General features: G+C 46.6%; 2 protein-coding genes across 3 annotated transcripts; one reads left to right on the top strand and one right to left on the bottom strand.

Moving 5' to 3' along the window:
• Positions 1-3,707: 3,707 nt before the first annotated feature.
• ATXN1 (ataxin 1) lies at positions 3,708-13,516 on the top strand. Its single transcript, XM_009484401.2, has 2 exons — positions 3,708-5,570; positions 12,986-13,516. The coding sequence occupies exons 1-2, from the start codon at positions 3,708-3,710 to the stop codon at positions 13,514-13,516; spliced, it is 2,394 nt and encodes a 797-aa protein (XP_009482676.2).
• A 13,324-nt stretch (positions 13,517-26,840) lies between these two features.
• On the bottom strand, positions 26,841-70,935 carry GMPR (guanosine monophosphate reductase). 2 transcript variants are annotated; one of them, XM_075704876.1, is made up of 9 exons: positions 70,833-70,935; positions 66,199-66,318; positions 65,441-65,524; positions 63,644-63,817; positions 52,314-52,395; positions 49,855-49,961; positions 44,173-44,215; positions 37,764-37,923; positions 26,841-27,058 (listed from the first exon to the last, which is right to left on the bottom strand). In XM_075704876.1, the coding sequence occupies exons 1-9, from the start codon at positions 70,917-70,919 to the stop codon at positions 26,878-26,880; spliced, it is 1,038 nt and encodes a 345-aa protein (XP_075560991.1). In that variant the 5' UTR covers positions 70,920-70,935; the 3' UTR covers positions 26,841-26,877. The 2 variants fall into 2 exon arrangements, with proteins under 2 accessions (XP_075560991.1, XP_075560992.1); XM_075704877.1 differs by lacking the exon at positions 65,441-65,524.
• Between the last annotated feature and the right edge of the window lie 231 nt (positions 70,936-71,166).

Genomic DNA, 71,166 nt, shown 5'->3' with positions numbered 1-71,166 from the left:
GATACCAAAGTCCAGCTGCTGTCCCTGATCTCTTTGTCCTCTTTACCTTCCCAGCCATAATTACACAGGCGTGCATGCACGCACGCATTCGTGTGACACACACACGTACAAAGCAGGAGCAAGAAATCACCTGGTGTTTGCTGCTCGTTTGCATATCTCGCAAATCGTGATCAACAGCTCTGAAATTACAGAGAAGGGAAATCTCAAGAGTCAGAAAAATGACTTGGATCCAGGAAAAAAAAAGCGCACAAATAGCAAACCGCGCACCACACATCAGAAGGCGTTCACCTTTCTAGGGCAGCCAGCAAAGAACAGTTTAACCAGGTCTTGTAGCTCTTGCCTTTGAGACGCTCTGTTTGGGTTGTCTCCCTTTCATTGCTTCCCGAGCAAAATCGGTCCTGTCTTATCTTTGCTGTTGCTGGAACTTGAATTATGCTGAAAAGTTACCATTTTACTTTTAAGTCTTGAAGTAGAACTAGGCTGTTTTATGCTGCACTTTTGCATTTCTGCAAATCCAGTCCTGTGTCTGTTAGAGTTCAAAGTCTCACTGTGAAGTACTTGGGCTTGGAAAAGTGGGGCAGTCTTCACCGCTCTATGGCTGTCTCCTCCCTTGTCTCTGTTAAGCTTGTTCATTCCTCCTGTGCTCTCCAGGGGATTTTGGGCAGCCCTTCTGTCACCGGTGATGATGAAGTCAGCCATATGAAAGATTTACACACACACACACAAAAAAAACCCTGAAAGATTTAGTATTTGGTATTTTTGAAGGATGTTAGCTTTGACTTTGGAGGCTACCCAACACTCAGTGATTCAATGCTATTTAGCAGAACAAAACCTTTGCTTCAGCTCCTGCAGAGTGAAACTTCACCAGATTTCATAAAGCTTCATGTAGTACTTTTGATGCGGAGAAGCTGAACCCAGACGCCTCGGGCTTTTGGAACAAGGAGTTTGGGGGAGCCTGGTTTGTCCATCACAGCAAAAGAAACTGGCCCTGTTCAGTCCCATGTACGAGCTCCCTGCTCTGCTGCAGGCAGAGGGCCAGCCCTCTGCTCCCAGCTTTTTCCCATGGGAGAGTATTTAAATTCTGCGTTTGCAGCTCGTGTCCATCTCCACGAGAGATTGAAGGACGGTCCCAGCCCAGGGTGAGCTCCCCGAGGCAATGGGAGTGGGACGACCGCCCCGCATCGAGGGCGTCCCCCCACGGCGTCCCCGGGCAGCCGCCTCGGCCCGGAGCTGCTGACTTACCTGCCAAAGCCGACTGCCCAGGGCAGAAGGCTACAGTGAGCTAAAGTTAACCAAGGATGACTGCGCAAATGTGAGCTCGGCGATTTTATTTTTAGTCGAACTTAAAAATAAAAATCTGTAAGTCATGTGTAATATAATAATTTTAGCTGTTGCCAAGACACGCTGAGCAACTGTTAAGAGGAGGGGGAAGACCCGTGCTGATACAGCGGGGGCCCTGTCTGCTGGCTGCCCTCGTCCGGCCGCGGTCGCAGCGCCGAGGCGGCAGTGCCGGTGGGTCGGGGCAGGTCGGGGTAGTGGTGCCGAGCCACCGCTCGGCGGGTGCTGCTGCCCCTGAGCCGCCGTGCTCAAGGTGTCGCTGGCCCTTGCTCTTTTGAAGCTGCCCAGAGTCCTTTCGTCTTCCCTCTCGCCTCAAAGCTGGGGAATCTGCCCTGAAACAGTGCTTTACCCCACCCCAGCTCTGTGGCTATTGGTGTTTCATTACCGTTTATCAATATTTAAACAACAGAATAATTAAGACTGATTGTATCAAACCATTAGAATGTTTGGACTTTTCCTGCAGGCTTACAGCAGTTTGGAGGACCATAAATGTAAAGAGTGCTCTTAAAGATAGGTTTAATCGTAGTCTAGTATGTCTTCAAAGTACTGCATACGCATATAAACATCAGGCTTATTGTTCATTAGAAGCAAGGCAGCAGGGAAAGAAATCCCCCAAAGGAATATTACTTGCCATAAGTATCATTACAGCTGCTCAGCATTCACTTTAAAGTGGGCTATATCCTAGTTCCATGTTCTTTCACATCCACTCTTAATTCTTTCTCTCTCCATTTGTCTTTCATATAATGCATGCTTTTCTTGTTACGATGCCAGTTGTGTGAGGTGCATGGTTTCTCAGCGCCCATTCTTGCATATCTTTCAAAACAGCCAGAAATGCAGATGACAAGCGGTGACTGGATGGGGGCTGGGGAAGAGTTTCACTCTCCATAAACTTTGTTATGGGACAAGGCAGGGCAGGTTTCAGGAAGGTAGGGGGAGACTGTCAGCTCCTCCTGCTTTTTTTCAAAGCATGATGGGATTTAGTTATGGTATTTTCCTTAGCAGATACTGAAAGAGTTCGGAAGACTTTGTTGACTTTGTTGCCTTTGGGTGGCAGAGTCACTGGCTTAAGTGATGCAGAGCAGAGAAAGCAACTGTTTTGCTTTAGTAGCAAAATTAGCTCAATATAAAATTGTCAGCTTTTACAGTGGTGGGGGCTCCTGGTTTGGATCAGAAAACCCAAATGTGCTTTTTCAAGCAGTCCTAGTGAGGCATCCCCAGGGCTGAGTTTGCTCAGGGTTTGGGCGTGCGGTCGTGGCCGCAAGCGTAGTACCCGCAGCCTCCCTGGTCTGGCAGTCACTAAGAAACAGGGGAATTGGATCCCGATGGAGATGGTGCGGGCGCCTGGCTCTGGCGGACATGCGTGCGGTGGGGGGCATCTCCCACCTCAGAGCCCTGCCCGAGCACCTGAGTGTGAGGTGTCAGTAGCAGCGGGAGTTCAAAGCACTGGGGGGAAAAAAAAAACCCCACGCATTAAAAACCTGGCTCAGAGCCATCTCTGGCTCTGGGCTGCTGCTGTAAACAGATCGTGCGGCCGAGGTTCATTGCCAGACTGGTAGATGAAGGGCACGTGTGCCTGTAAGGAGCCGTGGCATCGGCGGGGAACGGGGGCAGCTGCTTCCTCCGCAGCCCCCTGCCCAGTGTGATGTGAAGTCCACCCTGTGGGTGACTCTGGGGCTCAAGAGTTCAGGAGTGACCCACCACCTTCTCTCCGCACCGCTAATAGCTACTTGTTGCTAATGTAAATATTTTGTGTGTGCATGTTCCTCAGGGCTCCCTGCCACGCTCCCAGGCTTTTTAGGACACAGCAGGGGGAAGGCAACATCATTGTTGCAGGGGAAGGAGAGACTGGAAGAGCGAACTGGGCACCTTAGAGACATGGAGGGTTTTCCCAGAGGAAGGAGAAAGTGAGCCTTGGGAAATAAGTGACCACTGCTAAATGTGGCAAGTTACGGCCAGAGAGTTTCTGATCTGCCTAAAGTTTTAGTCGTTTTCGTGATGCATTAGTAGACATGCCCAGGATTTTCGCTGCTGTTTACAGTGCAGCTGTCAACTGCTCCTTGACACGAGAGCAGCAATGCCTGACCGGTTTTGTTTTTTCCAGAGGTTTTTCTTTTACTCGCTTGCTGTTTTGGGGCATCTGCTCGTTCATTCTCATTTCCCAGTGCTGACCATGTGACTCCCCCCTCCCTTGCCCACCCTTTCGTTGCAGAATCCAGAGGAGCCGTCGGAGAATCGTGCTCACGGGGAGATGATTCCTCATGAAGTCACTGGATCCCTTGCAGAAATCAAATGTGACTTTCCGTTTATCAGACTGAAATCAGAGCCAGCCAGACAGTGAAGCAAGCACAGTGGAGGGGGGACGGCGAAAGATGAAATCCAACCAAGAGCGGAGCAATGAATGCCTGCCACCTAAGAAGCGAGAAATCCCTGCCACCAGCCTGCCTTCGGAGGTGAAGCCGGTCCTGCCAAACGAAAACCACCGTGCGGATAACCTAGCATGGCTCCCCAGCACACCCGGCGGCCAGGGCAGCCTGGGGGGCCGGCACCGGCCTGGGGGAACATCGTCGGTGGAGGCGGGCTTGCAGCAGGGTTTGCACAAGTCGCTGTCTGCAGGGCTGGACTATTCCCCACCGAGTGCACCCAGGTCCGTTCCAGCCTCCACCACTTTTCCCACGGTGTACTCGCCCGCCCTCTCCCAGTCAGGGACCCCTGCACACCTGCAGCACACCTTCCAGTTCGTCGGGCCCCAGTACAGCGGATCGTACACCGGATTCATCCCCTCACAGCTGATTTCCCCAACGGCCAATTCTGCGACCAGCGCCGTGGCAGCGGCCACGGCTGTTGCGACCACTCCATCCCAGCGCTCCCAGCTGGAGGCTTATTCCACTTTGCTGGCCAGCATGAGCGGCTTAAGCCAGCAGGGCCACAAAAGTGAGCCGCACCTGGTCAGGACGCCTGGACTGATCGCTGCCGGGTCTCCTCCACCCACCCAGCAAAACCAGTACGTCCACATTTCCAGCTCTTCCCAGAGCACTGTCAGAAATGTCTCTCCTCCAACCATCCCGGTCCCCCTGCACCCCCATCAGACAGTGATCCCGCACACCCTCACCCTCGGCCCTTCCTCCCAAGTGGTGGTGCAGTACACCGACTCGGGGGGCCACTTTGTCACCAGGGATCCCCCCAAGAAGCCTGAGAGCAGCCGGCTGCAGGCGATGCAAGCCAAGGAGGTACTGAATGGCGAGATAGAGAAGAGCCGGAGATACGGCATTTCACCCTCTGCCGACATGGGTCTAGTCAAAGCAGGCAATAAACCAGCCCCCCATCATTACGAGACCAGGCACGTGGTGGTCCACTCGAGCCCCGCCGAGTACGGCGCGCGGGATTCCTCAGGTGTCCGAGCCTCCATCATGGTGGTCCCCAACAGCAGCACGCCCACGGCGGACATGGAGGTGCAGCAGGCCACCAACCGTGAGACCTCTCCCTCAGCCCTCAATGACAAGGGAAGCTTGCATTTAGGAAAGCCAGCCCACCGGTCCTACGCCTTGTCTCCACAGCAGGCTCTGGGCCATGAGGGGGTGAAGGCAGTGGCCACGCTGTCCCCTCACACTGTCATTCAGACCACCCACAGCGCCTCCGAGCAACTCCCTGTCGGGCTGCCGGCAACAGCCTTCTACGCCGGGACCCAGCCGCCGGTGATTGGCTACCTGAGCGGTCAACAGCAAGCCATCGGGTACCCCGGCAGCCTGCCGCAGCACCTGGTGATCCCTGGCACCCAGTCCCTGCTGATACCGGTTGGCGGCGTGGACGTCGAGCCGTCGGGAGTCACGCCTGCGATCGTCACGTCGTCTCCCCAGTTTGCAGCAGTGCCTCACACGTTCGTCACCACCGCCGTCCCCAAAAGCGAGAACTTCAGCGCGGAGCCCCTCACCACTCAGCCTGCCTACCAGGCCACCATGGTGCAGGCGCAGATCCACCTGCCCGTGGTGCAGTCCATCGCTTCCCCCGCCGCCGCGCCTCCCACGCTGCCCCCCTACTTCATGAAGGGGTCGATCATTCAGCTGGCCAACGGGGAGCTGAAGAAAGTAGAGGACTTGAAAACAGAAGACTTCATACAGAGCGCGGAAATTAGCAACGACCTGAAAATAGACTCCAGCACTGTGGAGAGGATTGAAGAGAGCCATAGCCCAGGCATTGCCGTGATACAGTTTGCGGTTGGGGAGCATCGAGCACAGGTAATGGCAACGCATGGTGGGGGGCAGGGGGTGGACTGGGGTGCACGCCGTGGTCCCCCAGCTGCAGCTTTCCTCAGCATGTCTCAGTCGCTTTGGGTCCATGCGGGGTTGGTTCTTCATCGTTCACATCCATCTGTGAGACCAACTCTGGTCCAAAAATCACCCCCTTCGCTGTGCCAAGGGAGCCATCAGGGTCACACTGATGATAAGTGTAGTGTCTTGGATATAAAATGGGTCTTTCTTATAGCTAGAGAACCCACAGGAAGAATTACATGATCTTCATGTTTTTTGATTAAAATATAAAACAGTGTAAGCAGTACAAGAGGATATATTTTGCATTTTGATAGGTGATTTTTACCTTCCACACCAGAAAGCTCAGGTTAGATTCAGCTCAAATCCTACCCTTGAGAGCTAGGTAGGGCACAAGGCAGTGAATTTCCACGGCTTGAAAACTTGGAGCTGCCTGGGAATGGCTCCATTGCGCACGTAAGTTACTGAAATGCACTACAGAGTTTTACTGAGGCTTCAGTTGCGGGTGGTTTAAACACTGCACAGCTCGCATAAACTGTGTGCAAGGGAAATTTGAAAAGGAAAACCATCTGGGTGGCTGGGCAGGCTGTGCTGTTGACCTTTGTTTCTTGTTGGTTCACAACATAGGAAGAAACCCTGTAACTTTCCAAAGGTATTTCAGGTTGAGAATGAGTACATATTGATTATGAAGTGTTATCCTGATGCTGTCCATTTTCTGAGCAATCTAGATTCTGCTGTATTGAGGCTGGAGCAGTTCAGATATACCAGGTAGCATTTTGCTTCCTAGAGGTACTCATTTTAAATACTCTTGTTGCAAATCTTTTTGGTGCGGTTTGAGTGCTGTGAACTGCAGCATCTGCAACCCTCAGCGCTGGAGAACCAGAATGAGAGAGAGGGAGAGAGGAGCTGGACGTGGACACATGTAGTAAAGCACCTCAGGCTGACAGTTTGGAGAAGAAAAACAAACAGTGACGGTACCAAGGAGCAGATTACATGAAAAATTTCTTACAGTCGCAGCAGTCTGTGGCTTGTCCTCCTCCAGTTGCGCGTCCATGGTAAATCGCTACATATGACACCTCCCCTTTCTCATGTCAAATGGGCAGATTCCCTGTGTGGTTTTGTTCATGTATGTGCGTGCATCTGCACAGCTGATAGAAGTTGGTCCTCTGGTGCATTCAGTATAAAGACATGATTTTTTCCCCACCACTCAACTGTATTTTGGTGCATCTCAGGCTTCGTGATTAGAGAAACCATCCTTGGATCAGGACCAGTTACTATAATTTGCCCCGGTGCCTTAAATAACTAGAGTTCAAAAGTAGCAATCTCCCATCTGCAGTTTTTTTCTTGCTCTCATTTCTCTCCCTGCAGCCAGGCCACCGGTCTCTGCACCAGCAGAAGAGGTACAAATTAGCAGGTAGCGTTTGTGTCATGTCTCGTTCACAGACCTGTCAACGCGGGCGGTGTGTTGTAGTCCTGGGTGCCGGGAAGAGTGCCTTTGCAGGGGGTGGAGTGCCATCCTCTGGCAGAAAGCAAGGCGAGTCTGAGGCTGTAAAAATCCAGGGCCAGGCACACGGGTCTCACCCAGCAAAGTGTCACCTTACGGAGAAGCCTATCAGGAGCGGGCTGACATCATCGCAGCCGAAATACTCCCCAGCTGTGTTTCCCACCGGGGATGCTTCCAGAATGAAGGGCGAGTCACGTAGAGATATGATTAGAAACGGGGGTTTAATTTAGGTTTCCTGCAGATTCCAGGACTTGGGTCTCTTCCCAGATCAGCTGTGTCCCTGCATAGCGGGGACGGCTCTGCCGGTTTTCTCTTGCCTGGGTTGAGAGAGAGCACGCACGAGAGGTCGTTTCTACGTGCTTGAAGTCTCCGGTGACCTCACCCTCAGCCCGACCTGCCTATATGAAAGCATTTAGCCTTATTAGCAGGCATGCGGCAGTCATTACTCGTTAGAAAATTGCCTGTGTGAAGAGGGCTTAGTGTTCTCATTGAAAGAACAGTATTTAGTTGCGCCGCTTTGAGCAGTGGCACTGTGGTGCTGCTGCACTTAAATATATCTTTGACTCCGGAGTACAGTGGGGATATATCTGCATGTGTAGTGTAGCTTCGCAAAGTATTTTATTACAATCAAGTTCAGTTGCATACTTCTGGAAGGAGGGAGCTTTTCGAATGGTATTACCAAGGGAGTGTAAGTTGTAAAGAGTAAGTGCCATACAAAAATAGCATTGTTATCATTAGCTTTGGCTCACTTACGTACTCCTCCCAGGGATCTCTGGGAAGTCATTATAATATTGATGAATTTGTATTTTCAGACACTGTGCAAACATTGGCTAATTCTCTCTCCGACTGAGGGACAGAGGTAGGAGATTATTTTTAGCTGAGCATGTACAACTGTAATGTAAATAGGGAGGCACCATGCAGCTGCTATTGTATTGTATCACTGCAAGCCCACAGCTGCCCTTCCCCAGCACAGCACGGAGGCAGAAAGAGGTCATCCTCCCTCCTTTCCCTGTCTTCCAAGTCTTCCAATCACCTGGCAAATCCAACCTTCTTCCAGGTATGGAAACCTAGAGGAAAATTAACCCACCTAAAGCTACGTGCCTTTTCAGTGAAATAACTGGCCTTAGCCCTGGAGGGATGCTAGGTTTCCATTTCACAGCATCCCTGCTCTGCATTAGGAGGAAGTCAAGTAAGTATCAACTGGACCAGAACCCAAAGTCCAGCTGTTATTCCTCTGCATTCAAGTTGCCCAAAAGAAAAGACCTACGGGTCTGCATCTCTTTGCAATTCCACATACTGTTCTTGTAATAACACTTTCATCATTATTACCTGTCCTTTCTTTTGCTGCCAGGAACTAGCGGAAGCCAGTAATTCATCTCCATTGATGTTAGGGTCAAAACACACAGGAGATGCAAAATAAGTTCTCTGAACTGCTTGCTTTCATCCCAGTGTTTCAGTTCCTAATCATTCCTAAAGTATAGCTTAAAAAGAAAAGATGAACATACAGTTCTTAATTTTCCTTTCTTTAAAAAATAGAATCATAGACACTAGAGATGGAAAAGTCCTGTTAGAGCATCTAGTTAGTAGCCCTAACTAGTTTAGTGCATATTTTTTTAGACCGCCATCTAGTTTAGTTTTCTCCTTATAGCTCTGCACGCACACAGACCAGTTACTTTTTCTTTTACTCCGTGCTCTCCTTTTCATTTTCTTCGGCACCGTAACGGACACAGAGAGATGTTAGCTCAGTTCGCTGCTGCAGGTGGAGATCTCTCCCAGCCTTCCCCTCATGTGGTCTCTGTGTCCGTGCCCCCTGGTCACGGCGGCAGTAAGTCCTTGTTCCTCCGAGTGATGGGGCGGCTGTGGTCTGTCTTCGGATGCATGTTACTGAATTCTGGGAGTGCAGCAGATAGGAGCTCATGTGGTAAACTCGGCAGCCAGTGGTCTGGTGGACAGAGGTGGCTTCTCCTGACAAATGGTGGGATCACGTGGCTGTGGAGAGCAGTAGCCCCTAACCTTCAAGCCCTGGGTGTGTTTGTTATAATAACGTTGTACTGAAGATGGGCTAGATGCAGCCCTGGGGGGATGCCCACCCAGACCACGTGTCGTGCCAGGTAGTCCCCAGGGCACAAGGTGCTGCCTACAGCCCCGTAAATCTCTGAAAGAAAATCTGCTCCTGTGAAGGTAGGTGGTGTTCGGGGTGCTGTGAGCATTAGGAGTCCCCAAGTCTCTGAGTACAGGAGGTCGTGTGGGAGCGCAGCACTGCAGAGACTTCTCTTTGCGAGAGGGAGAGCTTCTATTCCACAAATCCACCCAGCTGTTTTTTGGACCCAAGGAGTCTTTCGGCACCCGCAGCAAGGCCTTCAGCGGAGAGCTCCACCACTTAATTGCACATTGTTTCCAGAACTGCTTCCTTTGCTTTGTTTCCAGCCTGCCACTCCCAGTTTCATCACATTTTAATAATATCAGGGAGAAAAACACTTAATTGGAAAATGTATGTTTACATTTATTAAAATACAGTTCACATGAACCACTTTTTAATAGGCACCTTTTGCTTTAGTGCTTGTTACATTGGTTGCAGCCTTGAGCCCCAAGGCTAAAGTTGCTGTGTTTCTGAACGATGGGAAGGGTGTTTTCTGTGCATCAGATCTTCCAGCACCTATCATCCGTGTTGCAGCTCCAGCCAGGGTTTCCTGAGCAGTCTGAATTGCCTGCCTTACCTACTGAGTTTGGCTGAGAAATAAATTATAAAGGGTTATAAAACATTGCAGATATTCAGCGGCTGCACTGAAGAGTTTTGGGTGTTTTCACTAGTCAGTCTTAAAAACTAGAAATATAAATGAGGCTTGCGGTAGAGCCTCGGTGTGCTTGAAGAGGGACCAACATTTTGGTTTCTTGCTCTATCGTCTTAGTAGTTGGAAAACAAATTCCAAGTTTCTTTCTGTCCTACAATAATCATGGCAAGCTACTGGGGGACGCAGCTTTTAAAATTAATTTTTTGTGTTTTAATGCAGCAGTCAGAAAAAAAATATGGGGGGGGTGTTTTTACTGAACTTTCACACTTAAAAGGTCTTTGACTACTATTGCTTGTAGAGAATGGTTACCTTAAATCCCAAGTTAGCTGAATCCCAAAGCAGCCAGCTGAAACAGGGCTTGAGAATCCATGAGGGAACCCATTTCAAATTGATCGTGGTACATGCACACTGTGACCAGATTGTGGAAATTCTGGCATTTCACCATCTTTATTATTTGGTGTTATTCATGATCACCACCACCAATTCTGGGATTTGTTTCAGTGATTGACAGTTCGGGCAAGTGTTTTGGATGCCACGTTAAAAAAAAAATAATATATAACGTGCAGTGGAAGCATGTTCACATCAAGAGGAACTTGTGTGTCAGTGAGGATGATGCACACGAGCATGTACGATTCCCACAGTTAGAAATAGCTTTTGACAAGGATGGGAAAGTAGAAAAAGAAAGGCAAAAAAAATACAGCAGGCAGGAAGGAAGGAAGAAAGAGGAGAGACATAGCAATATAAAGGAGAAAGTTGTGTCCACCAGATGATCCATGCCTGGAGAGAAGCCTACAGCTCTGTGTAGGCAGCAGTTTCCATTTAAGTCCATAGGAGATACTGGATATTCACCACTTCTCCCAGTCAGACCTGTTACTGAGATACGTATGCATGGAATGGGATCCCAAACTTTGGGCAAATATTTCTGCAAACCCTGGCGCTGGAGTGTTTCTATCCAACAACATGGAGGGATGGGACTTTCATGGTTACCTTGCCCCACTTTCTCCATAGTTCAGAGCATAAACCAGGCCTAGAGTCAGGTCCCTTTCCACTGTTGCCATGTGTGTAGTTGACTGTTGGCAGACAGTTCTGGTTGGAAAAGGTTTAATATGACAGAAGTTGATGTAGTGGGAGGTATCTTGTGCCTCTAAACTGCTCCTTTTGAAATTCCTTGTACAGTGGCTTACTGTGTTGGGCAGGTGGAGTGGCAGGATAATACATGCAGTGTTATTCATTGGCCTAGTTGCAGAAGTAGGTAGCATGTATTTATAGACTTTATAAGTTTTTTTTCCAACAGAGTCAACTGTCTCATAAACTGCAGTTGATGGCTAGTGCATGGCATGGGCTTAACCAGTCGGAGGCACAGTCAACATCTGATGGGAATCTTTGGTTTGCTCTGTCTCTGAGCTATGGGACATCCCTGGTCAAGTCTTCCTGCCCAAAAGGGATGTGGAGCCGGTGAGGTGCGGGGGGAGCTGCCTCTGGCCCTGCTTGCAGGGAGGACGCCTCTGAGGGTAAGCAGCGCTAGCAGGGAAGCGGCAGGGCTGCTGGGTGCCGTACTGTCATCCAGTCCAGCCTCTTCTGTGAGACAGGCCATGCAACTTCATCCCAAGATTCACACTTGTTAGTATGAGTGTTTGAATGCTGGAGTGCAATGTGCATCTCAAACTGCTTCTATTCCTTAATGTTGAACTGTTTTTTTAACAATACAAAGCCATGCTCAGTACGACAGCGTTACTCGCTCCCAAGGGTGAGAGGTGGTTTTGCAAGCCTGCTGTGATGTTCCTTTCAAGTGAGTCCGTGTTCCTGGAGAGGGAGGGCTCTCCAGGCAGCTGGTATGCGCCGTGCCTGCTGAATGGCTCAGAAATGAGATGAGCACGTGTATTCAGGTGTTCTCCTGCCCTTTAGCCCTTACCAAATAGGCGTTACACCATCAGAGCAGGATGCTGCCCCCCATGCCTGAGAAGAGCTCCGGAGGACCCAGGGACCTTGGGAGCAGAGCAGTGGATATCTGAATTCAGCATAAGCCACCCTTTTAGAGTTGCAGACCTCATTGGTGTTACACACGGCAAGTTAAAAACACATGCCAAATTTTTAAAAAGTATTAGTCAGAATTTTCTGCCCTCAGGACGCACGCAGTCCAGCAGTGAGCGCCGGACTGCTGACACGTGCAAAGATCAGCTGGTATTTAGCTGCTTTATCATGCTGGGACCTCAAGGCCCAGCATTTGCCAGGTCAAGGAGCAGTGTGCACCTGTTGCTGGTCTGTTCTCCTGGCTATGGCAGCTCCCTGTAGGATGTGTTAGACAGGATTCATAAAGCAAGTGGGGTGAAGTGCGGGGGGGGGAAGGGTACACAGTGCAGAAAAGGAGACCCAGTGCAGGAACTGCAGGAGGAGGAGGAGAGATGATCCTCTCCCTGAGGGAGTGCAGGAGATGAACTCAAGTGCAGAGTGGGGGAGCAGGTGTGAGAAGGGAAGAAACTGGACTGGTAACAGGGCTGCTGGGGGAAGGCAGGTTCACACTCGCTGCTCTTACAGCTGCAACTCTGTACGCACTCATGGCCTTCCCCTGGAAATCAGCACGCCTTCAACCGTTTCACACTGGTAAGTACACGCTTGTTCGGGGTGAGGGTGACGTTCCCGTGGTCATTTAGGAAATCGTGTGTCAGAACTGAGAGCTTCCCTTGAGCCGTCCTCTGGCTGGAAAGTGTCTTTAGATGTAGATGACAGGCTCTAGGTACCACAGGGGGATGGCGGGGAATGGAGTTTCCAGATGCCAAAGCTGGTTTGCCTCTAACGCCTCTCTGAGCGGCTGGATAAAGGTAAAGCTTGAGTCCCACTGAGGTCTTGTGCTAGGAAATGCTGAGCTCCGAGAAACCATTAACACCCGTGTGACAAGGACAGGCGTGAAGTCTGGTGGTCGACGTACTGATTTTGCGGAAGCCGAACAGTGCTTTGGCAATTTCAGCGTTATCCCTCTCCCCCGGGGCGCGCCGCCTGCCACGCGGGTGCGCGCGGGCACACCGGTGATCTCACGCTCTCCCCTCTCTCCCCCTCTGTCTCTCTCTCTGTTGTCCCCTGTCTTTCTGCAGGTCAGCGTGGAAGTCTTGGTAGAATACCCTTTTTTTGTATTTGGACAAGGCTGGTCATCCTGCTGCCCCGAGAGAACCAGCCAGCTCTTTGATTTGCCATGCTCCAAACTCTCGGTGGGGGACGTCTGCATATCGCTCACGCTCAAGAACCTGAAGAACGGCTCTATTAAAAAGGGCCAGCCCATGGACTCAGCTAGTATCTTGCTGAAGCATTCAAAGAATGACAGTCTAGCTGGAAGTAGACACAGGTATGCGGAGCAGGAAAACGGGATTAATCAGGGAAGCGCACAGATGTTAGCTGAGAACGGTGAACTGAAGTTTCCGGACAAAATAGGATTGCCTGCAGCACCTTTGCTCACCAAAACAGAACCCAGCAAGCCCCCGGCAACGAGGAAGAGGAGGTGGTCAGCCCCTGAAACACGAAAACTAGAGAAATCAGAAGAGGAGCCACCTTTGACTCTTCCCAAGCCTTCTTTTATTCCTCAGGAGGTTAAGATTTGCATTGAAGGTCGATCCAACGTAGGAAAGTAAAAGTTGTTTGGGGAAAGGAGATTAGGCTATCCCTTGTCATTTTTATCCAGATTACTGTACTGTAGACTAAATAACCCAGTATTTACATGTTATCATCTTATTTTAGGTTTATGTTATAACCTTGTTGTTATAGTTGCAGCTGGTATTATGCAGGAGACTGGTGCATATGTTTTTCCACAAGTGTTTGTCAGTGACTAGGTTTATCGAGAGCTACGGAAGGGGCAGTATCTGCTTCGCGCACCCTTAGTGGAAATGAATGTGTTGTCATGGCTCCTGTTTTCTAACACCTCGTGTAGGACAGGGTCCAGCTGTGATTTTGTTTTCTTTTCGTCGTCCTTTTTTTTGGGGTTGTTTTGGTTTTTTGGTTTGGTTCCTGTTCTAGTTTTTCGGGGGGAGGTGAGGAGAAAGGAACTGTAGCAGAGGTGTATGTCACGCGTGGGGTGCGTGTGCGTGTGCGTGTGTGTGCGTGCGTGTGCGCGCGCGCCAGTCCCGAGGAGGGACTGCGGCTCCGCGGCGGCTTGGTGAAGAGGTTTCCTCACCCTAGGTGGAGGCTGAGGGCACAACCCACAGGTGTTATTGGAAAGGATCGGACAGTCTCTGATGTTTTCAACAACAAGCCAACACTTACTCAAGGCTCTACAGTATATATATATATATATATATATATATATATATATATTTGTGTGTGTGTATATGTATATATATATTTTTTCCCCCCATGGGGTCTGACTGCACTGATTTTTATTCCTAAAGCAACTGCCACACCAACGTTTCCTTTCTGCTTGCTAGTGCAGTTCCATTGCCTGGAGTCAGCAGACGGGGAGGCTGTACGGACTCTTGCACCGGTCGCCCTGCGAGGTTTTCCTTCACGGCGGTGGGGTGGGGCGGGCGGGTGGGTGCGTGCGTGTGTCGTGGGTGTGCGTGGGTGTGCGCGAGGAGGCCTCCGGCTCTGTGGATGCGCCTGGCTCAGGCTCACTCCTGTTTCTGTGCAGTGTTAGACAAATCAACCGGGTTATGCCATTGACATTTGCTTCCACAAGGTAGAGGCATACTGCCCCTTTGAGATCACAGGCATCCATTGTTTGCAGTTAGGTTGCAAATCTTTGTCTTTAACTCTAGTACTGTTTTTAGTTCATGATTATGGACAACTGGTGCCACTTTTTTCAAATTTCGGTGTGACACAGGAATCCGCTGTTGAAGATGAACCTAGAATGTCTTTAAGCACTTAAAATGCTGTTCACACTTTATTGCTGAGCATCCTGGTCTAACACTCAGTACGTACTGTATCTCACTTTAATCTGCTCAGAAAGCAACAACAACAAAAAAACGAATCTCTTCAACACTGTAACTACATGCAACTATGTAAAGTTTCCTCACAGGCAAGATGCTGAAAGTTTTAATGTGGTTTCAAAGGGATGAATGTGAATTATTGAACTAGTATGTGACAGTCATTGTCCACAAAGGACTACTTAATAGGAGGCACTTTTTAAACTTTAATGCTTGAGAAAGAGTTAAAGGCATATGCGAGCTGACAGATGATTAAAAAAAATAAGAGAAAGGAAAAAGGAGAGAGAAAAAAAAATCATTGTCCAGTGTTTTTGAAAAAGATGGACTTTAAAGAATCTTGCAATTTGCACATCTTGAGTTTATCATTTGTGTGGTATTCCTGCAGTTTTTACCTAATAATGTTGTGGGTTGGGGGGGTCTGAAAGAGGATAAACAAATGTAGCAATTACTCACTAACCTGCCTACGCTCTAGGCCGTTTCATAGGGTTACGTTCCTTTCAAAGTTCATTTTTGGTCTTTCTACCATATCTGCCACACAGAACTAGGTCCTACCGGGACAGCTCTGAGAATTTTTCTTCAGACTTGCTGAGAGAGTTTTCCACAAGAAACATTTCTATACGTAAGCAAGGTGTTTGTTTGTTTTGAAAACAAACCTATTGTTGTTTTATTATTATTATTATTTGTTATTTTAATTGCATCATTTTCCATTGGAAAGGCGAGATTTCAAGAGTTTGGTACAAACCAAGTAGGATTGGGGGGGGGGGGGGGGGTTCATGCCGTTCAGTCTTTTCTTTCCCCAGGTAGGGCCGGATCCTTTGAGGTGCTGTGCACCCAGCCTCCTGCACGAGCCTCGGGGAGGTGCAAGTATGAAGTACGTCGGGGCTGAGCGCTAAAGCCCGTTGCTGCCACTAGAAAGATCCCGTTGATGTCAGTGGGATTGCGCTTGGGCCCTACGTGAGCAAGCGTTCGTGTCGTCGTTTTTGGTTGGCGAGTTCGCATCCTTCAGGTAGTTTTGAAGAAGCTGTACTGATAGGGAGAAAAGGAAATAAAAGTCCGTCGTTAGAAACGCAGTAACCTAAAGTAAACAAATTTATTTAAAATCTTGATTTCCCTCTCCCCTAAAATACAGTGCTTTTATTTAAGAGAAGAAATGTTAACCCCGAACCCCAGCTTTGACTCTGTTACTTGTTACTTGAAATTTAGCTCACACCAGAACTAATTGTTTTTATACCATATTCTGGGGTGCACCAAAAAGTTGAAATACGTTTAAAATAGCTTGAAACTTTTCTTGAATTTCCTTGAATTTTATTAACCTCTCGGCAGGCTACCAAATAGCTGAGTGGGTTTCTTCTCACAGTCACACTGCTTAGTTAGTGCTTATTTGCTAATATTTCTGCTCAGAGAAGTTGCTTAATCTTCCATATACTCTGCTCAGGGCACTTGCAATTTATTGTTTCTTTTTGTTTCCTGTTTTGTTTTTAAGCTTTGATGGTAAAGGAATAGAGAGAATTACAGATTTTAGTTCACAGTCGTACCACTATTTCCGTACTTCACGCGTACTCGGGAAGAAAAAAAAAAATCTCAAGTAAAACCATACGCATACACATTTGTGGTTAATAAGGAAGCAGGGGCTATTAAACTGACTGGATCTATTCAACTAACACTAAAAAAAATAATAATAAAAAAAAAAACGTTTGGAGCAATAGGAATGTATTAGTTCTGTGCTTGTGTTTCAGACTGAGGAATTCTGAAATAACTGGTTCTTTCCAAACAATTGTCCCTTTCCATGCTTTGGCTTTTGTAGGATGTGCAATACTTTACGTGCCAACTTAGACTCACCCGTGCGGTGTTAGCTAGATCTCATACCCTCTTCTGATTTCCCCTGATTTTGTTCTTTTTGAATAGGTTCGTTCTTTCTTCCTTCCCCTCCGCCCCCGATAAATCACTCTCTGTCCTACCCCCCCTCCCCCCAAAAAAAAATCCCAAACAAAACTCAACATATTAAGGGGTCAAGCACCCCTTGCCCCGGGAAACACCAACCCTTTTTGTATTTGATGTTAAAAAAGATCCAGGAAGAAAAAAGAGAAAAAAAAAAAAAAAAAAAAAAAGATGTATTCATGTCTGCGTGCCGTCCAGGCGGAGGGCGGCACTCGGCTGTATGGCCGAGTGCCGCCCTCCGCCTGGACGGCATGCAGACGAGACCTGACTCCGACCGGGAAGAGAAAAATCCCCCCTGGGACCAAGTCCTTTGCAAGGGGGGGGGCTTTGCCTCTTCCCCCCCGGCACCGAGCATCCCTCGCAGCGAGTCCCCACGCCCGGCAAGTACCATCAATTCCCCGGGCGCACGGAAAAATACCGCTTGCGGGCCTGGAGATGCTGAAGCGAAGCCGGCGGAGGAGGTTTAGCCGCTGCTTCTGCGCGGCGTCCGCTTTGCAATAGTAACTGACAGTCGTTTTCTTTTTGTCTTTTTTTTTTTTTTTTTTCTTTCTTTCTTTTGTAGCAGGCCTCTTTTAGTTTACAACGAAACGCATACAATCACCAAGAAATTAGTCAGGGCAAAGAAAAATAAAACAAGAACCTCTTTATAGGGATTTCTTAAAAAAAAAAAAAAAAATCTATCTATCTGTCTATCTATCTATCTAATCTATCTATATATCTATATATATATAAAATGACTGTTCCTTATAGTGTTTAACTTAGGCATTGTTTCAGTTTGTCTGGGCCACATCACGGGGAATTTGAGTTTGATGTCACTTACCTCGAGGCCTCCGGTCGAGACCCAAACCGGAGTCACTGTTGACCTATTTTACCATTTCGTATGTTGCCCTTGGGCTCGCTTTCCCTCGAAGATGCAGACCTCGGGAGGGGACACGGGGACGGACACACACACACACACACACACGTTCCTTTTTTTATTCCTTTAATTCCTTCGTCCCGCTGTCGCTTCGTTTGACCTGTCGTTCCCGTCATTTTCTCGGCGTGGGGAAGTGACATCACTACTCTCGTTTCCCTTAAATCAAGGAACATTTAGAAACCTTTCACACCTTTTACTCAGGGATGGGGCTGGCATATGTGTGGTACACTGATGTGACCAGAAGCAGCACTTTTACTGCTCCGGAGTAGGGATGTACAATGTTACAGACAAGTTTGGATTTCCTGCATCTCATGGTTTAACCTTTGTAGAGCTCACTTAGATTGCAATACAAAAGCAGCAGGCTCAGCGCGAACCGTAGCTGTTGGTTATCATGAAAATTCACTCTCTGCAGAGATTAATTTTATTTTAAAGTGTGTTGCCAATAGTAAAAAGGAAACGGTGAAATTCTGCTAATATTTGCAACTGCTTAAAAAAAAAAAAAAGCCTGTATCAAGGAGAGCGAATCCTCCATATGTTTAAACACTAACAGTGTTATTTCAAAGAGGGGGGCTCTCGGCGCAGTGCTCTGCGTGTCCTGGGACCCAGTTTGCAAACACTTGTACACGTGCTTATGGGAGGAGGTCCGGGCTGGCCGGCGAAGGCTGCTCGGGAGCTTGCTGTGAAGCACGGGTATAAATCTTTGTGAAATTGAAGCTTGGTTCAGCCAGGGCCAGACCTTAATCAGGCAGCTGGAAGAATCTTGGGGTTCGTCCAGGTTCGCCAGGGCGGAAGCCCCGGGCGGGCGGAGGGGATTTGGCCCGTTGAAACACTTCTGCTGTCCCAGGAACTCGACAAATGGCAAAATGGGACGTGCACTCGTACGAGCGATTCCCGTTTCTTCCCTCCCCATCGTCACAGGTAACAGCAGAGTCCGCTCTGGGCTCTGGCCAGTGCTGATGTGAAAAGCAAGGGGGGGTGAACGCACCACCAGAGCGCAGGCAGTAATTTCCCTTCCTCTGGTTTATCCAACCCTCCCAACCCCCCCAAATCCTGAAGTCCGTAGCAAAATGAGAATTTGTCGATGCAGATACGCATACGTGCGCACACACCCCCCCAGACAGAAGCGTCTGTTGCACACGAATAAATACGTGTGAATTTTTTTTTACGCGTATGCCTACACGTCCACTTGATTCCCTGTCCTGAGGACAGCCTTGCTTTGCGTCGATAGGGAAATTCCAAACGCGTTGCACACCTCTACTCCAGAGTTCAATTTCTTTTACATAGACGACCTCGCTTCAGATGTGTTACCTTTACTGATAGGATCTTTTCTTGTAGCACTATACCTTGTGGGAATATTTTTTGATGTAAACCTGATTTGAGAAGCTTATTAAAAATAGAAACTTTTTTTGAAGCACTCACATTGAGGAGTACAGGTAATGTTTTAAAAAATTGCACAAAAGAAAAATGAATGTTGGAATGATTCATTCAGTGTTTGAAAAAGAGATGGCTCTGTTTGAACAGTGAGTTTCATACCTTGTTTGTAAAAAAAAAAAAAGTTTTTAAATACAAAAGCAGAGAAAGGTTGAAAGTTACATGTTTTTTGTATATAGAAAATGTCATGTCTAGATGATCTGATTTGTATTGGCTTTGGCCAGGAAGAATTATTACTTAAAAGGCTCTTAAAGAACAACTGTGCTTAATTTTCTGTTCGTATTACATGGGTCCCATTTCTGGGGAATGGAGTCATGCTTCACACTGTTTATTCCTGTGCTGAAAGTAGACCTTGGAGCAGCAATTCTCGAGTGCAGCTACCGGGCACTTCAAGGGGTGGCTACTGTGCAAAACTAGAGTCTCACTCTCCAGCTGGATTTTGGCTTTAAGTCTCTCCTGCCTGCGCCGAGGGAGCCCCTGGCAGCGACAGGGCGAGGCCGGTTTTGAGGGAGGCCTCGGCCATGCCCTTGGCGGCGGCCCCGGTGTCGGGGCGCTGCCGGGGCCGGGGCCGGCACCGCCGCAGCAGCCCTCGGGCGGCGAGCCGCTGCCGGCTGAGCACGACCCGCTTAGTTCCTGCCTGAAGCCTTTCGGTCCTGGTTTTTTAGCGCTCTCTGGGATGCTGTTCCATGTTTTTTCAGCACTTCCTGTTGCAGACGAAACCCAAAGAGTATAACCCTGAGCGAGAAGTGCTTATAACAAGGGATCCTAGCCCAGCGCTAGCAGCAGAGCGATGCCCAAGGCGACCCGGCCTTCCAGCCCCTGCCACTGCCCCCTCTCCCCCCGACTCCGCTTCCCGAGCTGCCGGGGAGCAGTCAGTCACACAGAGCACGTTCCCAGTGATGGGCTTGACCGGATGGCGAGACCGGTGTTTTTCAGAAGCCAAAAGGAGAGGATCCTGAAGCAGTTACTGAGGAGAGGGTCCTTCTCCTGTCCAAAGATTGAGCTGGGCAGCTGGGAGCCGGCGGCAGGGCGGAGCGGGTGAGGTTTCAGGCTGCTCCCGTCCTTATCCCCGGCGGTAACCCAAGCCTCGGCTCCCGCAGGCACACAGGGCAGAAATATTTGCCCTGTCCAGGTGACCCCCGGGCGCTCAGAAAACCGGCCCCAGTTGTGTTACAATGAAGTGCATTCAGCCAACAGGTAGTATTTATACGATAACAGTCTCTAAGGTTTCTGTAGTTTTTTTCTTGTTGTTAGCTGAAAGGACTCAAGTCTTCCACTGAGGATTTTATGGAGGCTTCATCCAAGGTCGTTTCTTTTCTGTTCGTTTCTATTTTGAGCGGTCAAAGCTCCTGTGCCCTTTCCCTCGACCACGCAGTAGGTATGCGTTGGAAGTGTTGTTTGCAGCGAGCGTTAGGCACTCGTTGAAGCTGTCGTGGCTGTACTACGGGATTGCTGACGAGCAGAAACTTCAGGGCCCGGGTCCTCGGCCGGCGTGGAGCCGGTGTGGGACCACCAGCTCCCCGGGCAGCGCCGCTGCGCCCCTTCACCCCCGCCGGCGAGGGGATCCCGCCCTGGCGTTTGCTTTAAAAATCCAGGACCCACGTACTCTCCCTTTTGAACACGCTCTGCAGAACTCCTGTCCAAGGCAGTCGGGTTTGGATCTGGGTAGCTGAGGGCAAAAGCGGGGCCCGGGGCGGCTGCGGGCGGCTCAGTCTGTGTCTTCTGCCCGGCCCTCGGGCTGGCCTCTTAGCGAAGTTACTCATCTGTTAAGGCGTACATACGACTCTTCACGACAGTCAGCTAATGTTGAAACTCACTAATGTATGTATTTGCTCTTTTTTTTTTTTTTTTTTTTTTTTTTTTTTGTTGTTGGAATAATATATTAACTTGTTGAACACTGTCCTTTCCGCAGTGTTACAAAAGGGGGGGAGGGGGGGAGGGGGATTTCCCAACCTTTTTCAGTTCGGGTGAGCTACTGAAAATCATTTTGTACTAGCTATGTCACCGCTCCCGGCAGCCGGTGGCAGCGCTTGGCACGGGGCTGTGCCGGGGGAAGGGTTAGCCATTCTGCAGCGGTAGGTTTTAAGGTCTTCTTTTTTTTTTTTTTTTTTAAAAAAATCATCTGGTATTACTAATGAGGGTGGTTGCAAATCACACTTCCAGGGTAGTTCCTAGTGTAGGCCCAGTAAAAGGGATATCGCAGCTTTGTGTTGGGGAGAAATCGAGCTGACATGGCCAGTACAAAGGAGAAATAGGGAGGGAATAACGTTTTGCACCTTATTGAAAAGAGGAGAAGATTTTAAGTGCATACAGACATAGTTAAGAGCTTTTATTGTGACAGGAGAACTTTTTTCCATATGCGTGCATACTCTCTGTAATTCCAGTGTAAAATATTGTACTTGCACTAGCTTTTTTAAAACAAATATTAAAAAAAATGGAAGAATTCATATTCTATTTTCTAATGGTGGTGTGTCTATTTGTAGGATACACTCGCGTCTGTTTATTGAATTTTATGGTCCCTTTCTTTGATGGTGCTTGCAGGTTTTCTAGGTAGAAATTATTTCATTATTATAATAAAACAATGTTTGATTCAAAATTTGAACAAAATTGTTTTAAAGAAATTGTCTGTATACCAGTACAAGTTTATTGTTTCAGTATACTCGTACTAATAAAATAACAGTGCCAATTGCAAATGCGTGTTTTGTCTTTACGAGTTATGACTGAATGTGAGCGAGCTTTCCTAGGGAAGGCATTTGCCTAATTTAATCTCCTTCCCCCCCGGCATCGGCAATGCATTTTAGAGCGTTTGCTTTCATGCACTACGAGGCAGAAATGCGCACGTACCCATCCACGGCCATAAAAACCCTCTCCAGATCATCAGTGTGAAGCTCTTTATTGCATAACAAAACTTTCCATTTACAACTTTTGAACATTTTAAATGACTGTGCCACGTGCGGCGGAGGCATCGCGCACACGCGGCCGCTGCAGAGGAGGGGAGGCGGTGCCCGTCATTGCCATCTCAGCAGGGCCGACTGGGGCAGGAAGACGGCGAACGCTCATCAGCTCTTTTGGCCGATTACGCCGAAGCGCTTCACAGTTACTGCAAGCAACACCAAGGAGTTTGGGACTCTGAATCATTTATTTACATATGAAAACTTCATCCAGTAAACACTGTGTCAAGTAAATGCTGGGGAGGGCTCGCTTAAACATCTGAATGACCACGAGCGAAGCGAAGGCTGCAGGGGGTGGTCCGCGCTGTGTTTAGGGGCGCAGAGCTGTGCCAGCATCTAACCCAGATGTGCCTCGGCCCCTCCGGCCCTGGGCAGCTCCCAGCATGCAGGGAAGGGCCCGGCCCTCGCCTGCCTGCCGGCTCTGGCCACTGCAGAAGGCAAACTGCTGGTTTTGGGCCTTGGCTTTTTGGTTCCCTGCACCCCCCCCCCTTCTAAACAAGCAAGGCCAAACCTGGTACTGGTTGCAAAACCCCTCCTGGCTCCAACAAAGAACTTTTGGTATAAAACTGATACTAGCAACTAAAAAGCAACATCCCCCGAGTGGAGGGGTGGGAGGCGGTGATGGACAGATGCCGTACGTACGCTGGCGGAAAGCTGTAGCAGCAAGTCTGTTCAAGACGGTGGAGCTCAACAGGTATAAACTAGGGAGTGCTCAGTTCAGAAGGGGCTTCAAACGCAACGTGTCCGTGACTGGAAAACACCAGCCCCCATCCCAACACAGCTGGCCCCTTGGCTAATTGCTGCTGCGTTTCTTGCTCACCCCTGGCCTTTCTCCCGCTGCTACTGACTAGCTGGAAGGAAGACGCAGGCACGCTTCGTATGGGAAAAGCTCCCCCAATGTAAACAGAGGCCCCTCCTGCCCCTGCTGACAACTCTTCAGATTTGCAGGGTGGCCCCATCCTACATTCAACCCCCCCACGCCCTAAGGTGAGAAGAAAGCGGCACAGAGCGCACGGCCAAAGCCCCTGCCCCGTGGCCGATGGGGCTGAGCCGGCTGTGCCAGTAAGCCGGGGGGAAGCACGCGCTCGCTGGGTGGGCGCACTGGTTTCTCTCAGAGAAAGGAGAGGCGAGCTGCGTGGCTTGGTTTGCATCCGGCAGGGCGCTGGCTCAAGACCCGCTCCTCCAAGAGGCTGGCCTCGCGCCTACAAAGAGGTCTACGCGCGCGCTCCCCGCAGCCACCACGCAGTCACTCAGGCACGAGCAAGGCCGCTGCTGTGCCAAGGCCGTCCTCCCCAGGGAGGGGTCAGGCGAGCCGGGCTGCGTGGGCAGGGGGGGCAGCCAGCCCACCCCGCCACACGCGCTGCAGCAAGGCAGCCCCAGGAGGAGGCTGGGAGCAGCGGGGGTGTTTACATGCCCTTACGTTTCAAGAAGCCAGAGGTGGCCACGTGCAGCAGGGACTGCTTTAATGATGTAACGTCGCCCTTCTCAGCGACGTCCCTGCTTGTAGGGCTTTGGTGTCTTAAACTAAATCACTGCAGAGCCAGTGGGCTGAACCTCAACGTTGCTGTTAGGTGCTCAACTTAACAGTTGCCTCGCTGGGGGGGCAGGCATGACCTTGGCCTACAGCGCAGGTTATCACAGTCACAGTGTTCCTCTAGACAGGATGGGGTTGGGGTGGTAGGGTTAAAGAAGACCAGGTTATGCACGATCACCCAACACTAAGTGCTTCGGAATGACACTTCCCACAGAAGGACACCAAGTAACAGAGAACCCGGTTAAACGTGCAGATGAGGTAGATCCGCAAATGGCGCGTGACATGTATGAGGAGTCGCGGTCTCTGCTCGGACCATCCTGCCAGGCATAGCACGCTCTCGGCTCCCTCTCTGCCCCCCGTGCATTCTGAGAGTGGCTGCGGGCTTGAGCAGGGCACAGGACCCGGGGCTAAGTGACGATAAGGGCAACTGCCAGAGCAGAGGACTGGGTGTTAAAGGAGGGCTCAAGCTCATCTCCATTTTCCAGCCTGTCTGAGAGCTGGACATGTACAGTGGAAATGGTGAGCGTGACACAGTTGAGGGTTATCCCTGAACAAAACCCGCATATAATGTTGGGTGAGATACAGCCATGCCATCTGTTCAGCCTTTCTGCAGCCGGTTTCTCTGTCCTGCTCACTTTGGAGAGAGAAGGAGAAAGTGAAAAGAGAGAACACGCTGCTTATCAAAATCATGGTAAGAGCTGCTATTTAGAAAACCAAATACCCGAAGCCAAAGCTTTATCAGTAACTATTCTTAGCGTCAATGCCATTCACAGCCTGGAGAATTCGGGGGACAACTTCAGATTAGCCTATCCCCATCCTTTCCTGTTAGTCACAGTCAGTCAGAGGTATGTGTGAAAGGGGAAGGAAAGCGGGGGTAAGAGCAGCCCCGGCCCAGGCTGGCCGGGCAGGGTGCAGCCGGCCTGAGGAGGAGGCTCCACGCTTGCCACACCTGTGGAGAGGCAGCCCCTGCTTGTCCCCAGCGCCTGCCCTTTGGAAAAGAAACTGTTCCAAAGACATGTCATGAAGCTGCTCTGTTCAGCATGCGTATGATCTTTTTTAAAAAATGTTTACAAATATATATTTTTATATATGTATATGTATTTCTTACATTCCATTTAGAAATGCAGCTAAAAAAAGTAGAGAAGCGCTAGCGAGAGTAGGCGTGAGACCAGCAGACTGCTGCACTTCCCACGTATGAAGGCACGAGTGTGGAGACACACCTGTGGTCGGGCCTGTGACATGACGGTCTAACTCTGCTCCTCCCGGAGGTGTTCATTTGCCTTTGTACCCCTACCCTTCACAGCACATAAATAAAGGAGCGGTGACTTCCTACGGCCGTACTGATGCAGACTAGTAGTACTGCCTGTATTACTATTACTCTGGGCTTAGTGCAGGTAAGAGCAGTATTTGGCCTGCGGTAGGGTTTGTGGTAAAGAAGCCCGGCACCTTCTTAACGCGGTGCTTTCAGGCTGGAGGGAATAGAGATCAGATCCTTTATTCGCAGGGCCTGCTTCCCTCCTGCGTTCAGGTCCCTTTATGATACATGGGCAGGACAAGTGGTCCTTAAAGCCAGCACAAGAATAACCCTGTGCTCACGTTAAGGCCCTAATGCACCGCTAAAGCAGAGGAAGGGGTCATACCACAATTAAGAATTATGTCCTACATGTGAAATGGAAGACATTTAGAATACCAGGCTATTTGGAAGGTATCCTGTGCTTTTTCTAATGTGCACAATGCACTTCAACATCACCAGGGATCGGCCTGTGGCCTAGATTTGCTCCTCAGCACGGTCAATTGTACCAATCCTTGTGCATGGCTTTTTGAGCAGTCCAGCACATGAGTTTAATTCTAGAGTTTCTCTTTGCTATTCCTCTTCCTACAGATCACTTTTTTGCTTTTCAAAGGAAGCCGGCCTCTTTCTACAGATATCTGCAGGAGGGCAAAGTAAGACTGAAGTAACACCAGCTGTATTATGATCTCAGCAGCACTTTAAAGTAAGTGGCCAAGCATTATTAATTCATTGGTGCTCACTTTTACATCATTTATCATAATGAGCTACTGTGGTATTCATGTGGATGCAATGTGCATTTCCAAAGAAACTTCATTGTGATTTATCAATTAATTAGCGGGCCATTACACTTTATTAAAGTGTTACCCAGAGTCTTAAACATTCATTACTGCCTTTAGAGCAAATGCTTTAACTCCATCTCAGCCTACCAGTGTCTTGCAATCAGGCTGTTCTGCCAAAAGCTCTCTTTTGCTTTTCACAGCGCCAAGGACTGCAGAGCAGTGGTACCAAATAACCAAAAGTGAATTTGACCCCTCTGGCCTCATTCACCTGGCCACAGACAATGCACGTCACAGCACTTTTATGTCTTTGCTAAATGGATATGAACAGGCAAGGCAACAGGGAGGGCTGCAGAGAAACCTCCCCTTGGTGCGATTACTGTTGCCGAGTTTCAACATCTTAAAAAATCTGTTCACAGAGAGCGGGTAAAAGCAGGAACCCAGGTAATTCAGTAACTGCATGCACGAAAAAGCAGGCAAGCTCTGAGACATTTTCTCCTGAATTATCTCAACAGATGAGGGCAGGGGGGACAGCATGGGTTTGCTACATTCAGTGCCAGCTTCTCTGAAGAGGCAAGTCCATTGAATAGGGAGATATAAGTAAGAATGGCAGTACCAGCCCCATGAACTGAGACTGAACGAGATCTGGCATTTTTATCATCACAGTAAGAAGTCACCAGTAGCCAGGCCTCATCCACCATCCACCTCTGACATTCTGCAGGCTGGCAGCTGTGCCACAAACATTCGTTCTTTTGCCAGAACAAAGAGTAAGAGAATTTGATTTTTGATTTCTCAACGCAATCCCTTGCATCTTTTTCTTTCCCAGCCTGCAATTTCTGGAGGGTGCACTGCCAGAAGCGGTGGTAGCTGACAGGTCAGTCTTAAAAAAGGGAATGTGTGTATGTGTGCAGGCCATGTCTATACAAGCCAATTCCTTGTTAACTGAGGTTTCAGCAGCTGTTTATCAGAGGGGGGAAAAAAACAGGTGAAGAAGTGTTGATTAAAAAATAGAATAGGCACAACAATAAAAGATGAGGCTATTGCATTTTGAACCAATGGCGCTGTGTTAATAGCATGACCTTCTCCTTCCAAATCCCAGCCATAGCCCCTCCAATGGCTATGACACTGCCATTCTGAGAGAGAGGAGTTTGCCGCTAATGCAACATGGAGGAGAAAGCACAACCAAACAGCAGCCCTTCCTGCTCCTCTCCCCCATCCCTCTCTCCCCAGTCCTGGGCTAAGAGAAGACCTGGCTGTGCTGCTGGGTGACCCGGATAAACGTCGTTCTCCTGCTCAGTTCCTTGAGTTTGGCAGCTCCCACGTAGGTGCAGGTGGAGCGCAGCCCCCCGAGGATGTCCAGGATGGTGAGTTCTACGTCCCCTCTGTACGGTACCTCCACAGTTCTGCCCTCCGAAGCCCTGGAGAAGAGATCGGTTACTGCATTTGTGTCTAGATGCAAAACATAATTGTGTGTTTAATGGAGCAATGTGGAGCTTAATACACTGCATGCTGCAGTTTACAAATATCCTCCCCAGCTTTACTGCTTGTTTGCCTGTTGCTGTGTGGTGCTCTTGAGCACTGAAATGCCTCAAAGCCAGTCACCACCAATACTGGGAACTAGAGGCAGACAAATCTTGTAGATGCCCCAATATCCTATGACTGTATTTACAGATCTGCCCCTTCCTCCCCTCCACCATCTGCCTACAAGCAAGTGAAGCTTCCAGGTTTATTGAAAGGTAAAGTTGACCTTGAGAGTTGCAAGCTTTAAAGTATAAGGAATGGCCAGCCTCAGGCAACTTACAGAAGCGTTGGAGCTGGTTCTCAGCAGGCACTACTCAGCACAGCTCTACAGAGGCTTCACAGCCCCTGGGCTCTGTCCCATGTCACTGACCAGATGCAGATGGAAATGGTCTGGCTGTCTCCTACCAGCCTGATTCTCCAGAGCCCACAGAGATGGAGTGGGAAACCTGTTACAGAAACCCACTGCAGAGCTGTCCCCTGAAGCTAACAGGTGAGCTAGCACAGTTCCGAGTCAGGCAAAAAGGCCAGAAAAAATAGCAGTGCTGTGAATACTGTCAAGGATGGGTGCGTGCCAGCACAGACTGCACTGTTCCCAAAAGCACATCTGAAGAGTTACACAATGGAAGAATCCAGGCAAATAACTTTCACTCCTTCCCCTCCAGCTTTCTCCAGCCTCATGCTCAGCAATTCCTCCTGCAGCAGAGTTCCCCAGTCACCAGCTGATCTCACTAGGCTTTAGAGTAAGCTTGTTCTGCACGGCATGCTAGCTCCTTTGGAGAGAGAGGCCTTGGGAAGGGGGGTCTAAGAGAAATGCAGTGGGGAGACGAGATTGGTCTCCTTCTCCCTTATAAAATGGAAGCAGAAATTGCAGCAGGGATCTGTCATTGTTCTAAATGTGGCTTTATTTACGTCTTCCTTAAACAAATTGTCTAGGGGATAGTGCAAGAAAGAAAGGGCATGCCTGTTTGGAGGCTCCATTTGCAAATCATTAACAGCAGCAAGAGCGGCTATGTGGAGGTACTTCAGTGTGAGCCTGGCTATATTTCATTCTGTTAGTTTAAATGTGAGGTCAAAGCCCTAGGGAAACAATGAAGGAGAAGTGTTAATATGCCACGTGAATAAGGAACCATGATTAATCTCCCCACATCTGATGAGTAATTGACTCTTTCTTGAAACTCTTAAATAAACACTGCAATAAGTGGCCACTGGGAAATGCACGTACCGCTTGCCATCTAGCAGACTGCACGGGGCTCAGTGGTGTGTTGTAGGGCCTGCGCTGCTGGGAGTTCACAGGCTGTTATTTTGAGCTCCAGTGCCAGCAGGAAGAGAAGGCCTGGCTCACAAAATGACACAAAAGTAGCCATGCTGCTATTCTGCAGCTTGGTTTTTGGCCATGCCCACCTCCTCCAGTCAAAGTCGGGAGGTTCAGCTCGGCCCCTCGGGAGCCTCCCGCAGATTGTGAGAGAGAGCGTGTGTCTGGGATTTGGGGAAAACAGTGTGAATTTTACCTACCAGATCCTGCCATCTGAAGAGCTCTGCATGCTGTATCGGGCAAGAAATGCAGGGTTTACTGCATTCATGCATGACTGCCCATTCAGTTCACGCATGAGAGTCTGATTAATTTATGCATGAATGTCCCATCAATTCAAACATGAGTTTGATGCTCAAGCATCATGTGGGGCATAAGTTGCAGGGTTTTGATAGCAGAGAGCAGATTGCAAACAAAGGCAGCCCCAGTTAGTAGTTCAGTAGACCTGCAGAGATGGGAACATTGCTCCCGAGAGCATGAACACTTGGCAGTCTTTTTTTCAGAGCAAAATTACAGAAACGTGGGACCCTTACAGCCACTGCCCCGGGAGATGCCCCTGCAGTGTCTCTGGCAGTGTTAGGAAGCTGAACCTTGTGGGATGCCACTTTGGCTTTGAAGACCAAAACCTACAAAGTGGTGAACACCTAATGTCACAGCCCCAAAGCTCTGACAGCTAGACAGTTGCTACTGCTCCTCCAGTATCAGCTGATAAACTGGTGGGATGTCCTGTTGATCAAGGAGTAACCCATAGATACCATCTGGGGGAAGCATGCTGGAAGAGAGGTGTGAGATTAGCTCCACAGAAAATGTCGAGAGTCCAGTTTTACGTTCATCCTTGGAAAAAAGTGTCAAAGAGGGCTGAAAATTCTCCATGCTCCCACGCTACATGTTGGGAATAACGGATGTTTCAGAAGGAAAAGGAGGCGTATAGGATGGAAGTGGGACAGAACTCTAGAGTTGTCAGTTAAACAACTGCAAGCACAGCAAAAAGGTCAGAGCTCAGTTAATGTTATGGCTGTGGAGCAAGCCCCAAGACAGCAAAGCTGTTTGGTGTGTCGTCTTGTCCCCAAATGGGGAAATGCCCACGCTGCTGCATGTGAGCACTGTTCACCACAACCAACCCCCCCCCCCCCCCCCCCCCCCCCCGCTCCATTCTGGATGTAAATAAAGCCCTACAGCTACTGAACTCATGACCCTATTGGTACCCTCAACAGTGGGGTTAATTTTTGCTTGGACGATCTTAATCATACACTTTTATGCTAACACACAGTGAATAACTTGAACAACTGTTATGTTCTTGGTTGTTTGTTTTGAAGGGACAAGTCCTAAAATTTATAGCAAGTATTCAGATTATGATGATGTTAACCTTGATAGGGGTCCATAGGGGTGAAGGGTGGAGTTTGTAATGGATATATATTCAAACTGTTGGGGCTTTCTTGGTTATGTGTTTTGCAGAAACAAAGTGTGAAGTTTGTAATAAGCATGTGCTCAGATAATTGCAATATTAACCTCCGTAGTCATGTTCGCAGGGATGAGGGGGTGAAGTTTGTGATGAGTATATATTCATGCTGCGTTAATGTTAACCCCAATACTCTAGTCCCCAGGGGAAAGGGGCCGAGTTTGTAACAAATAACATGTTGCTCAGACCTTCCTGATGAGTCCTGTCATCTGGTTCCCAGGGGAGAGTGGGTGGAATTTTAGTAGAAAGTGTATACACACATTGTAGCACTTCTAACCACTGTAGTCTGGCCCAGGGGTGGGGTCTGTGATGGGTATTGTCCTGGTTTTGGCTGGGATAGAGTTAATTTTCTTCCTAGTAGCAGGCATAGTGCTGTGTTTTGGATTTAGTACCAGAAGAATGTTGATAACACACTGATGTTTTAGTTGTTGCTAAGTACTGCTTATACTAGTCAAGGACTTTTCAGCTTCCCATGCTCTGCCAGGTACACAAGAAACTGGGAGGGGGCACAGCCAGAATAGTTGATCCAAACTGACCAAAGGGCTATTCCATACCATATGACGTCATGCTCAGTATATAAACTGGGGGGGGGGGGGGGGGTTGGCCGGGGGGCAGTGATAGCTGCTCGGGAAACTGTCTGGGTATTGGTTGGCGGGTGGTGAGCAATTGCATTGTGCATCACTTGCTTTGTATATTGTTATTATTATTATCATTATTATGTTATTATTATTATCATTTTACCTTATTTCAATTATTAAACTGTTCTTATCTCAACCCAGGAGTGTTTTTTTCCACTCTTACTCCTCCGATTCTCTCCCCCATCCCATCGGGGTAGGGGGAGTGAGCGAGCGGCTGCATGGTGCTTAGTTGCTGGCTGGGGCTAAACCACGGCAGGTATACAACCAGACTGTGATGTTAACCGCTGTAATGTGGTGCCCAGGATGGAGGAGTGACATTTTAGTAAGTGTACCATTACAGTATTAATCCCTACTGTCTGGTCCAAAGGGAGGAAGAGTGGAGTTTATAACTGATGTACATTAAGATTGTGATGATGTTGAAAGAGTTCATAATAGATTAACATTCAAACAGTTCTTCAATAAGTGCCATATAGGCTGTAAATTGCTGGGCTTGCTGCGTTCTTGTGTGAGTGCCAAATTAGTTCATGCATGAACTGAATAAATTCATGCATGAGTGCCCAATTAATTTATGCATGAATGCCCAATTTTTGCATAAGCATGCAATCAGTTCATGCATACATGCCCAAATAATTTATACCCAAGCACCCTGTTAGTACATGCATGAGTGCCCAACTTGTTAATGCACGAGCACCCAGTTAATTTACATATGAGCACCCAATTGTTACACATATGGGTGCTTTTTGGGCACATATGGTAGCGTTTGGGTAGCAAGGGCTGCTGGCGTGACCCATGTGGGAGAAGACCATGATCTGCTTCATGCCAGTCACAGAGATGGTTCCACCCAGCTCTGAAAATGGTGTGAGCCACCAAAATGTCAGCGAGTCAGGAGAACGCATGACGCCTCTGCTCAAGTGTATTTAAGAAACAGCAACAGCCACTGGGAGAGGAGACACACCTGGACACGCCTGAGGAGACATGCAGCTGGCGATACACTCTCGAGAGGAGGTGCTCCATGCCAAAGGTGTGCACTCCCAAAGGGATTGTAGTCGCCGGGCGACCCATGCCAAAGCAGGGACACCCACAAAGGGACTGTGGCCTGTGGGCGACCCACAATGGAGCAGCCACAGTAAGAAGAAGGCGTGGCAGACAGAAACCATTACACATGTGACCACAACATCCTTTGCCGCCTCTTTCCTCACTGAAGGAATTGGGACAGACTGAGTGTGACCTGAAAGTAAGAGGAGCTGAGAGATGGAGGGGTGAAGAGAGGTACCTGGCTTAAGCGGAGCCTGGAAAAGGGGAGGAAAGGTGTTTATTTACATGTTTGTTTAATTACCCAGCAGTGATTAGAAGTTTGTATTTGTTGGCAATAAATGAAACTAAGTAAAAAAGTCTCCAATTTGAGACTGTTTTGCCAGCAACGAATGCCTGTGCACAGGCCACACATGGATTACAAGGGGTATCACAAAAGCTGGCACACTTGGCAGAGGGCTGTGTAAGCAGGAACTGCTGAGGGATTTGCAGCTCTGACATCTCTCCCAGAGTTATGACCCGAAACTAACCCTTTCTCAGAAAAGAAAGGTGAAGATGGAGCAATTGGGACTTCCAAGAGCTGGGAAAGGTGTGCTCAGATGCTCTCAGCAGAGACTCTGTGTCTCTCACTAGCCACTGAACAGTGAATAGAAAGGGAGAACTACTTGCTTTAGACTTTTTGCACAGGGTCCAATCTGCGGTGCACCCCATAACTCCCGGCCAGCTCAAGCCTGCTGCTGGCATGGAGGGATGCGCATGGTGGGTGCGAGTCCTGCCAGGGTGGATGGGGTGAAGCACATGTGATGGTGCTCTGTCAGCCCAGCAAAACGTGGGTTGGGGTAGAGGGGTCAGGCTGCCCTGGCATGAGGCAACCTTAAGAGTGGAGTATTTCAGAAATGGCAGGAACTGGGGGCAGGTCCTCCAGGCTATCATTTGAGATACAGAAAAAGACAGTAAGTGCAGCCAGCTGCTGGTGCTATTCTGTCTCTGTGGCCCAAATTCCACCCTACAGTTAGTATAAAGTGCCAAAACCCAGCTTAGTAGCAGCTGTGAATTGCTGAGTGACCACAGTAGAACTGCAGCATTCACACAAAACCTGTGAAATCTCAAAAGGGTTAACAAAAGCAAATTGGCTCTAACTGAACAATACTGCATGTGGTCTCTGTTCTTGCTTGCCTTCTTTCTTTTCTCCCATAAAAGAAACTTAATAATTGCCTTTCAGAAATTCCCAGATCTGATGCATGCTCCTCATGGAAGGAGGTAAAAATAAACCAATATATAAATGACATGGAAGTAATGAAACCAGGTACACAGATTTCATACAAAATTAAATGGGTTCAACTTGACATACCCATTACAAAAACAATTACTCTCATGACTTTATTCCCTGCTACAGCCATCTCACCTTACCTGTCAATTTCAATTTAACTGTTCACTGGAGGTGCAGGTTTTCCAGCCAAAATGTGTAATTTTGAGAAGATGAAGTTACGTGACAAGTAGTCTGATTTTGCAGGGGGCTGAGCACACTGAGCTCCCCACTGCTTGAATAAAACATTGTGAGTGCTCAGGCTCTTTTAAAGACAGAACAGCTTATTGGGGTCACTGATACAGACTTACAGCTGAGCTTTTTAAATGCATATAAAGAAGCCCCACTGACTTGATCTGTTTGGGGTATACATCATTTAAAAAGCTGAGTCAGAACCCTTTTGGTTCAAGTTTGCCATATGCTAAACTAGTAAGTGACTAAACTTCCTGTAACTCTTCCTACAGGAGTAATACAAAGCAAAGCCTTGCCCTGTTTCCAATCATCCCTTCAACACCCAGCACATTTACGGTGCTGGATAAGTAACTGTTGCTGTTAAACCACAGTGACACTCATCATGCTGGCACAGGCCAAGCAAGACCAAGACCAAGGCTGGTATGGATAGCCAGCTCTGATTCGTGGCTGCAATGTGAACAAGATGAGAATCAGCCTCTTCACAGTTAACAGACAAGGCTTACAGATTTAATGTTTGGAGCTGTTGTAGCTAGCAGTAGACTGGGGACTCCTTCTATGTTACCTATTAGTGGCACAAAAAGGCAGTATCTCAACAGGGACTAAAAATTTCAGTTTGTGCTTCCGCTCCCTTGTTGCTGAGAAGGTTTCAGCACTTGATCCCAAGGCGACTCTAAAATCAGGCTGTAAATCAAAATGCAGCTATGGATCAAGCAGAATTTGTGTAGTATTGCCCATAAGGAATTGAAAGGGTCTATCTAGACTGAGCCAAATACAGTGCCTTTCTGTACATCCTTTACTTCTACGAGACATAATACCTGCACTTTCTCTCATTTTTAAGAGGGACCAGTGTCAAGTAATTCTCCTGCTGGCGATAAATTTTGTTGCCAGATCACACGCACACCTAACTAGGTGGAGCAGAATTTAACAGCTGCCTTAGTCCTCTGGCCCATTGGTACAGCAAGCTTTCTCAAACTTTTCCTGCAACTTTAACAGTTCTGTGGTGGCCAGGCCCTAAATGACTATGCTGCACTGAGATCCATGCAGCATGCTTGGGCTGCTCTGTGATCTCGCAGGGAGCTGCCATTAACTACATGCCTGACCAGCATCAGGCCTTTCCCACACTCCATCTGACACAAGCACAGGGCAGCAAAGGACAGCAAGTTATCATGGTTCAGATAAAAGGTTGCCAGCACCTCTGTGTAACTGGCAGCTGCCACGTTTAAATGATGAGATAATTACTAATGCTGTCCACTCAGACCATTTGTTCAGAGGCTTTGATGACAAGCAGATTCGCTGGGGGACAACAAAAGCCCCCAAACTGTACGCTACTTCTGGGAACTGGCATATGAACCCAGAGTGCATCAAAGCCCAGAGGTATGCAGCACATCTTTCTGATGCATCATTTCAGCTTGTCTCAGATGTACATGGACTCTTGTGCAGCTCTTTCTTCTGCAAATAAACAGTTGTGCTTGAAGGCAAAAGCACACTGAACCTACAGTGCCAAAAGAGCCTTGCCGGTCAGCCAGGTGGAAAGCAAGTCACATGGGTTGCTCCCCTAAGCAATCCACTGGCTGTCCTCAGTGTAGCCAGATATCCTGCAGATTGCTGTGCTTTTAACTGGTACAGCTGCAGCCCCATGAGAGATTAAAAAAATCCCTTGCACATTGCTCACTAGCTTCTGATCTGAGCTCCAGAAAGAGGTACATAGGCTCAGGTAAAGTAGGAAGGGTACACTCCACTCAAGAAAGACATGTGCGTCCTCCTCAGGCAGAAGGTAAAGGTATCCCTGTCCCCTTCTCATCCTATTAGATGCAGAAAAATCCTTGCTTTAAAAATCTGCCAGGATATACATGTTCTCCTCAAACTACAGTATTCATTGTATATTTCTGCTTGTTAAAAAATACCTTTTTTTCCCTGCAAAAACAAATGCCCTTGGAACTTGCCAAAACTCATCGCAAGCTTTTTTGCCCTTGAAAAATTCTTTACTATCATCTCTCATCCCTATGTCCAGCTGATTTTCTTCTCTTCAGAAGTCTTCCTCGGAAAGCAGTACTGAACCAGACTGTGTCTAGTAGGCAGAGACTATCAGATAAGTGCAGTGTCCACAAGCTCCCTATTTCCCCATTTTCACATAGGCTTCTCTTAATAAGCCTGGGTTTTCTACCAGACCAGCAAAGCTAATGACTTAATTTGCCTCCAGATCTCTCCTGCACGATGTCTACCACTAGCTCTCCTTAGTCTCCATTATTATTGCAATCTAGGAGGTCACAATAATTTAGTATCTTCATCAATGACAGACAGCGGGATTGAGCGCACCCTCAGCAAGTTTACAGATGACACCAAGCTGAGTGGTGCAGTTGACACGCCTGAGGGACAGGATGCCATCCAGAGGGACCTAGACAAGCTCAAGAAGTGGGCCCACATGAACCTTATGAGGTTCAACAAGGCCAAGTGCAAGGCCCTGTACCTGGATCAGGGCAACCCCCCATATCCATACAGGCTGGGGGATGAAGGGATTGAGAGCAGCCCCGCAGAGAAGGACTTGGGGGTACTGGTAGATGAAAAGCTGGACATGAGCCGGCAATGTGCACTTGCAGCCCAGAAAGCCAACCGTATCCTGGGCTGCATCAAAAGCAGCATGGCCAGCAGGTCGAGGGAGGTGATTCTGCCCCTCTGCTCTGGTGAGACCCCACCTGGAGTACTGCGTCCAGCTCTGGAGCCCTCAGCACAGGAAAGACATGGACCTGTTGGAGTGGGTCCAGAGGAGGGCAACAAAGATGATCAGAGGGATGGAGCACCTCTCCTATGAGGAAAGGCTGAGAGAGTTGGGGTTGTTCTGCCTGGAGAAAAGAAGGCTCCGGAGAGACCTTATTGAGGCCTTTCAATACTTAAAGGGGGCCTATAAGAAAGATGGGGACAAACTTTTTAGCAGGACCTATTACAATAGAACAAGGGGTAATGGTTTTAAATTAAAAAAGGGTAGATTCAGACTAGATATAAGAAAGAAATTTTTTACAATGAGGGTGGTGAAACACTGGAACAGGTTGCCCAGAGAGGTGCTAGATGCCCCATCCCTGGAAACATTCAAGGTCAGGTTGGATGGGGCTCTGAGCAAGCTGATCTAGTTAAAGCTGTCCCTGCTCACTGCAGGGGGGTTGGACTAGATGACCTTTAAAGGTCCCTTCCAACCCAAACTATTCTATGGTTCTGTGATTTAGGCCAAAGCTGACAGGTGTAAATGCTCTGAAGTAGGCTGTGTCTTACCGCTTTATAAAGTGCTAGGTGAACTACTGCACATTTTTATGGTGCATTTCAACTTTTCAGAAGTGGCAGACTAAAACCATCACAAGAGCCAATGTTGGGGTGGAGGACAGGAGGATCAAAGATGCTTTCTATCTATCATGATGTCCGGGATTGTTGTGGTCCTATCAGCATGTCTCCGTGTCAAAAGTGTGAATTCTGTTTTGTTTTGTGGATCCCATTCTGCTTTACATTCTGCACTGTCACCTTCACAACTCTTACCCATGGCAGCAGCTGGACACATTGAGAAAAACCCCCATGCTCGAGTAGTTGTAGCAGACAAGGCCAACACAACCCATCAATCCTGAATGTCTGGAACAGTAGGTAAGGTCACTGGCTCTGAGACTTTTACAAACAGCAGTTTACCAGATGGGACCAGAGTCTGAATCTACCCCAGAAGAGGAGAATCAAAAGGGACCCCTCAATAAACCAGTGTATACTGTAAGACAGGAAACATTCTCTAACAAAGTATGCAAGAGCCATGTTGTCTAAGGGCAGTGACTATACCTGCCACTCATAAGAGAAAAGACACAGAGGTTTTCTGGAGTTACCTGCTTTTTCAAAAAGTCAAAATTCTCAGTACTTTCCAGAATAAAATACCAATGGACAAGAGATTCCTTTGCAAAGCCTGTCTCCCTTTCCTCCCCACTGAGGATTTTAGCTCAAAGCCCAAGCTCCCACATGCTGCATGATTTGGGGCTGTTCTGGTGCTCTGTTACCCAAAAAGGGGTGCAAACTCTGTACAGCAGGATTCTGCTGCCTAAGACAACTGCCCAACAAATGCAGGAGGGAGTCCTGGGGTACTGCCTGTGACTGAGAGTGCTTTGGAGGTCCTGGGCCCTCATTAGTGTTACAGCTGTAACTCAACTCTATACTGAAGAAACCCCAGCTGAGCTTTGCCAATTCACCAGGCATCCACTTTTTGCAAACAGAAGGGAGCATGTGGGCCAGCCGGGAACCCATACACCAACAGGACACCCAACCTGGACAAGCAGAGGGCCAGAAACTGCAGCCTGGTATGCAATGCTCCAGCATTTAATTCTTACGCATCCCGAGAGACCCGTTAAGTCAGAACAGTGCTTAATAACTTCCCGGACCACGCAGCTAGTGCTGCAGTGACAGCACACTGCACTGGCTGCAATCGAGTGAACATGGTTGCTCTCAGCTAGCCACCCCCAGCTCCTTCTCCCTGTCTCCCCCTTGATGTCATCCCTCCCTCAGATCTGCTGCCGTAAGTGTTGGTAACAGCTTCCTAAATGGGAATAGAGGCATGGGCCTGTTTCCAACAGATGCCTTTTGCACAATTCCACTCCAGAAGTTACTGGGTGGCTGGCTCACTGCAATTGCTCCTGTGTGGAATTCATACCTGTATTCAGCAACCCCTCCTGCATGCTTCTTCATGGCTGTATCAGAACTCATTCCATAGAAGAGTTTCACCTTCTTGCCATTCTTTTCCATAATCTCTCCAGCACACTGGTCATGGCCTGCAAACATTCCTCCAAGCATGACAAAATCAGCACCGGCTCCTATGATCAGCAAAGTGACACGTAAGAAAGCAGGGAAGGGAGAGGAGGGTGAAAGACAAAGCAAGAACACAGTGGCCTCCAAAAACAATAGCCAGCGCTAAACAGTTTGGTACAGAGTCCCCTCCTGTAATAGATGCAGCAAACTTGGAAGAAATGCTTTACTGAACAACTGACACATGCTGAATTCTATTTCTCTGTATTTTAAATGGAAAGAATAATTTTCTCTTGTGATGACAAAGATACAGATTATTCGACTCCACCCCACACTCTTTATTTTCAAATTCGGTTTTAACCCTTTACTTCATAATAGTATCTGAGCACAGTTCCTTATTAACTACTACTGTGACTGCAGCGCTCAGAAGCCCTAATCACAGGGCTGGGACCTGTTGCTCCATGCTGTACAGGCAAGAGGACAGCTCCTACTTCAAGACCTTCCTAGGCTACGAGCTGTGCGTGGGAATGTACCCCAAAGGAAGGCATACTCATGAAAGTAGTGTACTCCTCCCAACACCGACATAAAACAAGCAGATTTTTTTAATGAAATGATGGATTTTTCAAGTCCATCAGCCATATGTGTTCAGTGTAGGTCTGGGTGATCCCTTGTCAAAGAGATCTGGATGGGTCTGCATTTGGTTCCTGTTGTTTAAAAACTCTGGGCCAAGGACCACCACCCCGGGTTCTGTGTTTCTCGGCATGCTCCACAAAGGAGGTCTAACCCATAGCTACACCTCCTAAATATGTTCCAGATACTGAATAACAATACTGAATACTCAGTCATGCCTGTTCAGTCTGTCCACCTCCCCTGGCTTTGCAAATCATGAAATCAATTCCACTGGGAGTAAGATCAGGAAGAAGGTTTTTGGAATCACTCTTGATTTTCTACTGTGATTTCCAATATTTCCAGCTGGGCTGGAAGTATTCCACCAGCAGCTCCTCCTGTGATATTTTGGCATATCTAGTCTTGCTTAGAAAAGTTTGACGCTTACTCTTTTATGAGCCTGTGGTGACCCATCCCTGAAACAAAGCATTCTCCTGTTCAGACTCTCTGCTTCTTCAATGTGTATGTGTCAGAACAGGCCTCCCCTCTGCCCAGCTTCTTCCCAGAACTGGCAAAAGAACAGGGCTATAAACCTCACTGCATAGAAAGCAGATGAGCCTGAACTAACCCCACCCTGTTATGAACATGTCCGAACTCTGGGGAGATCCCAGGCTAGGTAAGTCTGGCACTAGGATCTGTTCTGATCTCTGTCACTATCCAAACTTGACCTTGAAATCTGAAAAGTAAGTGAAATAATTATCAAGTCTGCTCAGCTTCTGCCATCTGTTTAAAAGCTCTGTAGACAAACCTGAATTTGGGAATATTTTGATCTTTGAATACATGACAACTGTGGAGTGTGCACTGATTTATAAAAGCCAGTTCCTTCCCTCCACCCCTTTGCCAAAGAGCAGACCTAGCAGCAATGCCTGGGAGCAGAGCACCCAACTACTCTGCTGACCTCACCTCCCTCTGCCTGGTTGTTGTTTGAAAGGAACAGTATGTCCGTGGTAAAGGGATATTAAAAATGAGGCTTGTGCAAAACTGCTGAGCACATCACAAGCAATATTTACAGCCAGGCACTCATTCAGGTGTCCTATCATGCCAGCTACCTGGCAGATTTTTCCTGAGCTCTCTTGTTTCAGATGGCTGAGTTTTAAAGCCTCAGTTTGATTCATGTCTGATATTACTATTAACCTGCCAAAAACAAAGGGAATGCTCATCCTTTAAGACATTCTCAATTACTGGTGGGGAGCTCCTGTTATTATCTGGCACAATCTTGCTCCACCTTTTCAAAAAATAAGTACCCTGGGAAATCTAGTTGATGTCTTCTTCATGGGTGGAAGAAAACACCACGAGGAAGGAGGGATGGAGTTGGTGTCAAGGTTTCAAAGAGGGCATTTAAACAAGTCATAGGCCTGCCAAAGGACAATCTTGACTCTTTGCCTTGTCAATACCCTGATCCCCAATTCTAGTCCTGTCTCTGGTTGTGGGTCTCACAGTTTCCAAATTATTAATGCAAAACAATCACATGAAATCTACACTTCAGAATCACAGAATTTTGGTTCCTGTGCACTTAAGTATCTATTATTTTTGACAGCGTATTTTGGGAGGAAAGCAAGTATGTTTGAATTATAGGATTGAAACTCATCCAAATTGAGTAACTTTTGCAAACTACAACATAATTCATCAAGCTCTTCCAGAAGATAGGAGCTATGTTACAGCAGACGCAGCACGTCTAAACACTGGAAAGACACATGCTTACTGCCCTGCAGCTCCAGGAATGACAAGTCCATTTAAATACACTTTTCCAATGCTCTCCAGAACTTTCCACCCTGCTTCAGTGTTGCAAAGATGTCTGAAAGTTTCGAGTCTGTTCCACGACTTTTCTACCAGTTAACATCCAACCAGGAGGCTGTATGTTTTAGCATGGTCTTTCTTTACTTATGACCAGAAACACTGGTGATGTTTGCAACACCCAGCTGCAGTCCTTCATTTTCAAGTACAGCAGACAGCATGCCAGTGTGCCATTATTTTAGGTTGTGGGGGACTGGGAACACGTGGCAACAAACCCCTAGATAATACAGGATGTGATGGGGTATGTTGCATACAAGCATCCCAGTAGCACACCCAGAGTTTGCTAGACTCATCCTGTTGCTACACAACGCCACTTCAATGCACTGACCTCCCCCGTGAGGCCTACACTGTATCTGAGCTGATTCTGCTCATTCACATTTCACAGTGCCTTCTTTTTCAAGCCATTACAGCATATGTGTGCTAATGCCAGCCCAATCTTGCAGCACTTACACAGTTCTGCTGGAGCTGGATGGAGTCCCTCAGATGTCTTTTGTATGCCTGATAATACAAGTTACTGATAACCAGATTGGCTCTGCTCAAATTCAGCTGGAGTTAGCCTGGATTTGTAGCCTGGGCAGCCCTCCAGGCAGATGCAGTGTAAGTTTGCCTGGATCACAGCTGGCCCTGGAATCAACATTCACCTGTGCTTCAGCTGAGCCAGTAAGCCTTTGCAACAGTAGGTATACACACACAGCTATTGAAAACAGGGAAAAAACAGCCAGTACGATCTGCGAGGTATATTTTGGAATCAGTATATGTCCCCAGTTGACTTCTCCACATGATTTTTCCTTCCTTTTCCTTCCCTGCTCCTGTATCTCTTCTCACCACTGCTGTAAGGAACAGCAGTATTGTGTTAAAGATGCTGGCGTAGGATTCAAAAGGCACATTCTGTTCCTGGCTGTGTCACAAAAACATATGTGACCTCAGGCAATTGAACTTAGTATTACTGTGCTTTGACTTCTCATCTTTAAAAAAGGAGATAGTAGTGCCTCCCTGGGGCATTCTGAGAATGTGTTCATGTTATCAGCCTTTCTAAGGGTGCAGTTATGTGAACCTTCTGAGAGCCCAACACAAAGTTCTTTCATGCTTTCTCTCATTCCTGCATCAAAACACCTCTTTTCTTCCTGATCAACCTACACCTTTTCCATTATCATCTCCAATACCCAGATGGCAGCGACATCTTCAGTTTACCAAGTCCATACCAGGTTCCCATCCAACAGTTCCAGAATTCCAGCAGTCTCTCCCAAAGTATCTGTGACTTCTGGCACTTTTGTCCCCCACCTTCAATGCTTCTCTGTTCCTTGCCTTTACAAATGGGCTTCTACCTTGTTTCCCCTCTGTCAAAATGCCCAGTCTGCCTCTGACTCCTGACATCAGGCAATGGTGTCACCTTCCACTTGTAAAGCTTCTCAGCACCTTCTTCATGGTTCTTCACAATTCTTCACTTGCACTCCACCCACTCTCCTCCTCCTGTTCCCATGAAGTTGCCTCCTCTTTAGCCATTTGTCATGGCTAGTCTTCACATCTGGGACTCCCTCACACTTTTTTATTATTCGAATGGCTGTTTTGTCACTGTTTTATAATGAACACCTCAACATCCCTTTCATGAAGACTTTACAATGATCCACCAAAAAGAGATAGTATAATTACTTTAACCAAAGTCCTCTTTGGGTCTCTTGTCCATGCTTTGTCCAGGCCTCCATCCCCAGGTGAAATTGTACATCTGTGTGTTTTATCACCCGGTCTCTGCTCTCCAATGTATTTATGTAACTCTTCCCCGCCAAGAGGCTCTCAGCAAGCACAGAGGTCTGTGCTAGACAATTCAGTATCAGTGTCAAAGCTTTGGCTTGCAAATGCTGGGCATGGATTGGCTCACATAGTCAATCACCTCAATAGCATTCAATAAACACTGATAGTAATAACGTTATCTAGAAGCTTATTTTGCCATCCACCTTTGACAAATACACACCCAGCTCCAGCTAGTCAGATGTCCACAGTGTGTCTTTCTCAATTATACATAACCAGATTATGGTAAGTTTATTGCCTCAGGGTAATCTCTATGAGTTCCAGTCCTGTACCTGTGGCACACAGGTCAGACTCATCTGTCTGGCCTACTGTCAGAGTAGAACTACTGCCTGTATAATCTCAGCTTTCTGATGCTCCTCCGTCTACCCCAGGGACAACCCATGGTAGCCTTCGAACACGTACCACTGTCAATCTCAGCACCTCCTGACAATCAGCAAGGCCAGAATCTGCCCTTTCACAGGTTTCAAGCAAGTTGCTGTTCAGTTAGCCCGAAGAGACTACAAGGACCCTTCAGACTTGCTATAAACATCACAAAGGAAAACATTTTAAACACTCTGCAGTTGCTTCCTGTTGTTCTAACTTCTGGAAATGCTCTTGTTGAAGAAAGACCTTTTCCACGGGCCAGGTTTCTGTGCCGGCAGCTGGGAATGCAGTGAGGTCGCAATCTCAGTTCGCAAGCTACTGACAACAACGCCAGCAAGAACTGGGCAAGCTGTGGAGCCAGAGAAAGCCAGGCAGAACAAAGGCCTCACTGCAGGCAGCATGATGTCAGAGTGGGCTGGGCTGAGAAGTTGGGTGGTTTCTTAATACAATCTTGTTATCAAAGAGGGTGGATGCCACTGTTCCGCTATGCCAGAATCACCCAACTGGAAGGAAGTATCTGTTCCCTACATCACATCAACCACTGGGTAACACAAAGGCAATGTGAAATCCTGTGACTGAGCAGATTCCTTGCTGGTAGCAATCACTCCACGGCTGTGCTTAACATTCTTTAATTAAGTCTTCCCTGTCATCTGACCTGTCTAAAAACAGGAGCTGTCTGCAAACTTAGAAGACAGATTTTGGTTTCAACCTTTCCAGGAGGCCCAGAGTTTTTCTTGGCAGGTCTGTAATCTGAGTTTAGGCCTGCCCCTGCTTTCCATACTTGCAAAGCTTCCTGCCAAGCAGACATACTGTATCATAATGTGCTATCTCTTGTATTGTACCACCCTAAAATCCCAATCAGAAACTGTGCTGTCCCACTGTATTCCAGGTATTACCCCACTGTGACATCTCCAAAGGGTCTGGCATTTTGGGGGATGGGGGAGTGTCTTTAAATGTCCTGTCAGCCCAGGATGCATTCACATGTGCCTGGTTCACATATGCCACTGCAACAAGGTTATGGCTAAGTGACAATCCTGACCTTGACACCCCCTCCCCACCAATGTAACTTTCATGCCCAACAGAAAATACTCACAGATTAAATTTTCTATTCTATCAGCAAGAGCTGGTGCAATTCACTGAAGCTATTGGCAGAAGAGCAAAATCTGTTAATTATTAACTTAGATGTTCTAGACATCTGCTCAGCTCTAGGGGATACAGTATAAATAACATCTCATCTCTTCAACTGGACAGCTGATCCCAAGAACATCTCCAGAGATCTGGCCTGCCTTTTTGTTCTTCTGTCCAACACACATTCCACCATCTCTTTGTCCATTCAAGGCCCAGGTCAGCCAGATCTGGCAATGTTACAGGCATCTTTGAACCCTGCTCCAAAGAAACCCGTATCGGTTTTCTTTGTATTACTGTCCCAGTGGCTGTAGCCCATGCACACCTGGCAGACAGTTTCTAAATAGGACTTCGACCGCTCTGTGTTTTGCGCTGCAGAATTTGGACTGTCTGGTCCAAAGAGCAAATTCATGTCTGGTGTATTAATTTCACTGGAATCACCCACAGGGACGAATGTAACCTATTGCTGATTACATGTTCAGGGTCAAACTGACTCCTGCAGCACTGCTGACAGTGCTGGAGCTAGGCGGGGTACAAGGGGTGGCACTACACATTGTCCTTACCAAACGCTTTGGCGACATCTCCTGGGCAGCTGCATCCTCCATCCTGCATAAAGAAAAGACGACAGTGAGTGGCAGGGAGCTCACTCAGTGACCCAGCGAGCACTGGCGCTCTGCGACCTGCAGCACAAAGGCCCCCGCTCAGGAACAGCGTGTCAAGAGCTGACTGCATGCACACCATTGGTATACATCATCTTGGATGAGTTTTTAGGGAATCCATATTATCCTTTCTAATGCTTTCCTTCTTTGGGCTCATTTACTCGACCGTATAGTCTATGCTAACACAACTGGTAACAGCAGCAATGCAAATTCCTGACTGCAATTTCCTAAATCCCAGAAACTGTAAAACAAAACCTCCTCTGATGATCTGAATCATTCCCTGCCATTTTAATGAAAGGCTGTGTAATGCAGAGGTACCACAAACCCCTACCTTAAACCACCAAAGACATTTAAAACAACTTTCTCAGCAGTTTACAATACGTTAAAAGGTCACAGTGGGAGGGGTGAGGAAATATACCACCAGCTATGTTGGATTTTGATCTGATAATCTCTAAGCAAACTGGGTAATCTAATCTTTGGTAAATGAAAATGAACCTCTCATCATACTCCTCACCATTTGCTATGGGTTTGATAACGAAACAACAGCACTTGGAGATCTGTAGCATTTTAGACCTGTGTGTTTCAGTTTCAGTGCAGAGCAAAGAAGTGGCTGATGAGGGGGTTTCGGTTGAGGGGAGGGAGGTTATGTAGGTGTGATAGAGCTGTAAAAAAGGAATGGCACATAGCAGAGCTCATAACTTGGTATGGTTCTTTAGGTTTTGTAAAGGTCTGAGCATCAAATGAAAGATCCTTCTACTCTACACATTCATTGTACCAAGAGGGCTCCCCATCCCTTTGATGACCAGGGTCTGTTGCAGACTGCCGACAGCTTTCCTGCTTTTGAAGCTACTCCCCAGACTGTATGGTTACTTCATTTTGTTTCACCTCCCTGTTGGCAGAAATGCATGCCTGTGTATGACCTGCGGCTGAGCACAGCCATACACCCCCACCATCAGCCATTTTAGAGCCAGCTTTCACGGGTAGCTAGCAGTGGGGCTGAGCGTTAGAACCTTTCTGAGCACAGAAAAGGATTCAGACACAAACTGAGCAGGTGGATCCGAAAGTGAGTGGCTTTTCAAAGGGCATCCCACTGCAAGCAGCGCCTAGTAGAACTTTAAAGGTTTTTATTCCATTTGCTGATAACCTCCAGCACATTATGCCTTTTGTTGAGCTATACACTCTTGCTGTCGGCTCCAGAAAGGAGTGCTGGGCTGACAGCTGAATCTCTCTCTCCTGTTAAGGGCTCTGCTTGTGCAATTCTTTCCCTCTGACAAATCTGTCAGAGCCTGGAGGAGGGTGTGAGTGTGTGTGCGTGTGTCAGGGGAGGAAAAGCTGAGGTAGAAAGAGGGGTCTAATAATCTTCAAAGCATAGTGTCAGGAATTTGCTTGACTTACTGTCTGACTGAGACAGGCTGGCTATGAATGCTCTCTGGTAGATGGGTTTCAGTCTGTTCTTGTTGGGTGGCTCAGTGTCTGATTTTTATAATTAACCCAGTAGTGGCAGGGATGGAGGCTTTATGCTTTCAAAGTACCATGGGGATGGGGGCCTTAATGTGTAATCATTAATCTTCAGCTTCAACAAATAGCACTGTGAATGTCATCAAATTACAAAATGCTGAGCAGATTAAGAGACTTTCCCAAAAGCTCATGAGTTACCATTTAAGATAAAAGGAACCAATGATGATGATTCACAGCACTTCTTTATCTGTAGATGTCTCCACTTACTTCACAAAAGCAGGTAAATTTAATGATTCACAGAAAGGGAAACAAAAAGGGGACATACTAAGCAGTTATGCCAGAAGATGCTATATAATAAAGCTATATGCATTAAACAACTTCATTCCATATGAAAAATCAAGCACTCTGTTTAGAAGATAAGACTGTGCTCCTGCATTGTCTGGGAAGCCTTCCCTTGCAGTTCAGCTCGTCCTAACAGGAGCCTGGCTCTGGACTCAAAATGACTTGTAGAACTGCCGGGCTTCAGTCACGGAGCTTGTTGCAGGCTCAGCCTCTACCTCAGAGCCCTGGGGAAATGTATCTGTACAAATTCCCCTGTGAATTCAGGAGAACTGGCATTATTCTGAAGTAACCCTACTGGAAAGGGTGGCCATGGGGCTTGTAAAGGGCATGATTCTGAGACACCTGTGTGCTAAACTGAAGGAGAGGGGAAAACGGCTTTCCAGTCCACAGAATTATTTTAATGTGGCTAAAATAATGTTATTTTCCTCAGTCTTGTTCTCTGAACAGATAAACCATTTTACAGCAACAAAATTTAGCCTGAGGAAAAGAAACACAGTATGGAAAACCAGTATGAACTGGTTGAATATTTAATATTATATGCAACTTATTATAAGTTTATAACTATGATTTATATGTCTCAAGCAACCTTTATAATAAACTGTATAACCAGCCCTTCCTACAGTATCAGCAAACAGATAGCTATTTATTATGCAGAAGATAGATAAACTATGTGGCATATACAGCAGTAGAAACAATAAATATGGTGCTTTTTCTGAACTACATATGCTGGGCATATTTCTGTGTGGAAAGTGTTCTATGTGGAGGAAGAGATGATATGGCAGTAGCTGGGTGAAAAACTCCTTAGTCATCCTCTTCACTGAATGCTGGTGGCCCATCACCCAGGCAGGGTGAAGGAGAAATAGGGTTCTCTATCAAATGATAGCCAAATGAGAGAGGACACATGCAAGGCTGCTTTCCATTCCCCACATTGCTGGCTTACTAGAATACGTGACTGCCTCTCTATCCAGCAGAGTAGTTCTCTGACCTACAAGAAACAGAAACTTTATCTCAAGTAGGGCGTTTCTGAAGGAGCTCTCCTGCTAAATGGCCCCTCCACTGTAACTCACTGCTGCACTTTCTTAAGGCCAATGGCTTAGTGAGAATGAAAATTGAGACTATTGGCTCCTAGGCAAACAGCACAGGACAGAAACAGTGCCTGTATCTTAGACAGGGTTTCCTCTCTTCTTTCAGTGAGTCATGAAAGATTCATTTCTGAGGTGAGCTTTGAGTCTTAAAGGTAATTTAGCAAGAGGAAAGTAACTGGTGCAATTTCACCTCCCCTTCTCTGTGTAAATGTTTCTAGAGAGACACTAAGGCGTTCACTTGGACTATCATGTTTGCCTAAAAATTGTCACCTTCTTTGTCAATGTATCAGCTCCAAAAATCATACATGATCACTTCAGTAATACAAACATTTAAAATCCCAGTTTGTGCTGCCATCCTAGCAGAGCTACTGAATAATGGGCTTCAAGTGTGCTGTGTTCCTTGCAGTGCCTGTACTGTGCTCAGCACTGTCACTTTCTCATTCCATGAGTGGGACTTCTTTCCCTTCATATGTTAAGTTGAGACAGTGTTAAGAAGAGAGATGAGCAATTCAATGAAGGTACTGGACAAGACAGAAGTGGATGCAAGAAAGCGCCCCGAGGGACTAACCCATATCACACCATCAGCTATAATCTACATGAAGATAGCTAGTAGGCTTTGAATCTTTTCACATCCTTCCTGCTACTTCCACATCAATATAACGAAAACTGCTGGGCATATTTTCTCCTGACAAATTGATGTAGATAGCTGCGGTAATACTCTGCCTGTAGAGGTCTCCTTTGGCTCAGGCAGGGTGTGCCCCTTCCTGAATCTACCTAATGACAGTAGGGAGACATCTTGAAGGATGCCATGTATACTTGTTGCCACTAGACCCAATTATATATTTAGGCTTGCCTCCATACGGTGTTTTTCCCTCAGGAGGATACTCCTCTTTTGTGATACTCTTGCCAGAGCTCTGGCAATGATCACTTAGTCCAGCTTTTTCTTTCCCCAATAAATACACTAATACCTATCCGAATGCTGCAGAATTCAGGCATAATATCCTCACCCTTGCTTTAGTCTCCTTAGCTTCAGTGGCAGAGTTGAGTTGCAGTGGTGTTAGAGACCCCAGTTACAGCTGAAGGCAATTCTCTGGGCCCAGATATTGTAGCAGACAGGTATTAAATTGCCCTCCTACACTCACCCTGTAATGGCTAGAGGGTTGATAGGTGTGGGCTCACTGAAGCCAACAACATGACCTAAGCAGGTCAGAAACTGATCCATCCCCAAAGCAGGAAAGGAGGAATAGTACAGAGCCATCTAATTTTTCAACAGTCTAAATACAGACTTCCTGTTTTCTTGTAAAATCAGTATAATAACGTTCTTCTGAGGGTTGCTAGCAGAAAATTATTATTGCAAAACTAGGATGGGCCTCTGAGTACCACTGCTAGGATGACACCTATAGTTATCCAGCCTTCATAGTAATGAGTCAGTCTTTCAGGCTCTATTGCACATGTTCTGCCCTCTGCTATAGACATAAACATTTGTAATACTGCCCAAGTCATAAAATCACAGGCTGCTTTTCTTTTTTTCTGCAAAATTCATATAGGGGAGCCATGGAGAGGAGGGAATGCATATGCATTAACAATAAAGAGCAAGATCTGACTGTAACACATACTTGTCTTCCTGCTCCGTTACATCCACAGCTCCAAGAAATACAGTCAAGCCCTTTGCCCATCCACAGTCAGTTTGTTCCCCTCTCCCCTCCTTCCTCAACAACACAACACACTCCCTTCCTCACATGGATACTAGTCACAGCTGGGTCTAGTTGGGGAACAAGTCAGGGTCTTCCAGTGATTTCACTTGGCAGTAGATCTAAAATTCAGTGTGTGGTCTCTTCTAGGGCCGCAGAGGGAGGCTGTTTGCTGTGAGGGTGGCTGTGTGGGTATGTGAGCCCCTATGCCTTCCTGATTACCAGCTGCCTCACAGACAGCCTGCAGAGACTGTGCAAGCCTGACACAGTCAGGGCTGGGCATGCCTAAGCACACAGGACCTTTGGGTGCTCTAGGCTGCAGTCTAGCTCAGTCTGAGGCCATGCTTACAGATTTACTTTTTCTACATGAGGTGAGTCTGGTCTTGCTGGTAAAGTGGAAGCTGCCATTAGCAGGCAACACAAATACATGCTCTTTTTGCTCCACAGGCTCATTATTTCCCCAGAGCTTTGTGAGAACGTGCCAGCTGTCCTCAACAGAGCCACCTCTGAAATGCTCACACGCATGCACAGAGGGCTCTGTGAGCATGCCATCTGAATCAATCCAGCCACTAGGGCACAGATGGGCTCGTACTGTTTTACCTTGTACTCCCCTCTGCTGCCTGCCTGTCCCTCAGTCCTGCTGTCTGGGGAAAGCCATGTTTACATTTCACTCATTTTTCAGAAATCTTTTGTAGGAATTACTGTTTGCTTCAATGTGAAAACACTATCAAGCTTCCAATTCTGTTCACATAAAGCTTACTCCATTTAGGGAGCAAGAAGCAGCTTTCCAAATGCACAAACAGGAGTGAAGTGCCCAAGTCCTTTTAAACATTAGAGGGAGTTGGTTTCTTTACATTTAATCTCAACTGACTACCCTAGGAGCTAGTATAGGGGTCAACTGGAGATGACAGAAGGATAGCCTTTAACATGCAGGGTACTGGACAGTTTGATTCTCCTATTCCACAACGGTTTGCACAGTGGGAATCTGAAAGTAGATGATATTTACTTACGGAGATGATATGTCCTTTCAAGCCATGTGCTGAGTCTGCACACTCAATAACAGCACTTAGCTGTGGATAGCCCACCCCTGTCTTAATCCGAGTGGTACACACAGAACCTAGACAAGAGAATGAGAAGAAAAAAACATAGCCCATTAGGCTGACAGAAAAGATACAGCTTGTTTCCTTTTTTTTTTTGTGGAAAAAATGTGTTTCTATCTGTATTATTTTTCCCTCAAGAAGTCTCAATTGCCAATGTTGGCTTCTCATGGATAAAAAGGAATACATAGGAACTTGAGTTTTGAAATGGTATCATACCATTTCATGGGAGCTGTAACTGAGCTGACTAATATCCCCCCTTTTTTCTCCAGGGCCAAAATTTCCAGTTTAGGTCTCATCAGTAACGCTTCCCAGTGAGGGAATTACTGCATCACGAGAAAGCAAATCTGACTGAGGTGCCTGAAGGGGGACAAAAGAACCAGAGTTACAACCTGTGAGATTCAGCAGCATTTAACACCTGAATATTTCTTCCAATAAATATTTCTCTCTCTTTCCTACATATGTTTTTAAAAATAATTCTCAGGGAAAATTTTATTTTCTTTTTTGTGGAGATTTTCCACAAGGGAGAGAAACTCATCTTTTGCCTAATACTTAACACAGAAATATTTGGTTGATCACAATAGTTGGGAATATAAGAAAATCAGCACACAGCATTTAAAAACTGAGATAAGTAAACATCAGAAAGCTGTATAGTGTAATATTACAGGAAATATACTAATTATATCTGATTACTAAACTGTATTACATATATGCATACATGGTGCATGTATATATGTATATATAAAAATAAAGTTATATACATAAAAAACCCACTTCAATTATAGTTCAACATGGTAACATGGCTATAGATCTTTTGGAATACTTTCTCTATTTTTCTCCCCAAATTAAAAGTCAAAATGAGGACTGCTTTTTGTGAGTCCAGGTCTTATAATTTAGGATACAGACCATAAAGGTCTGCATGATAACAAGAATTTCAAAACAGATTCTAAAACAAATGCAGTGAAATCTCACTCCCTCCACTGAGCTGATATCCAAGTATACTCAAGCTACCAGTAAAGTAAAAGTTTCCAAAGATCTTTTAAAGAACTGACAAGGTGAAAACACTGAGAAGTATTTCTGCAAAGTAGGAAGAAAATTAGTTTTAAAATGATATCCACAGAGTATGTACTAATATATGTAATGCTTTATAATAAATCACTGCCATTTTCCACAGGATGGACCATTTTCTCAAAAGAGCCTCAAGATCTGATCTTCTGTGAGGAACATTTGTTACTTGTGGTTTTGGGTGGTCAACCTGTACAGATCTGTTCAGGAAGATCTCCAGAGAGGGCTACACAGCATTTACTCCTAACTATTTCTACTTTGAGGCTACAAACTATAATATTTCTTCTTTCATATCTGAACTTGCCTGTGACAATTGTACCATGACATCTCTGTTGTTTATTCTTCATGTATTTTGCAGTATTTATTGTTGTTTGCTGTCTTCCCGGGCACAACTGCAACCTTTATCACATCATTTGCTCTGCTCAAATTATCCATTCATGAACCGTAACTATTTGGTACTATAGAGTAAACAATTTGCCTGCACTGCACTGGCTGATCACAGCTATACTGTCAGTGGCACTTGTGTTAGCCAGTTTAAATCTAGCCCACACATAGTGACCCCAGCTGCAGTCTATGAAGAAAATAGCAAGAGGAAGGAGCACCTGAACAAATGCACAAGGGAGGGAAAGAAAAAAGGGAAGACAATATGGCAGTATATGCCAGACAACACTGTTAGGGAAGGGAAGGTAGGAAAAACACTGTAAGAAGTTTAGAGTCCTCCCATTTATCCATGGGAATGTTACAGTGATTGGTAACATGTAAGCGCATTAATGTAAGTATTATAGCTTCCAGGCAATAGTAACAGGTAGAGGCAATGTTATCCATAGTTCACACTTAATTAAAGCCATTTCATCTTTGAAGACAATGACAAGATAGGCAGCCTCAGAACGCAAATCATATAGCTATTTAGAAACCTATCTGTCCTTGATAGAAGTGGATACCTAAACACAGTGTCCTTTGAGGTGGGATGACTCAGCCTCTTTTCAGCAGGCTAGAAAAAGCGTTCCTAAACACAACACACATTATCACTGATAATGTCAGCAACTCAGGCAACTCAGTGCTTCCAATAAGTCATCTTCACTGCCAGAAGACAGCAATATGTAACACTTTGCAGTACAAAACACTAGCACCCTGCCCATGTATTTCTTAAACATACTATATGCAAGGGCGCTGTTACTTTATTGACCTGAGCGTAGATCCACTACATCCTAATGGGCAAGCAAACAGCATTATGCACTGGTTCCATCTGGACAACTCCCCCACCACCGTTACCATAAGTCGCCCTTATTTTACTGGATTTGACTTACCTGGTCCAATACCCACTTTAATAATATCTGCTCCTGAAAGAATAAGTTCTTCCACCATCTCTCCTGTCACCACATTGCCTGCCTAGACAGAAGGAACAATATCACATATATGGGAGATTTCAAGACTACTGCATTAAAGACTAATGATGACAATGTAGAGTTTTATCCAGAGCTTTTATGAGTTGAATTATATATAGTCGGGAAGAATATAGTTCATCATATTGTTCATTGTGCATGCCACAAAGATTAAACAAATCATACAGGTACATTCTCGAGTCAAATGAATTTCATGATTGGTCCAGTAAACCCCAATCCTTAAGATCCCATCAGGATATCTACTTTGTCTTCCATCCCCCTGATCCTCACCCACTGGCTTTCAACCACACCATCCCTAACTGTAAGGACTATACAGTCAAACCTCTCCCTTACATACAGTGCAACTCCTCCACCTCTCCTGCCCTGCCTATCCCTCATGAACAGCTTATAGCCCTCCATCCCATTTGCCTACCTCACTCTGTGGGAAGATGTTCAGCTCTTACCTAAAACCCTGGCAAATCTCTTTTTCCTTTAGGATTTAGTATTTTGAGTACTGAAAGAGTAAGGAAGGTACTATTCTTGCCATTTTGTAATTTGGTGCCAAAATTGGTATGTACATTCAGACTATGTAAAGAAGGGCATTTATACTGTACACGTTCATTTGGTTGTGGCGATACCAGAGGTGAAAGAAAGGGGTTTGGTTACCTCTGCATGAACTTTGCAGAGATGTAGAGAACATGCTGTTCATGGGGAGGTCTTCCTCTTGGAAAAAAGTCCTGAATTGTTTTGTGTTCTTTACCATATTTTTCCTTGCATGTCCATAATTCTTTTTCTCCTTTGGCCTTCATCCTCAATACCTTTCTTGAAAGTGATGGCAGCCCTCTCAGCCTTTGTCTTGCTCCCTCAAGTCGTCATCTTCTTCTGTAGGCCCTCCATGCCCCTAATCAACTGCTTAGTCTTTGTTTACCTTCATCCCAGACAGAATTTATTTTTCTTGAACCTGAGGAATGAGAACTGTCCATAGTGGTACAGGTGAGTTCTCACCAGGGGTTTGCCCAATGCTTGCCTTTCCTATGGAAATATCTTGCCTGACACAGAAGAATGCATTTGCCTGTATCACATTTGTGGCTCACAGTCACCCTGTGATCTACTCATACCTCCAGGAACATTTGCCTACTCCCATGTTTCCAGACTGGAGCAGAAACTCATGGCACTCTGCCTGACGTTGTGTTACCTATTTCTACTCTGCAGTTCTTCACGCATGCTTTATTCATGTAGGGACTATCTCTTCTGTTAGAGCTTCAGCTGGTAGGGAGTATGGGGGCCATAGAAATATAGAAATATGGGGGCATAGAAATATACAGCTTTTTCTGGTTCATGGATGCAATGAAATCCAGACTATGATGTGGACAAGGAAACCTGCATTTCTTGAACCATGGCTTTCTGTAATCTAAATTCAAAAGACCTGACCATTTCGTACATTTGATGGCATCAAAGCATGAAGGGTGGCGCCTGAGAGATGTGTTAAGGAGACTTGCACCCATCAGTAGCCTGCCGGAGTCCAGCTCCATGCAGTCACAACCAGCAGATCCAGCCCTCCACTGGCTGGGTGAACAATGGACGCACTGTGTGGGTGGGCTCTGAGCATGAAGCTGGTGGTGTCAGTCTAGTCACTTTAGAAATGGATGTCTGCCTCCTAGGAAAGGAAATAACCACAGCTGGCATTAAGTGAGCTTCCATTTTGGAAGTTTAATTGGAGAAAGTGCCAAATCAGCTGATTTGGCACTGAAAAAACTACAAGAGCTGAAACACTGGTGAGTCAGTGTGATGCAGTTAGTGGCACTGCTGTCTGTGAGGCTAAGCTTTACCCTCCACAAGTGCGAAGACAGGTCACCAAGTTTTTAAATGAATTCTGCAGGCATTTAGGGAAGAGGAAGGTTATTGCTGATCATGCTGATGTGGGTAAGCAGTTGGCTGGCCAGGTGGCCATCCAACACTAAAATTAATTAATAAAGAAACTATGAAAAACAGTCTTCTAGCACACACATGTAATTAGTTTGCAAACTGGTGCAATGAGTGCAGAAAGGTGCCAGACCATGTTGTCCTGGTTTCAGCTGGGATAGAGTTAATTTTCTTCCTAGTAGCAGGCATAGTGCTGTGTTTTGGATTTAGTACCAGAAGAATGTTGATAACACACTGATGTTTTTAGTTGTTGCTAAGTACTGCTTATGCTAGTCAAGGACTTTTCAGCTTCCCATGCTCTGCCAGGTACACAAGAAACTGGGAGGGGGCACAGCCAGAATAGTTGATCCAAACTGACCAAAGGGCTATTCCATACCATATGACGTCATGCTCAGTATATAAACTGGGGGGGGGGGGGGGCGTGGCCAGGGAGCAGCAATCACTGCTTGGGCACTGTCTGGGTATTGGTCAGTGGGTGGTGGGCAATTGCATTGTGCATCACTTGCTTTGTATATTGTTATTATTATTATTATACTGTTACTATTATCATTACTGTTTTACTTTATTTCATTTATTAAACTGTTCTTATCTCAACCCAGGAGTGTTTCTCACTCTTACTCCTCCGATTCTCTTCCCCCATCCCACCGGGGCGGGGGAGTGAGCGAGCGGCTGCGTGGTGCTTAGTTGCTGGCTGGGGCTAAATCACGACACATGTCTATTCAGTTAAGAATCTCAACATTTTGACGCAAGCTCAGTGATGAGACAGGCCCTTGCATGTGCAAACGTGGATCTGGTGGATTAGCAGGCAGAGTGAGGCTAGAGATGATCCCCTTGCCAGGAGTGCCCCCTGTGCAGAGGGCTTTTAGGAAAACGACAGTCTTCAAGTAGCAAGGATTTCAAACGACACGGGATTTATAAGCTAAAACCTGTGCTTTGAGTTACTCTTCTAAAGAAATTGGGAACCAGTACATTTTAAGACCATGCTTTCCCCTCTGCAAAGGGCCGCACAAGGCAAATGAATGCTGAAGTAGCACATCCTGAAACAATTCACTATAGCTGTACTAACTGCATTCCCATACTGTGGGGGAACACAGTACGGGAATGCAATCCTGTCAGTTGGGCCCCACAATTTAAGTAGGATGTGAAGGTCCTTGAATGCATCCAGAGGAAGGCAACAAAGCTGGTGAAGGGGCTGGAAGGCATGTCCTCTGAGGAGCGGCTGAGGACACTGGGTTTGTTTGGAGAGATGGAGGCTGAGGGGTGACCTCATCATTGCTCTACAGCTTCCAGAGGAGGTGAAGTGGAGAGGCAGGTGCTGAGCTCTTCTCCCTGGGATCCAGTGCCAGAACGCGTGGGAATGGCTCAAAGCTGCGTCCCTCACAGGAGGTCCAGACTTGACATGAGGAAACATTTCTTTACCAAGAGGGTGCTCAAACCCTGGAACAGGCTTCCTGGAGAGGTGGTCAATGCCCCAGGCCTGTCAGTGTTTAAGAGGCATTTGGACAATGGCCTTAATACCATGCTTTATCTTTCGGTCAGCCCTGAAGTGGTCAGGCAGTTGGACTAGGTGATCGTTGTAGGTCCCTTCCAGCTGAAATATTCTGTTCTATTCTATCCTATCCTATCCTATTCCCTTCTGTCCATTCTATTCTATTCTATTCTTGTTCCTACCTCCTCCATTCCCTAGAAGTACATGCTGAGGTAATCTCTGATGACATTTCTTCCCAGCCCTGCACTAGCAGAAGGGATCGAATGGGTAACCACGTCCCAGTCTAGGCATTGGCTCTGTCACTGTGGGAAGGAGGCATGTACCTTCTGATGGGGGTGAGAGCTGTGGGTCGAGCTGTGGGTCATCTTGAGATAATGTGACCACCTGAACAAATTTTCAAAAAGCATGTGTGAACTGTGGTTTTTGAAAGTCTTCTCTGTTAATCCAGTTTAGCTGGGTTTCCACAGGATGGCAAAAACCCCACACCTCTGACACTAGCAAGACCCAAAGATCAAGACCTCAGTCTGAAGCAGGAAGTGCTCCAGAACTAAATGCTGCAAATCTTTTTGAGGTGAACAATACCTGTTCATTTCCCCATGGATTTTTTACCCTCTTGGTAAAGAAATGTTTCCTCACGTCAAGTCTGGACCTCCCGTGAGGGACACAGCTTTGAGCCATTCCCACGCGTCCTGGCACTGGATCCCAGGAAGAAGAGCTCAGCACCTCCCTCTCCACTTCCCCTCCTCTGGAAGCTGTAGAGCAATGATGAGGTTGCCCCTCAGCCTCCATCTCTCCGAGCTAGACAAATCCAGTGTCCTCAGCCACTCCTCAGAGGACATGCCTTCCAGCCCCTTCACCAGCTTTGCTGCCCTCCTCTGGATGCATTCAAGGACCTTCACATCCTACTTAAATTGTGAGGCCCAGAACTGCACACAGTACTCAAGGTGAGGCCGCACCAACGCTGAATACAGCGGGATAATCACTTCTTGATGGGCTGGTTATGCTGTGTTTGATGCTCCCCAGGATGTGGTTTGCCCTCTTGGCTGCCAGGGCACACTGCTGACTCACATTGAGCCTGCTGTCAGCCAGCACCCCCAGATCCCTTTCTGCAGGGCTGCTCTCCAGCCACTCCTCTCCCAATTTATACTTGTGCCCAGCATTACTCCATCCCAGGCGCAGAATCTGGCATTTGTTCTTGTTCAGTTTCATGCCATTGGTGACTGCCCAATGCTCCAATCTACTTAGATCCCTCTGCAAGGCCTCTTGTCCCTCAAGAGGGTAACAGCAGCTCCCAGGTTAGTAGCATCAGAAAACCTGCTAATGGTGCATTCAACTCCTACCTCCAGATCATTGATAAAAATATTGAACAGAACTGGTCCTAGGATTGAGCCCTGAGGAACATCACTGGTGACTGGTCACCAGCCAGATGTAGCCCCATTCACTGCAACCCTTTGCACCTGGCCGTTCAGCCAGTTCTTTACCCAGCACACCACGTACCTGCTCATCCCACAGCTGGAAAACTTGTCCAGAAAGATGCTGTGAGGGACAGTATCAAAAGCCTTACTAAAATCCAGAAAAACTACATCCACTGCCTTCCCTTCATCCACTAGGCAGGTGACCTTATCATAGAAGGACATTAAGTAGGACTTCCCCTTTGTGAACTCATGTTGACTATGCCTGAACATTGTATTGTTCTTTAAATGATTTTCAATAGCACCCAGTATGATCTTCTCCATAATTTTTCCAGCTACTGAGGTTAGACTAACAGGTCTGTAGTTTCCCGGGTCTTCCCTCAAGCCCTTCTTGTAAACTGGAATAACGCTGGCTAGCTTTCTGTCAGTGGGGACCTCCCCAGACTCCCAAGACACTTGGTAGGTGATTGAGAGGGGTCCTGCTGTAACATCCACTAGCTCCTTCAGCACTCTGGGATGAATCCCATCAGGCCCATCATCCCATCAGACTTTTGAAAACCGAGTATGATTTGGATTTCAGCTCTGTGGCTTGTCTCATGTCTACAGCATGTTCCTAACTAGAGAAACTGTACAAAATAAACCTGTATGAAACATGAGTCCTGTTGGCAACATCACCCGTTTTGTGCTTGTACTGAGATGGGCCATTCATTTGTGGAGATCTGAATTTAGGACCTAGAGATGTCCAGAAAACCTCTTACATAACGATATTCCAGGACTTAGCAAGTGTTTCTAGCCGTACTGATACAGGCAGAGCAGGAGGCAAATCCTAAAATCCTTACTTAATATTTTTGTAGTTTTTATTGAAACAAAATTCCTGCTGAAGTCAACAGGAGCTACCAAGGGAATACTGAGCAAGGCCTATTCTCCACTTACTGATTTTTGGCTCCTATTTCACCATTTATTTATTTTTAATGAATTTTACTTCCCCCTTTTATTAGCCTGAAACAGCTGACAAGCCACCACCTGAGGTACTTATAAAAACAATGATACTGTTAGGCAGCAATTTGTGGTCTATGACACAGGACCACTTAACTTTGCTCAAAACTGCATGATATTGATTAAAAATAAAACAAAATAAAATAGAACAGTCGGGAAATAAAGAAAATATAATAGGTACAGTGTTTCCAGCTAAGTGCTGCTTCCTTTCTGCTCAGTGGTAATTTGTTATACTAGGTGCTGTACAATCCGAGGTGAGGTGACGGAAAGCATGCTGCTTACAACATTAAGGAAGCAGTTTACATCTGGAAAGCACATGACTACCTGTGCAGTATGACATGCAGCACATTACAGCTTAGTGAAATACTGCAGTACACGCAACAGATTCATAAACAGGAATGAATGGGCATTAAAGTCAGTGGCTCCATAAGATTTGGGATCAAATATGTATTTAACTTAAATAGCAGTGTCTTCTTATTAGCAGAGCATAGCAGGTTGTCAAACTGTCTTTTCAGAAATGCTAACCAGACGTTTAATGTTAAGTTACTGCTAGAGAATGTTGGAACTGCATATGTTGATTCAAAATGCTCATCCTAGCAGGGAAAAGCACTTATGTCCCCAGCATACATTTTTTCCTGGAATGCATGTACACACATCAGTGGTTTCTGTCTTTTTGAATCTGCAGATCCTTAACAAATTTTCAGTGAAGACCTGGAGCTCTACACAGCAGACTTCAACCTGCTGATGACAGGCTTGCTTCTTTTAGGTACCCTTTGCAGACCTCAGAGAACACAAAAAACCACTACCAGAGAGGCACAGCTATCTGTATGTGAAGAGACCCTAGTACCACAGCTGAAGAGCAGGGAAAGCTGAACTCTGCTTCCACTGAAACCAATGCTTGCTTTACCATCGATGCCAATATGACAGTTGAATACAGGCAAAAGGACTTTTGAAAGCCCCACCTGTAAGGTAAAGCCAGAATACATCAACTAAAAAAAAATCTGAAAAGGTAAATACTGAGACTACAGAGATTAAATCCCCTTAAAATTAACTAAGCATATAACGCAAGTAAAGTAACTGGAACTTGTACACAGAAGTCACTACAGACAATACATTTTGTAGTGTATTTGGGCAAGTAGTAAGGGAACATAGTAATTGGTGGAAGTACCGTGTTAGTGAAAACCATGCTCATTTTAATGATAAGCCCATGTACCAATTCATTTCTAATCTGTTGCAGAACTGGCTTTCTTGAAGGAGATATAGCCCAGTAATTACCTTACTGCTAATCTAACTTTGCTACCCCTGACAGTAAAATAACAGCATCAGTAACAACTGCAAGTCAGGTAAACTACCATGCTTTCAGTGCAGTCAGTTATTAGGTGCTACAACAAATTATCCTGGCTGTGGGCCTGGCCTTCCACACTCAGGGTGACATTCGGCTGTACCATCACTCAGTGTGAGGTTTCAAGTGAGCATCACCCTGGCTCATCCCAGCAGTACCCAGGATGACTGAACTGTGGGTCAGTCCTGAGGGAAATCCTGGCCTCAGAATACTAAGTCAAAGGGAGTTTCACTACTGACTTTAATGGGATCAAGATTTTACCTAACAGGATTATAAAGGCTACAGCTTCTCTGACAAAGATACAAAATTAGTGAACACAGTAGGGCAGTGTCTCTGAATTTCAGTCAGGCATTTGATACTGTGCTTCATAAAAGCCTGCTATAAATATCGACTCACACTAAGACAGGAACACTGCTGCACTGATTGAAAGCTGCTGGCAAATGGCAATGGATCAAGCTGGGGATAAGTGTCTGTGACAACAGTTCTCAAACTTTCTTCTTGTATCCTAGAGGAAAGCACAGTCTGTGCCTCCACACTATCAGGAACACTGCCAAAGGACACTTCCCACCCACCAAAGCAAGGAGTGCTTTACCGTAAGATGGAGAGATGATGCCCTTTGCGAGGCTGAGCACCCACCAGGTGGGTGTTTGCACTCAGTATTGTGACTGACCCAAGGCAGCATCACTGTCTCCCACCCTGGGATCCCAGCTGGCCCCTGCTCTGAGACCCCAGCCCTGGTGGACATGCCATGACTGGATTGACTCTGATGCTGCTTGTTCCAGAGAGAAATTGGGAGCAGTCTGCATGGCTTTCTCTGACTGAATTCTGCCTCCATTAAGGCCCTGAGAAGTTCTGCTACTGACTCCAAGAGGAGCAACAGTTTCTGGCCCCTGCTGTTTCCCTCTGCTCTTGGCTTTGCGATTCTGCTTGCCTCCCTCTCTGGGTGGGTGCTACTGCATCTGCAAGTGTGCTCCTGCCTCAGCCTTGTCCTTCCTGCCACACTTCCGGCTCCCCTCCCTAGGGATTCTTCTGTATAATGGACAGAGAACACTACGAAAAGAAAAATTCAGGATAAAAACTTGGCAAAGCTTGCTGGCGAAGACAGCTTGCTAAACAGACTTCCAGTGAAATGGAAGAACCCTAACGTCTACAATTACACAAATAAGGACTACACTTACTGTAATATAAAGGCTCTGACCCTCCATCATGAATGTCAACTGACGTTTTGCTTTAGACTACACCGAGTAGGCACAACCCAAGCACATGATACTGTGCTACAGCAAAACACCCCACTGGACCATTACTCTTGATTCTGTGGGGGGCAGTGCTGCATTTGCGAGACACTCAGAAGACTTGAATACTGCTTCTTCCTCCATCCTCGATCTAATGAGTCATTGAAGGCAAGTCATGTTATACCTTTGTCCCCCTGTTTGTCTTCCCTATCCTTTGTGTTCCATGGAGAAATTCACCTTCTTTGTAAATTAATATGAAAGGCAGGAGTGAAAAGAGCCTGTGTCAGAGCCAAGCAGAAGAAAATAAGGTAATGTGGCTATAAAAGCAAGTATTTAAAAAGGCAAAAACAGGCATTTGAAAGGTTGTTACACAAAAGACATCCTCCAACTGCACTGGAGTATCCGCCACAGAGAGTACTATGCTAACCACAGTTGCTTTGCACACCACCTTTCAGCCTCAGAGCTGAACCCATTACATGGCCCCTGGGAACATACATTCCATGAGACCCGGGGTTGGGTTACTGTTCCGTACTGCACTGCAGCTGACTGTGGAATGAACGGTCATGCTGAGGAAAGCAAACAAGACAGCCTGCAAGGTCCTGGTGATCACTTTCAGCTATGAGAAAGCTTCTTTATTTTTATACCTTCTATTTAACCGCTAACTCTTTTGTTTGAAAGCCACAACAGCAGAAAGCATACTGCAGGCATAGCACAGAGACATCAAAGCAGACAGAAAAGGTAGCAGCAGGACACGTCTTCCAGAATATCATAAAAAGGAACCTAGACGAGCTCCTGCATTTCAGCCAGGAATAGCTTCAAAAGGCCATTTTGGCACAGAGTGTAAACTAAACTCATTTGCAAGTGGGGTAGAGGTGTGTGTCCCTAGTTGAATCAGAGATTTCCAGGGACTGCACAGACTCTAGTGACTTTGGAAAACAGAAGGTTTTTGAACAGCCCAAGTTTGTTAGCATGCTTTTAGGAATGGAAATTATCCCTGTGCAGGAGATGAAACACATGAGCCATACTAAACCATGTTCAGAGAAAGGAGCTACAATCAGAGAAGGCAACTGAACAGGTCAGGGCTGTATATGTGCTCAAGCAGGTGGTACTGACAGGACAATGAGACATGAAGTAACAATAACCTTAGTCACAGAAGCAGAGAAACTAAGCAGGTAGCTTAACAGATGTAGAAGGTGGATGAGACTGGCTTAAGGACCTTGGACTAAAATCTGGGCTTGATACCTGACTTTGACATTGACCTCCTGTGCCTTCTGGGCAATTTGTCTTGGTTAAGTTTCCTCCTCAGTCAGCAAAGTCAGCAGTCTGTGGGGAGGTGGAGGAGGGGATGACACACAATTTTCTTTGCACTCCTGATACGGAAGATTTTTTTTTTTAAACTATGTGGTTTAAGCTCCATCCCACAACTCTTCAAGCCAAAGACACTGGAGTAATCATGTCACTAGGGACAATACTTCAGATCCAAAGCAAGGAAACAGCTTCTTCCCTCACTGCAGTGAACATAGAGCAGGAAGCTCAAAAAGCCCACATCTATAATTTCCTACTTCCAAAAGCTCTCCTCGAAGCCATGGGAAATATGGCCATACCAAAAAGGTTCCCATGTCTGCTGGTAGCTGTTGAAGGATGCCTATTCATTAACCTATGGTAACCCAGAGCCCCACAGGCATTCCAGCCCGCTTCCATTTTCCAGTGCCACCATCATTCAGAAGCAAGAACACTGCCTTCCTCTGACATGGGAGGAAGGAATGTAGTCTCCCCTGAGCTGCTTGAACATGCAGTCCCCTATTGAACCAAGTCTGAGTGTGCATTTATGACCACTGTTACTTCACATTTACTTTACACATGTGAACCTTTGTGTCTGCAATGAAAAAGTGAGAAAGTGTTGCCTACACATGATTTTTTGCTGCACTGGCTTGAAGAAAGGCTGGTAGCCTCATTAAGAATCTGCTGCTTGTTTGAGAATTTCTGCTATTCTTATGGAAACAAATTCAGACCCATTTCATCAAGGGCACTGGGAAACAAGCGGGAGCAGTAGGGCTCTCCTGCAAGGAGTCTCGTGTTGATGCAAACATCCTACTCAGCGCAAAAGGGCTGGAGGAAGCATGGCGTTAGTGCTCTGAGAAGGGACAGTAACATCACAGAAGGCACATGAAAAGCCCCAGCATTGACTGTTTTGCTCCCTGATGACCCCATTCACAATTGCACAACACCCCTATGATTCTTATCACAGGCAAGGACCAGTCTACATTCAGCTGTCTTCATAGTCATCTAATAGATGAAAACTGCCATTGGCCTCAATTGGCCAGAAACGTTGGCGCATTCCCACAGCAAACCTCAGCTTGGAATCACCAAAATAAACCTACCACTTTATGATTTAGAGGTCACATCTAGTGTGGGAAGGAGGATGTGAGTAGGAAGAAAATTGGATCCACCCAGCCTGCCATGCCAACATCGAACTGCTGTATCAGAGCACACATTGCACATTCTCACAGAAATTATCAGCAATGGAAGACTGACAATGCCAACATGTTATAAACAGTCGTCATTTGGCTCAGAGTCAACATCTTGCTGAATTGAAAGGGTAGATGAATAGAGCCGCCCGCTATCTATCCACATGTATTTGTCTGGAAGACAAGAGGTTTGAGCCAGACTTTTCTTTCTTTCTTTCCTTCCTTCCTTACTTACTTCCCTCCTTCCTTCCTTCCTTTCTTTCCTTTTTTTAAATGAGGACTCGGAAATTGATGGAGCTACCATAGAGCTTCTGACACCTACCAACCAAACTCTGGGTCCTGTTCCTGGACAGAATTCCCACACACCCTCCTCCACCCTTTCTACACACTTACCATAATGGTGTGATGTGGGAACAAGGCACGGACAGACTTCACAAACTCCACAAAGTGCTCTGAATAGCCGTTTGCCACGTCCAGGCAGATGTATCTGATAGGTGGAATGGCCTCTAGAATACTTCTTAACTTGTCCAAATCAGCTTTTCCACTCCCTGAGCTTGCTGCTACATGCTAGAAAGACAGGGAGAATAAAAGGGAGTAGCAGTTTGTAAAAACTGGTATAAACACACACTTTGTATGTCTTTTTCTGCATAGTCTTGGGAGGACTCGTACTGGAAACTAGTGAAAATCATACTATATAATATGAAATAAATACCTTCCTGGGAATATCAATGTGTTACTTCTGTTTTGTTTAAAGGCTCCAAAATAAAGCAAAATTAGCATTTTATCACCTCTTTATTCACAAATGGATTCTCACAGGCAAATATAATCACCTGAGATGGATGAAGGCTCAGCTGTACTCCTATTAACACAAACACAGAAGAAGCCCTAACTTGCTATACTTCCAGCAAGGCTGAGTGGCAAAATTTGGGGCACTGTCAGAGAGTGGAATCTGGGTCTTTAAGTTCACCAAACACTCCCTTGATCTACAGGATCACAGAATAGTTGAGTTTGGAGGACACCTCTGGAGATTGTGTAGTCCAACCCCCTTGCTCAAGCAGGGTCAGCTACCATTGAAAACAAACAGATTGCTTCCTCCTTTGTCTTCCTGTGAGTTCCTTCCAATAGAAAAATAGTTTCACAGATGTTGGCCCACAAAACCTTTGCAGAGATCCAAGGTCACAGAGCAAGTCAGTATTTAATCACTAAGAGATCCTACTCCAGTGATTATGAACCACAAATGAGCTAAGTGTTCAGACACAGTATATTCTTGGGACCACTTTCTACCCTACACTGGCATATAAGCAACCTGATGAACCTAAGTGATAGGCTGGCTTTCAGATAATCCTGTAATCAATAGTCTTTATAATATAATTCTAAAATGTGCCACAGATAAAGATACAATACAGCTGTGTAGTATTCTTTTCTATACAGAAGGGGTTTCAAAACTGCACTGAACTCCGAGGAGGAGGGGAGACAGCCAGGCACGGTCTTACGCTGCCTCTCCTGGTATAGGGGACTGCCAGAAGAACACAGAAGAAATCTGGATATGAAAAAGTCAGAACTTCAGTCAATGTTTACATTTAATAAATGATGTTTCTCTGTAATGGCTCAGGCTAGGACCCTGTGAACAAGTGGGGTAGCACAGCATGAGCTCTAGTGGAAGGAGGTAAATGGAGGACATATATGCTCTGACAACTTTCAACGCTCATCCCTGCTTGGGCCCAGCACCTGGGCCCCTCCAGCCCGCAGGCTCTGGATCCGCTTGCACACCTGATAGCAAAGACTCTGCCTAGCACAAGGGTGTGCAGGGCCAGCTTGTGGCTGGGTTATTCAAGGCTCTTTGCATTTGTGGTCTTGGGCTTCTCCCTCACCAGCACTACCACAGCTCCCAACAGCAGTTAGACCTATTCCCAAGTATTTCCTTCTTCTTTGTTCAGGATACTTTTCTGTTTCCATTCCAGGCATATATAAACTTAACTTTTTTGCATCTAAATATAAGCACTTTCATAATGGACTCACATAGCTGTTCTTTTTAAACCAGGACAAGCCACTTCCCTTGATGTATTTAAGAACAGCAAATATCTTCATTCCCCAAAACCTCACTTGACAACAGCATCCCCAAGAGACTCCAGTGTATGTGAGTTCAGAACAAAGCAATAAACCATAATAATCTACAGTATGAAAATGTACCTCAAGGCATTCTGGGTGATTGGCAGCGAACAGTTTCCATTCTTCCAGAGAATAATGCTTGTGAATTGCAGTGAACATTGCATGCTAGCAAAAATAAGAAAATTGATATTAATGTCCAAGTTAGTCATCTTTCGCTCAGCTGCGGAATAACAAGATATCAGAAATTCCCATTTTAAGTACAGGCTCATCCTGCTTGCAAGAAACAGTAACAGTGAATAGCAGACCAGGCAACTCCAAACGGCTCTTCAAAGGTGACTTAGTGTACTTAGCCGACCTTTCAGGATCAGGTTTCTAATGCGTTTCATGAAGTTGTGGTCAATATTTTGAATGTGCTTAAGCACTGCAAGAAATTAAGGTCAGCCTTGAGGCCAGAGGCTAGTTAACTAGTGAATCCTGACTGCTGCAGTTTTATCCAGTTTTCAAAACCATTGTCAGCTAAATTTTTTTTTTTTTTGGAAGAGAGCACAGTATAGAACTCAAAACCTAAGCTCCAGAAGTTCCACCTGAAGCTGAGCTACACCCAAGATGGAAGCTTCCCAGTAAGCATCTCCACTGAAGCTATCTTATATCTGGAGCCCTGTCTCTCGTAACTGTATTGCTGTAAAAGCACAGCTGCTTTGCAGTGCAACCACACCTTCTTGTTCTGGATTTTTTAACACATGCCCCCCTGTTCTCCAACAAACATAATTAAAAACTAGCAAAGGCTGCTGTCACCCAGTGGCTTCCCAATTGTTGCAGAAATGAGAATCAGGACTTACTTTTGCCATAACCACAGCCATTTCAAATGTTCCCACAGTGTCCATGTTTGCCACTATAATGGGAATTCCTGTGTATGTCTGCTTGGAGTTGCGGAAGGTGAAGGTGCGCGTGAGGTCAACCTGCAATGAACAGGCACACATTCTTTTAAGTAACTGACTGCAATCTAACAAGAGTTTTGCCACTGACTTCAGATACAGCAGGTTTGGACACTGCTTCTTAATTTTTCCTCACATTTTCTGTTCTTCCTCCTTTCATTCCACTATTACCTTACTTTATTTTGTTACAGCTTCTACCTTCCAAATAAGAAAGAAAATATAAAAGTGAAATAACGTTTTCTGTGTTAATGAGAAACCCAAGTTGAAGTCCTAAGTCCACAGAAGTCAGAACTGGAACTCCCTCTGTTCCAGGGCATAGAGGGCTTTGTCCCAGTCTTTAATGTAAATGACAATATAATAAAGCAAGCTCTTACTTTTGGCTGTGGTTACCAGCACTCTTGCCATACACTATGAAGAATCATACCCTGCCTTATTAAACTATGAGGCTGGTAGTTTCTAAGTTAATTTCTTACAACTGTGTGAACCTTCACCTTCAAAGTTATTTCTTCTTCAGCTTCCTCAAATGATCATGGTAACAGGCATTTTGTTCATTACATTTGCAAGAGGTAATATCAAATTTAGATCAGTTCCCATTGGTCTACCTAGCATCTTGCAAAAGGGGGGGGGGGAAACCCTCTAAGAAATGCACAACTGTAAGATATAGGTTAGTCTCTTTAGTAACAGTGAAAATGAAGTCTTTCATAGTTTACATGACTCCTCACTTCAGCTTTAACCCAGGAACATTTGGAGACCTGAACTGAAATCCATCACCAGAAAGGAAGCAATATAAAAAATATAGGACAAGTTGGTGCCTCAGTGATATATTGTGAAACAGGTCCTCATTTTGTTTAAGCTCATAAGGGAAGGGTCACTTTGGTGAACAAGCTAAGACACATCTTAATGGAGACCCCACCCTTTTTCCCATTTACCATCAGAGAGGCCCAATTCTCTGCCCATCACTGATGACACAACATTCTTATGGGAATTTCAGCTGCAGCTAACATGAGAAAATAGTATGAAGAAGATAGGTATGAAATAAGTATGAAAATCTTGTGTATTTTACTCCCTTTTAATGCAATTTATTAAGTAGAACCAAGGAAAAAAAGACAGCGTATCACACAACCAGTTCTACACGGACAATAGTACCAGAACCACTGCCTCAGTTTTACAGAGGAAAAACATCTCTTTCAAATGAACTTAAGAAAGAAGTAGAGAAGCAGCGTATGTTTAAGAAAAGACTGAGGCAAGATGCAAAGCTATGCAGGGAACACAAGGCCATTACTCTTTCAGTGATTCTCACTTCCACTTACTGTAACTTCTCATAGGTGACTTCCTTTAGCCAGTCGGCCAGATGGATCTCATGCAATTATTCACACAACTGATAATACTGTAATGGCAGGCATTTATGAGGGATAATTGTGGGGCTTCCCCTAATGAGGCTTTTTTTCTGTAAGAACAGGAGAAATGGCACAATGGGTTGGAGATGTTTATGTGGTGCCCTAGTTCTCCAAACAGCCGGTACCAGATGTCTGGGAAGGGAACATAAGAATGAGGCAAGTTTTGAAAGACTCTTTCCCTAGCCTACCTTCCCAGGTCCTAAGAAGCTGATGCTTAGAGACCTTCAAAGACAAAGGTCTCCTCCAATCCATTGTGCTAAATAGCCACTCATGGACAAAGAACTTGCCTTGTAATTTTTTTTAATCCCTCACTCAAATAGCCTCTCCCATATCCCATAGCAATAAATTCCAAAGATGAATTATATGCTGCATAAAAACTATGACCTTTGCGTGACAATTACATTCAGTGCTTCCTACTTCTTCTTTTGTGAGAGACAATCAACAGTCACTTCTCAGTTTCACCTCTTCCATTCCACTCCTCACTTCATAGACTTCTAGCATATCCTCCACAGCTGCTGCTTTTCCATACTGAATAGTCCTTGTATGTCCAGCTTTTTCCTCATGTGGAAACCAGTCAATACTGCTGATCATCCTGGCTGCCATTCTCTGTACCTATTTTAGCATATTATGCTGTTCTTGCGAAGGGATCACCAGAACTGTGTACTCAAGATGAACATACCGAGGAGCATCACAAAGCTAACTGGTTTTCCTTAGTTCCCCTACTAGCACTTCTGACCATCTCTTTGTCTCTTTCCTAAGTGGTAACAGTTAATTTATAGCTGATTGTTCTATGCATTATGAGAAAATAACTTCTGACTCTAGGACTGCTGACCATCACTCAACAACAGTAAAAGTTTCTTTAGAAAGAAAATCATTAAATTTATTTTATAACTCCTATGTAGACCTTCAACATATAAAAGTACTAGGACATTGGCTGTTCCATTAAAGCTCCCTGGACTTATTTGAATTTACAAATTTAAATTAATGACTAGACTTCCTACAGGACACTTGTCTGGTGAATTTAAAATGGACAGCCTACAGAGGCAAGTTCAGCAAAGGCAAGAATAGCACGTTACGTGAATACTAAGACCCCACATAATGCTGCTCCCATGCCAATCATTGCTTTAACCAACTTTGACACTTGAATTGAAGCTTCAAATTTTCTGGTATCCTTTTAAAAAGAGAAAGCAATCATGGAAAATGAAGACAGTGCAAGGAATCAAAACCAAGTACCAACACAGGAGACCTACAAGAAGAGCTGCAAACACCCCAAACTGCCTCTCTAAGAAGCTGACAATCCTAGTTACTGCATAAAAAGCTATCCTTGCGCAAAATGAGGCATTCACACCAGTGAAGCAGACGCTTGCTGATAAAAGCTTCAAAGCAGCAGCTTGCTGGGTAACAGGCACTGTAGTATGCTGCCTCTGTTCCTCTGCCAGAATTATTTATTTATATTCTTGCTTTGAAGCAGACTGGGGCTGTCCATTTCAGATCTGGCTCTCACAGACACTGTTTATTCCTGTTGCTACAGCCTCAGTGATGGTGTCCAATTTCTTAACCTTCATCGGTTTTCACTGACCCTCCTCATGACATGCACTTTTTCTCATGTGAAATGTTTTTAACAGTTCATCATAGACACCCCTTACAACCCTGCCATATCAGCTCGCTCTCCTCCTATCGTTTTCCCTTCCCAGCAGCCCTTCTTTCCATAGCCTGCAGGCAGCTAAATATACAAGACACTGCACTTGAAGGAGCCATGTGTCACTCCGTGGAGCACAGCTCCACCTGTTTGCCAGGCCAGCACAGTGAATTTTAAAGAGGTACCATAGGTCCCCAAGCAAATGGCCGGAAAGGGCCTACAGGCCTTGTGAGCAGTAATTGCACATGATGAGGAGTTACTCAGCCGGGACACAGTTCTTTGTAAATTAAGAACGACTAGCCTGATATTAGCTTTCGACTGGGAGGGACTCTCTAATCTTACACCTTCATAATGGCAAAAAACTTCGCTTAGTTGTTGCCCTCAAAATCCCTGGCCATAGGCCCATAATACACATGGCCACCCCGCTTCCCTTTCCAGTCTTGTTTTCTACCTCACTTGATTTGTCTCAGGCTCTCTTACAACTCTGCTTCCCCTGGAGAAAAGCTTAATCCTCTCTCCATCCCCCAACACAACGTCATTCCTTCTAAATCCTTTGTTAACCTTGGGGTTATGTGAGGTAAGCCAGAAGGCACCTTCAATCCTGAGGCAGCCATCTTTTTTTGTAGAGGCAATCCTGACGGGATTTCCTGGGGTCTTTCCTGATCCCTGCTGAGAAATAACTACAGCAATATCCTGGCTAACAGTGGCCCTGGGCCAGCAGGGACACAGCCTCGGCCGCGGAGGGACGGCCGGGCTCTGCCGGCGCAGGTCACGCAGCAACAGGAGGCAGGTCGCAGGGGTTAACATACATGAGGGTGAAATGCACCCCACCGCCCCAGGTTTCCACCTGATGGGATCCCAGCCCCGGGGCGCCCTGTGCCGTGGGAAGCGCTCGCCAGCACCTTCGCTGGTTGTTTTTTAATTACTACTATTTTTAAAAATAACAGCACTGCCCACAATACCCGAGGCTGAGGGCAAAGATGCCTGCCGGCCCGCACCCCCGAGCTGCGGGTCGCATAACCGGACACCCCCCTGCCCGGGAGAGGGGCTGGCAGAGCTGTCGGTTCACCGCTGCCCCTACGGCAGGCAGCCCCCACGGAAACCGGCGGTCACCCCCGGCTCAGCGCCGCAGAAATCCGCAGAGGCACCTGTTAGGAGCAAACAACCAGCCACCCCCCCACCCCGGCTTTTTATTTTTGCTGAGGAGCGGGGGAGGACAGCGCGGCACCGGCTTGCAGCGCCCGCCGCCTCCTGCTCCGCCGGGGCCGCCGCTCGCCGCGCCAAGGGGCGGGGGGGGGGACACGCCGCGGGCTCCGGAACCCCGGCCCCCCTCCTCCCAGGAGCAGCGGCATCCCCCCCGCCCCCCCGCAAAGGGCGTTTCGATCGGGGAGGGCATTGCTACGTTAGACTGGGGAATAAAAATAAAGCAGGGAGGGAGGGAGGGTTAAAGAAGTTAGGCGCTGAGAGCGGAGAAAAAGCATGCTGGGTTTGAATGCCCCCACCTCTGATCTGCTTTTGAGGCTGCTTCTTTTAGGTCTGAGCAGGACATCTTTAAAGTCCAGTTTGAGGTCTGCGTCTACCCGGGGCATCTTGCTGGGGTGGCGGGGTGCGGGGGCCGGGGCTCTCCTGGCGGCGGCGGCGGCGGCAGCGGCGGTGGCGGCCCCGCTGCGCTCGCTCCGCTCCGCTGCACCGCGCCGCCTGCAGAGCCGCGCCGGCCAAAGCCCGCGGGCCCCGCACGGAGCGTATTTATAGAGCGCGGGGAGCGCAGCGCCGCGGCCCGGGCCCCATCGCTTTATTAGGAGAGGGTTGTTTTTAGCCGAGTAGCCGGCCGCCCCC

This window comes from Pelecanus crispus, chromosome 2, assembly GCF_030463565.1.
Source record: "Pelecanus crispus isolate bPelCri1 chromosome 2, bPelCri1.pri, whole genome shotgun sequence".
NCBI classification, from domain to species: Eukaryota; Metazoa; Chordata; class Aves; order Pelecaniformes; family Pelecanidae; genus Pelecanus; species Pelecanus crispus.
Note: the sequence above shows the minus strand (reverse complement) of the source record. Positions and strands in the feature narration are given on the sequence as shown.

Bases quoted from the DNA above. Each gene is read 5' to 3' on its own strand.
- ATXN1 (XM_009484401.2), top strand. From the start codon at position 3,708: ATGAAATCCAACCAAGAGCGGAGCAATGAATGCCTGCCACCTAAGAAG. The intron at 5,571-12,985 runs GTAATGGCAACG...GTCTTTCTGCAG, and splicing joins TTGGGGAGCATCGAGCACAG to GTCAGCGTGGAAGTCTTGGT.
- GMPR (XM_075704876.1), bottom strand. From the start codon at position 70,919: ATGCCCCGGGTAGACGCAGACCTCAAACTGGACTTTAAAGATGTCCTG. The intron at 52,396-63,643 runs GTAAGTGTGTAG...CCTTCTGTCTAG, and splicing joins TCCCACATCACACCATTATG to GCAGGCAATGTGGTGACAGG. The intron at 49,962-52,313 runs GTAAGTCAAATC...TCTCTTGTCTAG, and splicing joins TAAAGTGGGTATTGGACCAG to GTTCTGTGTGTACCACTCGG.